The 54,235-nt window shown below is 36.4% G+C and overlaps 2 protein-coding genes and 1 pseudogene across 2 annotated transcripts; all 3 read left to right on the forward strand.

Annotated features, from left to right (window-relative positions):
- Nucleotides 1–30,869: 30,869 nt before the first annotated feature.
- LOC134845882 (uncharacterized) lies at nucleotides 30,870–34,436 on the forward strand. The gene is made up of 3 exons (XM_063863036.1): nucleotides 30,870–31,133; nucleotides 32,225–32,417; nucleotides 32,843–34,436. The coding sequence occupies exons 1-3, from the start codon at nucleotides 30,908–30,910 to the stop codon at nucleotides 34,434–34,436; spliced, it is 2,013 nt and encodes a 670-aa protein (XP_063719106.1). The 5' UTR covers nucleotides 30,870–30,907.
- Nucleotides 34,437–40,399: 5,963 nt separating this feature from the next.
- On the forward strand, nucleotides 40,400–43,937 carry LOC134845969 (uncharacterized; annotated as a pseudogene).
- Nucleotides 43,938–48,841: 4,904 nt separating this feature from the next.
- LOC134846054 (uncharacterized) lies at nucleotides 48,842–52,854 on the forward strand. Its single transcript, XM_063863277.1, has 3 exons — nucleotides 48,842–49,171; nucleotides 50,261–50,453; nucleotides 50,876–52,854. Exons 1-3 carry the CDS (start codon nucleotides 48,868–48,870, stop codon nucleotides 52,098–52,100), a joined length of 1,722 nt encoding a protein of 573 aa, XP_063719347.1. The 5' UTR covers nucleotides 48,842–48,867; the 3' UTR covers nucleotides 52,101–52,854.
- Nucleotides 52,855–54,235: the final 1,381 nt, after the last annotated feature.

A 54,235-nucleotide genomic window follows, 5' to 3' on the forward strand; every position in this document is an offset into this window, starting at 1 on the left:
ATCCGTGCTCGTTGCTTGTGAGTCAGGCACCATCAACCAAAGCCCAAAAAATAACATTAACCAGAAAGTTGCATGCAGTTCTTAAGCAGGCGTACCACAAAGCTTTTACGTGTGTTCGTTCTTTCGATTGTCGATATATCTTCTGAACTAAATATATAAACTTGCAAGTATGGGATGAATTTTTTTTCTGTTTTTTGAAAACTTCAACCCTCTTTCTCACAAAAATTAGTTCAAAATCGTTTAAGAGTTGCATGACTTTTGAGGGTATTATTTGTTGTATGACCTATCTGCCATCCTTACAATTTCAATCTTTCTCTAGGGGAGTACTGCAACCAAGTCGCTTACATCAACGAAGTAGATGTCTCGATATGTTTTGACCGTGCTCGAGGCATGTTTAGACTGTGCTCAAGGTATATTTCGACCATGCTTGTGGTATATTTCGATATTTCGACCGTACTCGTGGTATATTTCTATCCTGCTCGTGGTATCTTTTGACCGTGCTCGAGGTATATGTCGACCGTGTTCGTAGTATGTTTTGAACGGGCTCGAGGTATGTTCCGACCGTGCTCGTGGCATGTTTCGACCGTGCTCGTACATAACCATTCGTAGCATTTGTTAAAAGCGATTATTCTTAGCACACGATGATTTGTAGCAAGCTACGTTCAGTAGCGGTGAAAACTTCGATCAAAACATTGATGAGAAAATAGATGAAACGGTTAAAGTCAGGAACAAATAACCTTAAAAATCCAAAACTGAACGAGAGGCCCTCAAATTGTTTGAGAGTTTAAAAGTTTAATTTTGCTATAGTTTTTAAGAAAATCAGGTATGATTTGCAAAAGAAAGTTGAAACAAATGAGTCGTTAAAACTCAAGGGGACTCTAACTAACTTTATTCTTTTTTCTGCAGCTTTTTTATAGCGTCTTTATTCGCAGCCTGATTTTGCAGTTGCATACATAATTCTATCTAATGTCATTTGATATAAATATAAAATATCAAGAGAATTTACATCTGTATGCAACTCAACGTGAACGCTAGCACAGTACCACATAACCTACTTCTCAGAAAAATTTCTTACTTTTTCAAGTATAAAAACTATAAGAGTTTTTTGAACTCATCTTGTTTGCCATCATTTTTGTTTTACACTGCGAAAATTTCAATTCGTTAGTTTTGATCATTTTCTTTTTTCCTTTTTTAATCCTCTTCTAACTTAATTTCACAGTCCGGGTTCCAGGAGTCTCCCTGGTCGGAAGTCGCGTATCCGAGTTTCCTCCGGAATAAGTGTCGTTCTAGAAGTCCTAACCTGGTTTCCATAGGGCAGTCATTTCTGATTTTGAAATTCACTCTGTGTTCTCTGTACTCTGCCAGTGCTGCTTTCTGTAGACCTCCCCCTGACAATAATTTCCTCGAATACTTCCCGCACTGAGTGCTTTATTGGGTCTCCAAACCTTTGAGTTTCTTTGATCTTCGTTCGGCGAGAATACCTTCACGTTCTATGATCTTTTATGCATCATTCATCCGATGCTCCCGTTGGCGGATCGTATTTTTCAGGCCTCTTTTTTATGACGGCTGATTCTTTCTTCGAAGTCCATTCGCGACTTTTTGAACACCCCGCTTTAGTACATGGTCAGTCAGATTTTCCCATTTGGAAACTGAAAATACTCGATTTTGAAATGTCCACTATCTCTCGCGGTTTGGTGAAATTATCTAATATCTTGAGTTTTTTCTTTTTGGTGGCGGTTTCTTTGGTGTTGACTTTGATTGTACGTCTTTCTCCTTTGTGCTTGTCTTCTGAATGTTTTAAGCTGCCACCGACTCTGATGACTTTACTGAGATCAGTATGATTTATTCTTGATTTATCCGGGAATATATCAGCTCGCGTTTTCATTGTAGGTTCGATTGGCCTAAGAGGTCTGCGATTCGTTCGAAATCCTTTTGGGTCCAGTCGTTTCTCTTTCAATTTTGTTTTTGCTTCTAGTAGGTTCCTAATCACTTTCATTCGTGTTTGTTCCCTGGCTGTGGACATTTCAAGCTTGAACATTGGGCTTGTATCCCGACTCGATGTTCCCTTCCTGAAAATTTTAAACTTTTTCTTAAATGGTAAATGCTTTTTTTCAGTTCAGATGTCCTCAGCGTGATTCTTTCTAGGTGTTTTATCTAAACGATCAGATTTTGTTAGAAATTTGTCTCTAAATATCTTAAAATCGGTTTTCGGTAGTCTCCCAAAGTATAATGGGAACGGCCATATTAGAAATATTTTTTGTTCGTTCTTTCTAAGAACTTGATGATTGTGCCAAAATCAGATTTCATCAAATTATCATTTTTACGAGTAACATCACACCAAGCGTTTGTTTTATTATTTGAATTCTCTGTTCAACTAAGCGCCACCCTCTGTGGTCCTCCATTGAGCAGAACTTTTTGCTCAAAACGATACTCGATACAGATTCTTTTCAGAGTTTTCAATTTGATTCCCAATAAAGAATCTGGTATAAACCTGGTATAAAGGGTGTATCCATTTGATCTGGTATAATATGAGAATCGATATAAGTTCTAAGATACTTCACCGTTGCTTTTCTGCCAGTTCAATTTGTGACTTTTACAGACGGGATTTTCAAAAAACGGTCTCTTGCTACCAGCAGTTAAAGATATTTTCATTTAAATTTTTCGTTTAATAATAATTTTTATGTATTTTTTGGCCGGGCTGAATGAGCAGTGGAAAGGTTTTGAGTAAATTTTTGGGATTAGATATTTAGCGTTTTTACACCATTTAGTGCAACTTCAACATTTTTTGGAAGATTTATTATATGCTTGTTCGTTAAAGGCGAGCAGAGCTATCGCGACACACCCAGCGTTACTTCTTCGCCCGTGTGCCCTCTGTGGATTATCTTCTTGACTGCTGGACGTAGTTCCACTGGGATCGCAAAACGATTGTCGACCAAGATGCAGTCGACAATCACTGCCATCTGGTTCCAGAGCGCGTTCGTGTACGGTCCGTCCCATGAGCTTAAAGTCGTTTCTTTTCACCCTTCTTCTGAGTCTGTCCATCCACGCGCGTTCTGTTCTAAGTTCCGCAAGTAGGTTTTGTCAATAAACCTTGATAGATTAGAAAAATCTTCTTCACTCAGCTTTTTGAACACTCAAAAACGATCCTACGAGACAAATGGCTAATTCATCATGAAAAAATTTTCTGAACGATCTCGGCTTTTTCCTCGATAGTTGTGAGGCTTACTTCGCGAACAATTATTTGGTCTTGCGTGAGAGTCTCCAAACTGCCAGAGTTAACCTATTTGATATCTCTTTTGTTGACTGTTTAACCTCGAGGTCTTGATTACTACTGAGTGGCTCGCTGTTGACACACCTCCCCGATTAGTTACCAGATTTACAGCAACCAGTTGCCCGCTACTCATTGCTCTTTGTTGGTTAGGTCCCATTTGACTCTGGATTGTGGTTGCCTCGTTTTGCTTTCGGAAATATCTCTGTTCTTTCTACTCGCCCTTATTTCTTTCATTATCCTCAGGAGGGTTTCCGTCACCTCTTCCTCTGATACTTCATTCGCATTGCCCATCGATTAGTTCCAAAGTGGTTGTACTAAACTCTACTCTCTACTCTCTTTCCTCCATACTTCATGGGGCGCTTGTGACCACCAATTATACGCTTTTTTTTTGATAGCTCATTTTCCGTTCTTTTTTTCCTGAGAATTCCTGCCAGCTGAATTCTGAGTTGAAAATTAGTGAAACTGTTTACTTGCATCTTAGACAGGTTGTACTGCTGTTTTGATTTTGGCGAAATTTTTTGTTTATTTTTTCTCCCACTAGGTTGATATTGCCTTGCCTTGCTGTGTCTTTAGCTTATATAATCTGATAAACGCATTATCTAAAACAAGGACAAAAACATATAACATGTCAGTTTTCTATTCAGTGACTATTTGACTAACACCGTCTAATAGCTCATCCGTCTATCAGTTAGGTATTTGGTGCTTGTTCTATTGCCTGATTTTTGATTTAGTATCTAAAGCGAGTTTGATTGAATCATCTTTTTTAAGTGTTGTTACAATCTGTTCTGTTATTAAAACCGGTGACAAACAGTCTTTGAGCGTTGAGCTGACTATATGGTTTTTGTTTCGACCTATCGCTCGATAAATTAACTAGCTTTCGACTGCTTGCACAGAAGCCCATTAAACCTTGGCAATTCCCTTCGGGCTGGTCGTTGCAGGTCGAGATAACCACTTGGCCATGTAGGTCCCGTGGCATTATACAACCAGTCGTCCGTTCCGTAACCAAAAAGGCTGCTTCTTTCACCTCCAAGCCTGCATGTTTTAAAAGCAAGTCTTTCGAAAGTCTAGTTTAAACTCTCTAAAAAGAGGACTGGTTCTTTGATTTAATCAATAAACTAAGTTGACTTTTCAAAATCTCTTCCACGAATAATCTATTGCTTTTGTCCACAGTTTCTTTTATATTGAACACTTTCTCTGGTGAAACCAATTCGAATGTTAACGTTCCGTGAAGTGTGTTGTTTCTCGTCTTTTAAATTAATAAGTCGCGTACTATCTCATTTTCTAGGGCCCCTTATTCCAATCTGGCTGCTTGCGCAATTACTGATGCGTGCAACGCTTCTTACGTTTCCTCTTGTTTCTGAAGTTTAAGTGAACAGTTTGTTTCTATCGTAAGTCACACACTAAACCTTTTCAAAGGACTTTGCGACCAACTCTACCATTTCCATCAGATCTATTTTGATACCTCCACGGGCAAGTTTTTCTGAAATAATCTCTTCTTGCTCTCAGTTTTAGAGAAAGAATAGTCTTGACACCATTTTTTCTGATCTACATTGTAGTAGATATTATTTCAAACTCTCGGACCTCTGGCCCTTCGTTCTTCTTCTCTCGAAGGACTTTGTCTCATAATTCTGTTGCTTCAAATGCCCTAGCATTTTTCTATCCTTCGGGGTTTTGGAACTTGGAGGTGGTTCCTCCAATACTTCCTTCGGGTCATCTAGCAGTAGCTCTGGGTTGACATTTTTCTTACTGTGACTGGCATAAAAAATTCTTCCAACCGGTTTTTAAACTCCTGCCATGATGGATCTAAATTCGCTGACGTCTAAAAAACCGGTATACCCATGTCGAGGCGATTGTCTTGAGCTAAAAATTCAGCTGACTGCGTCATGTAAAAATCACGGGGACTCTCTGATAAGTGAAACCTTTGTAACCAAAAATAATTCAATCAACATCTATTTTTTTCTGCAGTTTTCAATAGCAACGTTTTTATGCGGCTACTCACGTAAAATTCAGTCGTGAAATCTAACCTTTCTATACAATTTAGGGTGACTGCTAGTGCAGTACAATAGAATCGAAAAAGGTATTTTAGATGTTACTAACGTTCATTTACTCTTATGTTGACCGTTAAGACATGTTAAATTGTTTTTCAAAAATTTTGGTCGCTAGCTGTTTTTAAACCCTCCATGATAATCGTAAACTTTTTGCTCAATTGACTTTGTTCAGTTATCTCCCTTGCTACCCATTTATTGTGCTGGTATTTGTTGTTTGGTGAGAAATGTCGCCTTTTAAATTACTGTGAATCGTCGCTACCGACGAATTGTCGTCTCAAGGCGTTCTTTGTATTTTTTGGTTTTATTCTGTTTCTATCATTCTGGAGTCTCGTTTGCCTATTCTGCGTGTTTTGGAATTTAAATGAATAAAAAAACAAACTTATACTTTTTGTCTGCAAACAATAATCGCCTGATCAGGTTTTTTTTGCTTAAAAAATAACCTCAAGATCATTCATTGTGGCATTTTGGATGTTACATTTTTTTACATTTTTTTCTAAGTGGTATCGAAACTAGCTACTGAAGATTTTGAGCAGCTAGAAAAAACTTTGATGCAATTAAAAAATTTTTGTTTTACATTTTTTTTTTCTGTACCAGAATCTGAAAAAAAAATTAGTCCAAAGTAGCTGACCCACAAAAAATCTAAAGCAACATATTTAGCACAATTTGAACTTTGTTGTGGTTTCTTATTAAAAAAAAGTTTTTATTGAAAATATTGTCACAAGTTGATTGTCCCATGCTAATCGCTGGTCTATGGTAAATTGAAAACCTGGTTTTGAAAAAATATTTTATAATTTTTTAATTAAGTTTCTGCCGATTTAAAATTGCCTGATTAAGTTTTTGTGCTAAATTAATAAAGTTTCAAAATGAACCTGATTGCAGCCAGAATCAATGAGTTTCAGCTGAAAAACTAGTTAATTTGTAGAGAAGTTTGATAAAGTTTTGAGAGATAGTTTTCTCAAAACCTTTCTCATGCGCATTTTCTTACAACATTTTGCTAAAATTTGCAAGTTAACACAATTTATGAATCAATTAGCTTCGCTAAGTCCAATTTCTGAATGGCATTGTAAAAGTTAGTAATAAATTGCTACTTAAATGTACAAAACAGTTTGAGAATAAAAAAAACAGCCAATCCTAGTAATCCGCTTCTTTGCTTCTCAAACGAAACAAGCTTCTTTGCTTCTCAAACGAACGTGATAAATTTTTAGTCGTGCATGGACCTTATAAATCGAGTTAGCTACCACAATTATTTTTAGAACAATTTTGTAGTGCGGGATAGTTTGCCTCTCCACGCGTGAGAATTATGCAATGAGCAGTTTTGACAGACTCATGAAAGGTTACTATAGCGGTGTGCAGTCCCGGCTGGGCACATGCAGATCAAGAGATTGGTCCCGCGAAGCATCAGAGTTTTGTAAAATTGGTCTGAATATACAAAACCACCCGAACATATATTTTCTATACACTCCTCACTTTCATCGGTTCTTTTCCAGTTCCCCCTTTCAAATTCAACTTTGAAACGCTTATTTAACATTTTCATAATGAATTTTGGCATGGTGAAGGAACTGACAACCATGAACAGATTCGTTCTTCATATTTCACATCGTAGCATCCCGCATAGCCGTAATAACACGTAAGACAAAACTAGAAATCGAGTTTTTGAAAGGTGAGTGGAAAGTGGAAAAGACCCTTTTCGACGAAAGTCGGGCCAAAAATAACAGAAAAGAAATCCACAGCAGAAATTTGTAAATGAAACAACAGTAGTAGTTTGAAGATTTTCGAAAAAATTGTCTGGGACAAAATCTACCTGAAAATACTCTTGGTTTCTTGTCAGCAAGCGAAAATGTCTCAAGAAAAAAATCAATCCATATTGATTTCCTCTCTCTAGTAATTTTATTGAGACTCATTGTAACTGCTTTTCTTTCGTGGTTGATGGAGTTTGCATTAAAAATTTTACAGAAAACTCATGCGCATGTACAGTCACGGGACAGGGAGAACTTTGAATTTACAAATGGTTTTTGTCGTTTTCTCTGGAAAACTAGTCGGTATTCATGGCGGGAATTTTGAAATTTGGCGATTAATTAAAACCATATCAATCATAATCAACATCATCTTAAAAAATATTATCATGATAATACTCATAAAAATTGTCATAATATTAATGGTAATAAATTATTTCTAATCTAGTCAAGAGTACAAAACTGATGAATTGATTACATCGACTAGTATAATGACTAGATTAGGAAGACGCTACTAGATCTGGTGGTAAATGGGCTGGTTGAACCGATTTTAAAAGAATTTAGACGGATCAAAAATTTAAAAAAATGTTGTTTGCAATGCATTGTCCATTAAACCGAAACTCGTTAGAGAGGTGGCTAGGGTTCCGGAAACTTTCCGTAAAAATTATGAAAAAAATAAATAAAAAGTTCTACTTGCAAAAGAAAAACTAACCCATATTTCAGTAATTTAGGAAATAAATTTATGAGTTAGTAGAAATTTTTTTAAACAAAAAAATGTTACATGTTTTCGTTCTGCCAAAGTTTTTGTCAAAGCCCGTGACACATCTCTGACGAGCTTTGATTGAATGGTCAAACAACGCCCTGAAATTATCAGGGTTCTAGTTTTAATCCGGTTTGATCCTTGGAGATCCTAGAATCATAGGCAGAGAAAACGCCAAAAGCTTGATATGAAAACTTTCGGTTATTTCATCTGTTGAAAACTGACTGATGCAAATCATTGTCCCGTGACTGCATACTTGACACGTTTTGTAAAAAATGTCTTCGTCAAATCACTGGATCATATCAATTGTATTTTTGATCTGCCTTAATGTCCTGAGTTTTATGTTTGGTTTTTCCATATGGCACCATAGTTAATGGAAAGGAATATCATTTAGCTCCAACACACAATGCAGACCAGATCTATATATTACACGTTAAGCTATTTTACAATATGTAGTTTCCGTTTTTCCTTAGTTTGTACTTTTTATTGAAGTTTTTACACAAAACTAGCAATGCTATGGATTGAGTATTTGATCTCAGTTTTTGAAAATTTGGATTCTTAGATTTGATTGTCTGAAACGTTTAAGTGATCGAAATTACGTCAGGAAGAGATCAATTCGGATGCAGATATATTCATAGCAAAAGAATGGTGAAAGATCACGCCAAAGAGCCTTCTCTTCAAGATTGCTGTGCCAATTTCAGCCCACTTTCAGATTTAATCGACTTTCTGAACTTGCTGGCTATTTTCTTCTTAGCGATCGGACTTGTCTTCACACTCTCCGCCAGTTTTGTCTCACGACAGCAGCCAAACCTACTGAGTTATCCGAGTGCGCGAACAGCCGAAAAAGCGCAAGAGGAGTACGCCAGGAGAATTGAGATTTTAGACTTGGTTCTGCTAACTGCGATGTTCTTCGTAGCGGCAGGTGGAGTCATGACTACTTTTTTAATGGTTCATGGCTGGTTGAAACATGAAGATTCTCTTGACTGCAGAAGTGATTTGAGGATGCACGAGCCAGAGATAGAACTGAAAGCGGCGGAGTCACAGTCTTACGGGACAATCCGGTAGCTTCCGAATTACTCACTCTGCTCGTGTTAACTATTCCCCTCTTTATGATGTCTGCGTGTTGAAGAGTTTCCACCCCTAAATTGAATTAATAAAAGCGGTTAAGCACAATCGAATTTTGCACCTTGAAACGAGTTTCCCACTGTTGCAAAAGGGATGGGGAAGGGGCGGTAGTTAACAAGATCCGCTGACTTAACTTGATAGTCGTTAATATCAAATTGCCGCAAATTTTATTGACACCCAAAACATTAGACTTTGCAGAGAAATTATATTTTATTTTGTGTAAATATTGAAATTTGTTAAACTATTTATCAGATTTATTGGTTTTAGAAAATTATAGCCTTAAAATATCAATAAAATAATACAAAACAAAGAAACATCTCGAGGACAATAAACTCAATCAGTCAAAGTTCTAGTCTCAGACATAGTAATCAAGTATACTAAAAAATACCATAAAACGTCTTTTATCTTCTTGCCCGGGTCGAGGTACTCGATTTATGTTCCGAGTTTCTCGACCAAAAATCGGTATGTTTCGACCGTCTCGACCACATTTCGGTATGTTTCGACTTTCTCGACCAACTTTTGGTATGCTTCGACTTTCTCGACCAAAATTCGATATGTTGCGACTTTCTTGACTGTCTACGTTGATTACAGTTCACGTTGATTTTGGTATTTTTTTGCTACAGTCCATTTGTGGAAACGGTACCAAAATTTTCAAAAATCAGCTCGAACAAGGTTTTGACGAATGTTTAGACTGTGTCGACCTATGTTTTGGCTGTGCTGAACGGACCTACATTTCAACTGTGCTCGACCTATCTTTTGACAGTACTCGACGTATGCTTCGACTTATTCGATCGACAGTGTGTTTCGACTATGCTCGAATTATGTTTCGACTGTAGTCGACCTATATTTGGACTGTGCTGGATCTATGTTTTGACTTTTTTGATCAAAAATGGGCGTTTCGAATGTGTTTGACATACGTTTCAAATATATCAACTGTCAAGCAACATGAGTAAACTGAGAAAAAGTTATGTTTCCTTTTCAGTTGATTTTTTTTTTGAGGATTTTTGATTTGAAAAAACAATAAAACCAAGAGCAAAAGCAAAAAACATCCCATCGAAAACGATTTTTTTTTCTAGTTGAATCTTTTTTATTAATCCGACCTGAAACAGTTGATGTGAAAACTGATTTTTGAGGAATTTTTGGTAAAACTTACTTCTTTTTGACGCGGGAATCCTTGTATTTCCAAATTTTAGAAGATTCCCTATAACATTTTTAGAATGCAGCAAGCAAATTTTCTCAATTCACTGTTGTGGGTTGCATTTTTTTGGCGGAGGTCTTTTCTGAGCAGATTTTTTTGCTCATTTTCCATTATAAATTTCATGAAATTTTTGAAATTAAACAAAATTATGAAAAAAAAATCTAGGTTCTGCTCGACCCAGGGGCGGATCTAGGATTTTCTCGAGGGGGGGGGGCGGATTTTCAAAAAAAAATCGAAAATTTTGGCGACCTTTTTTTTTAGGTCGACCAAATTGATTTTTCGAGCTCTCCCAAAGCACTGTTTTTCCCCTATTTTGGCAAAGTTTTCTGCGCCGCAGGCAAATTTTTGAAAAAACAGTCAAAAAAGCCGTTTTTGGGCACTTTTTGAAAAATTTTGACAAAAAAATCGCGTTTTTTTTTGGCGCGCGCTCCCCCTCAAAGTTAGTATAAATTGGCGCCAAAGGCGCCTTTAGAAAAATTTAAGGGTCGCTCGGCCAAAAGTGGATTTCTGAAAAAGTATCAAAGGGGGGACCCTTTGGGTCAGCAGGGGGTCGAATCCCTGAGGGGGGAGAAAACGTCCGCCCCCCCCCCGCCCCTCCCCCCCTAAATCCGCCCCTGGCTCGACCTATGTTTTGACTGTGCTCGATCTATTTTTTTGTTTTTTCGACCACAATCAGGTATGTTTCGACTGTGCTCGACCAATGTTTTTTTATCTTTTTTTTCGAATTTTCCGAATTTCTCGACCAAAATTGGGAATGTTTCGACTCTTTCGACCGAAATCGGGTATGCTTGGAATTTGTGCTCGACTTAAAGTTGCTTCTCGACCGCTGAGTTTCAGTCGCAAAAAGGAACTTGCTCGACTTTCAAAGGGTGCCGGGTGGGATCAGAAAACCAAACTTTTTTTCTATCGTTTGTTCACCTCACCAAGATGGACAACCCAGTGCACATTTTTCATTGTTTTATGCAGCAGTAAAGATCGCGATAACTTGAATCATAGTATTTCTTGAATCAACTAGCTTGCTTACCGGATTGGGCTTTGCAACTTATTTTCGACCAACTCGACCAAAAGTTGGTATATTACGACCGTCTTGACCCAGGCTCGATATGTTTCGACCGACTCGACCCAAGCTGTCTCTGTTTCGTCTATCTTCGACCGACGAAGAACATTTCGACCAAATTCCACTGAGGTCAAATTTTTTCGACCGATTTCGGCTGAGGAGTTTATTCGACTGAGAGTTGTTTCGACCGAGAAAAAAAATTTTTGACTGTGTTCCGCCCAGAAAAAATCCTGTTTTTTTTTGATAAAAAATTCTTTTCTTGTCGTAAATTATAGTAAGGATGCCAACAGAAAAATTGCAAATGTGAGCTCATCAACCAATTCAAATTGAAAGGAACTGATTTCAAACTAGATTGGTTGCTGAGCTTACACTTGCAATTTTTTTAAAATCTTCCCACTTTCGATTAAATGAAGAATATATATGCTAGGGCATCAATCCATGAATCTTCATGGGCCAGGGCGCGGACACCACTATATAAACCTGACCAAATGGGCACTCTCAAACAATAATATGATAACTGCTCGTTTTAATCTTTGAGGCTAAAAATTTAACGCGAATTATTCATGCTTGGCGATTTTTCCTGCATTCCAGAACTACAAAGAATTGAATTGAGGAATTGAATTTTTATTATCACTTGAATCCCATATTTTGTTGATATTTTATTGTTAAAGGATAGTAGGATCTTTTAGAGCTTGGCCCTGATATGAACAGTCTTGTTGAGATCAGCGCATATCTTTTGTGGCAATTGGTGCTCAAAATGGTTTCTGATTGACGCAAGCTAAATATTCTTAGTGATTTTCAAAAATAGAGAAAATTTTCGAAAAAAGCAACAACAGAAACCACGCGTCCTTGAATATTCTGAATACTTTTTTGAAAAAGCGACACATGCCCAGCAATTTTGCTAATTTAGTTAAAATTGGAAGATTCTTTGAAATTTGTTGAAAGAAAATCATCGAAAACTTGATAAAATGGTATCACGAATCATCAATAATGGTGAAACTTGGTGAAAAAAGGCTTATAACACAATTGGAAAAAAAACACAACGAATGAAAACAAAAGTTTCCCTTTATTTGAAGATTGAACACATTACTTAAGAAAAATTTTAACGGTTTAAAGATTTTGCAATGAAACCTTAATTTTTATGCCAAGTTTTCGAAGAAATGAAATATGAAGATTTTAAACAATTTAAAAAGATTTTTTTTTAAATCTGGGCTGAAAGCGCTTATAAATAGTATTTTACGATATATAATTTTTTTGACTCAACAAAAATACTTGCTATAAAACTCAACATCTTGACCAAGAGTTTTTGAATAATCACCTGTCTATTTTTGCAATTTTTTTTCATCTTAATGTAAATTTTCCCTGCAGCTATCACACGATGTTTTACATTTTTACATGTAGTTTTTGAAATTCTGCAATCAACAAAAAACGGACTTCAAAAAACAGCCCATGTTTCGTCTGGATCTACAGGGTGTTTTGAATAAATTGATATTTTATAAAAACTTATCATTTCTCATCTGTTGATCCGTTTCACTTCACATTGGAAGAGAATGTGCAAAGATGACGAAAATTGGATTGGAAATAAAAATTGCGTTGTTTTGATCAACGTGATAAAAGTACCCTCATTTTTCCAATTGTTTCAAGTTTTAAAGCTATAAACAGTTCGTTAAAAATTTGACTTTTTACCTAGTCATTTCTTGCGGATTTTTTTTTATTAACCAAAGTTAGAGTTGTTTTTAGCTCAAATTTAAAAAATAATTTGGGGTCTTAAAAGTTGCCAAAATGGCCAATTTGGGACAATTGATGCGTGATATATTTTGCGCTGTTAACAGCGATTTAACCAATCTTAAAACTTGATCGTAATTGTTGAAGCAAGCTATTTGTCATAACTGCTAGCTTACAAGAATCTAAATCAATGACTTTGTCTTTCATATGGCGTGTGGGGTGTTGATAAGAAATCTCAAAAATTTTGAAAAAAAAAATTTTCATATATTTTTTGAAAAATCATCATTTTATTTTTGACAAGCACTGCTCCTAAAAATGCAATCGGAACCTTCAGGGCTTCGCACTGAAACAAGCAACTTTGTTCGCAATTTATCAAAGCCCAACTATCAAACCCCATAACTTAAAACGAATTTTAAAGCCCGGATCATAACTTCTTCAATTTTTGGCTGCGCTGTCATTTGGAGGGAAATTGTACATCGTATTAGCCCACGAAGTGTTCAGGAAATCATTCAAACATTGAAAGATGCTAGCAGTACAATAAGGGCCTAGACTTGTAAAGATTCATTGAAAAAAGTGAAGAAAATATTAAAAATCTGTGTGGCGCAAAATGGGCGGACATTTTCGATAATTTTTATATACAATTTCTGCAGGTTGATAAAATTCCCTCAGTTGTCTTCCATATGCAAAAATTGTGTTTTTATTTTCTCACAAAAAAACTATAGCGTTTCAAGAAAACAATAAAAAATTTGAAAAACCTTGTAGTTAACAACATCTACTTTAGGTAATTTAACGGAAGGATTGTATCTTGGCTAGCTGGGAGTTTCAACCAATCAAAATTGTCGAGCATTTACTTGGTATAGTTAGAGGTGAAATTGCGAACTTAAATCATTTATTCAGTATTTATTGCCAAAAGCCTTGAAATTGGAAAATTTGTTGTGCTAATTTCAAATCTCAAACAAGTTTCTGCTTTTATCAAAATGAAGCCCTTGAGGTTCCAACTACCCTTAAATTTGAATGAAAGAGTTTTTGCTTAAGAATTTGCGAGAGCTTTAGTTTCTTCCTCATCTTTTATTTGACATCGTATTTTTACACTCCTTCCTAACCCATACGCGCGGTAGACTTTCTTGAAATTTACTTTTTTGCCTCTGTTAAACTAATTCAAAATTACCGCAGCTTGCCTCAATCTATTTTGGAAAAATTACGCCTGTAAATCGGAATACAGTCTTTTTACAGTTAAAAAATTTGTTAGGGAGCATCCCGAAGGATTTTCTCAAAATATTTTAATAGTGCAGTAGTACATCAAAAGCAAAGTAATAAATTGGCTCATATAGCGTGGAGGTGAGGACCACACTAGGGACGGCAAATGTTATTGGTTTGATTCTGGCCAGAGGAAGAATTTTTTTAATGTGAGGAAATCAATTATCGGACTATCTTTTGTTTTTTGACGAACACTACTCCTTAAAATGCAACCGGAACATTCAGGGCTTCACACAGAAACAAGCTATCTGGCTCATAATTTATCAAAGCCCAACTATCAAAACCCATAACTTGAACCACATTTTAAAGCCCGGATCATACCCTTTTCGATTTTTGGCTGTGCGTTCACTTGGGGGAAAACTGTACATCGTATTAGCCTACGAAGTGTTCAGGAAATCATTCAAACATTGAAAGCTGCTAGCAGTATGCAAAAGGCTTGTAAATGATTAATTGAAATTTTTTTTCTAATGTTGCAAATGTGTGTGGCGCAAAATGGGCGGGCATTTCCGATAACTTTTACAAAGAATTTCCGCAAGTTTGATAAAATTCCGTCAGTTGACTCTCATTTTCAGAAAAAAACTGTGTCTTTTTATTCGCACAAAAAAAAACTATAGCGTTTTAAAAAACAACAAATTATTTGAAACACCCTGTAGTTAACAACATCTACTTTAAGTGATTTAAGGGAGAATTGTATCTTGGTTAGCTGGGATTTTCAACCAATCAAAATCGCCGTGCTCTTTACAACTTGGTATACATAGAGGTGAAGGTGTGAACTTCATCATTTATTCAGTATTTGATGCCAAAAGCCTTGAATTTGGAAAAACTTTATTGCAAAGTTCAAATCTCAAACTACATTCTGTTTTTATCAAAATGAAGCCCATAAGGTTCCGGCTGTTTTTTTAAAATTAAAAAAAAAAATTGCTGAAGAATTTGATAAAATTTTAATTTTTCCTTATCTCTTAAATGATTTTTTATTTTAACACTCCTTCCAAACCCATACGCGCGGAAGACTTTCTAGAAATTTATATTTTTTGCCTCTGTTAAACTGCTTTAAGAATTCTGTTGCTTGCCTCAATCCACTTTGGAAAAATTACGCCTGCAAATCGGAAAACAGTTTTTTTTCCAGTTTAAAAATTAGTTTGACAGCATCACGAAGGCTTTTCTCAGCTTATTTTGGAAGTGCAATTGTACATTAAGTTCGACTAAATTAAATCATATTGCGTGGAGATAAAGACCACACTTGAGGCGATAAATTTTATTGGTTTGATTCCGGCCAGGGGCAAGATTTTTTTAGTGTGAGAAATCTAATTTTCGGACTATCTTTAGTCTCATTTTTTTGAGAACACACTTTCCAAATCCTGCCATTTTTGTCCGGTTGAAGCAACTTTTTCGTAGAAAACAAATTTTGTTTTTCATCAGTTTTTTTTATTTTTGATAACTTTTGTGTTTTCGCCGAATTGGATTTTCTTGCTTCAACTTTTCCAGTTTTTATTTTATCCGCTTAGTGACCATAATATGGCTTAATTTGAAAGGTGAACATAGAATAAGTAGCGTGTTTCAAGAGAAATTAAGACGGCTTACAATTTTCAGCTGCAGAAAATTATAGCTCAACATTTTAAATTGACAATATCTTTGTAACTTAACAGGCATCCACCCAAAAATTTTCGGTTTTATTGCCATCCAGTGAATTTTGTAAGTTCATATCTATTTCTGTTACTCTTCATGCTTTCTCAACGTGTATCTAACTACAGACAAATGCATTAATTTTTAGTTTCAGCCGTTTATTTTTCAACTAATTTAGTTTGCTAGTTTTATATATAAGTTTTTGGTTGCATTTTGCATTGTTTGGGTGGTTTTGGGGAACCTAGACATCTTCATGAATTTTGTGCAGTTTTTTTTTCTTAAAAACATTGTTTATCTCGACGGGTGTCTGGAAAGTCTTTTCCACCATCCTACCGCATGTTTAAGTTTATTCCGAAAGTAATCAATTTTTTAATTGGTTTAGTTTGGGTAATTTCCAATGAAATTTTATTTCAATGAACTTTTATTCCATATAAATCAAAACAAATAAAAAAAACTTGTAGATCTGGTTCCTTGTTCAATTTAGAAGCTTTTCTCAGCTTGTTTGTATTCTATCGCATGTACTGCAAAGCTCCGCTTGCACCTGCATCAGAAATATGATTGCACTTGATAGAAGAATTTCGAAAAAAAAATGTTCGCGTTTTCTTTGTCGCTTTTCGATTATTGATTTTGCAATAAAGTCCGTGATTTTTAGTTTTTATTTTAGTTTTACAAATGTGGCGAGTCCCCCTTTCCACAAAAAGGGCCAAGCCCCCCCCCCCCCCGACTGGATTAGGTCGATGGTTTTGAATCAATTTTGGGTTGAAACCATCCTCCGAGGATGCAGTGGGCTGGGAAACTTTCAATTTTTCTCTGGATCAGTTCAAAAACGCCTACCATGGAACACACGAAAGCCAAAAGTTTGGTGGAGGAATGGCACAGAAATTTTCAGATGGGGATGTGGTGTACTGTACAAGCACTGCCATTCAAAATTTATCCAATTACTGAGAAAAGAACAAATCCTGTCGGATAAAAAATAAGTGCAAATAACTGCATGATAAAGTGCAGCCAAGGTGCCAAAATACAATAAAAGCCAAGCCAAGTTAATTGAACTCCTTAAACATTATCGCAGTATTACTAATCTGAAGCAACTTGATGGTCTCTCGTTCAATTTTGATGTTTAGTTTCTTTACTCTTCAATTTAAGCGTTTCATCGTAACTCTGTTGATCTGATCAAATTTTTTAGCCGTACTAATTTTCGCTTGCTACGAGTTGTCACGTGCTGCAAATAGTCGCCTTTTACGAATGCTACGAATTTTCACTTGCGATGAATTGTCGCTTGCGATGTATTGTCACCCTACCAAAAACGCATCGAAAGAAAATCAAGTTCGAAACATAAAATTATCTGAAGCTACGATGTTCTAACCCAGAAATCGCGACGGAGAACTACACTGTTTAACCACCCCAGCTTGTCATCTTTACATAAAAATTTTTACGTGTTATATTTTACTTGATAAAGCAGTGGAAATACGTATCAACAGTGTATTTAGCCTACTAGAAAAATAAATTCTGCACAAAACAGCATCAAAAAGTGCGACTTGCGGAAGTGAAAATTTTTTTTTTGAAATACCCTTGCTAGAGTGAGCATATTTTCCAGGCATTTTACATTAGTGAGACAATATTTTGGACTATGGCCCCGATTGCCGAAACTAATGTTTTTCATATATGCCTGCTTTTATTTTGGACGATTTATAAATTTTATCAGCATCACCTAAGGGGGATTTTTCTCATCGACGATCCAGCATCATCGTAAGCGACAAACCTACGTCAATTGATGGCTGGTTTGTCGTGATTAGACTTGTGCCAAAAAATCTGGTGCTTAATTTCACTGGCACACTTCATTTCGCAAAACTTTTTATTTCAATGTCCAATTATCTTGGATTAGAATTATAAGAAGTATAAACTAGTTGTTGATAAGTGACAAATTTAACCGTGAAAGTGTGAACCGGAATTTTTTCAACAGTATCTTTGATATAGAAAAACTACAACCTTAATAATTGTAAATATAGTGGCTAAAATTAGCTTGCATCATTGTAAATACCTGTCAATTAATTCTACGTATTAGTTATCCAAGGTTGTCTAAAAGTGGAACATCAATTAACTATGATCAATTAATTTGCATCCATTGAATTGATTTAATGGTGCCGAGTTACACCTTTTAGACTATTAAACTTCCGCTTCGTAAAACGAAAACCGGAACAAAACTGTGACTGTCAATTCAAACCCTTGATTGTACCATCTGCATCTCAGTAATACTCAGTTTGTTGGTGCAAGATAGGCGTTTAAAAAAAAATCAGTTATTTTCGAAAATTTTATCTTGATTTTTCAGCCCCTAGCTAATATTTATTTTCAAGTGATTTAATCTGGGCCTGCTATAGAAGTATTGGGGAAAACACGATTTCTTTAATTAAAACTCAAATAATTGATTTTGCATGAGCGTTAGTTCGCCGCGCTAAAATCCTTGAAATTTGCGTTGAGAAACGTCGATAAATGCGGGGGCGGATCTAGAATTTTCTCGAAGAGGGGGCAGGAGGGGGGGGGGCAGATTTTCAAAAAAAATCGAAAATTTTGTCGACCTTTTTTTTAGGTCGACCCAATTGATTTTCTGAGCCCTCCCAAATCACTATAAATACCCCCATTTTGACCAAATTTTTCTGCCCTGCCGGCAAACTTTTGAAAAAACAGGCCAAAAAAGGTGTTTTTAGGCAGTTTTCGGAAAATTTTGGCCAAAAAATCGCGTTTTTTCGGCGCGCGTTCCTCCCTCAGAAATTGGTGTATATTGGCGGCAAAGGGTACTTTGCCAAAAATATATATCTCAAAATAGTACAAAGGGGGACCCTTTGGGTCGGCAGTGGGTCGAAACCCTGAGTGGGGGGTCCGCCTTCTCCCCCCTATATCCGCTACTGGTAAATGTATCCAGTATTTTTCCCATTTTGTCATTTTTCAAATCCTATTAATTTACAAAACATAATTCAGGTAGATAATTTGTTCTTTTTAGCTTTTATTTATTATTCAGAGGATTGGTGGTGAAGTGCATAATATTTCTTCTCATTCGAAAGGTCGGAAAGGTCGCTTGTTTGTGATCCACCAAGATTTGGAACTGATTCGTGAGTTATCAGCAAAAAAAATAAGAACAAAGAGAACTGGTTGAAATTTTTGGGCAAGAACAGGAAAATAAAACGCCTTAAGCAGGAATGATTAATTCGTAAGCTGTCCTTTCCCTTGTAGACAACTGGTATTGAAAAATTCATCTAACTTTAATAGCGTAAATCTAAATAATGCAGCTCGAATCGGGTTGAAGCCGTATATGCTATGGCAGATTTTGATTATTGCTTTTCAAATTAGCTTTTAGTTTAGATAATTATCAATAAAAAAAATTTATGCAGACAAACTCTTATTTTTCCCCTACTCAAATTTCTTTCATCAATCAGGACCTGGCTCGCCAAATTTAAAACAGAGATGAAGCGGAGCTTCGCAGCACTTCCGACACGACACGAACAGAGCATTGTAAGCTAGTAGACAGAATACAAGATGAAAATCAATTAAAATTATTTATAAGTTCGAAAAAAAATAATCTACAAAAATTCAATACCTTTCTCTCCCATTAGGTTCAATTTGAAGAAAACTGGTCAAAAAACTCCATCACCAGCATCAACTTTCAAATCAATGACCAGGCGCGGCAACAAAAACCAATAATACTTAGAGACGCCATTTGTGCCAAAAATAAAATGTTGTCAAAGAAAATGTTTGAGCTAAAATCCTTCAAAACTTGACCTTTCAGCGCTCAATAACCATGCAAAAAATTGTTGTCTTTCAAACAAATTGTTGTCTTTCAAACAAATTGTTCTTAATGTGTTGTCTTTCAAACAATACAAAAAGATGTAGTTTAGCCAATATACTACTAACCAGTTAAGCAAAAACAATTGAGCGACAAAAGAAAACATAAAAAAAATAGTAAAAATCAATTTGGTGAATTAACAAACACAAACGAATTCCAACAATTCTTGAAATATCTTAAATCAGATGCAAAATGATGCTTTATAAAATTCACGTTCATTCGTCGGAAAGTAAATTGACAAAAATAAGCAGGCATGCTATAGTACGACAAATCCAGTTTTCTTGAAAAAATTGTTCAAAAATCGAGAAAAAACCTGACACGGACTTATTCGTTAACTTTAGAACAAGTCAAAAAAGGCGTGAAAAAACTTCAAGTTTCATAACAACGGAAATTCAAGTTCTAACATATTTTTAAGCAAAGTGAATTACGAAAAAAAGTCCAGTTTGCAATTACAATAACGCTTGCTCTCGCAAGAGCAAAAACAATTAGTTTGGCTCAATTAGGAACTTATTTGAGCGCAGTTGGATGTGTTGCGGTCGTGTTGTAGATGGAACAAAAACTGAAAATAAACGGTCCAAGCATTTGTTTGAGCAGCCAATTTTAATACAATCATAGCGTTACAAAAACACCTTGTAAATCAAAGTAGACAAAGGTCAAAACGTAAGGATAATTAATTTGTTGAAAAACTTAATAATAATAATCTTCAGTTTTTTCAGATGCAAAGTTGTTTTTAGCAAAAGTAACCAGAATTATCAAGAAACAAACTTTCTGGCTGTTGTTAGACCTGAAATAATGAACACGAAAAACACTTTTTCTCAGATTTTCCCACACGCTATTAAAAACAAAATGATAATTCTTGTGTATTGAAGAACAAATAGCATGCCTCAAATGAATTTTGAGTGAGTTCGGAGCCTGATTAACTCTCAACTTACGCTACGAGTTAAAAAACTCGTCTAAATAGCGCGTGTAAATTATCCCGAATACTACAAAAAATTGAGTCAAACAAAATAATCTGTAATTTGACAACGAAGCTAACAAGGGATAGTCAAAAAGATACGGTTGAAGATTAAATTCAACTAGTTTCTAGTCCGCATAAATAAGACACTGAACTAGAGGTCAACACATAACAGCTAGACAGACCTAGACTGATTGACAAGCAGGTACCAAATTCACACTTAATTGTAATATGAGAACTCTCAGGGATATAAATAATAATGGATAGCAACTAAATTGATTGACATCTAAATATGTAGCCCCTCACATTTCGGTACAGATGTAAAATTTAAATACATAGTAATTTAAATTTAAAATAATACGTAATGACCTTCAACCTGCCGCCACAACTAACGCATCAAAAACAATAACTTTGAGTTTTAGGCTTATGGCCATCCCTCTCCCTTTTTTTTGTCGAACTTTTTTTTAGGTCAACCCAATTGATTTTCTGAGCCCTCCCAAATCACTATAAATACCCCCATTTTGACCAAATTTTTCTGCGCCGCCGGCAAGTTTTTGAAAAAACAGGCCAAAAAATGTGCTTTTAGGCAGTTTTCGGAAAATTTTGACCAAAACATCGCATTTTTTCGGCGCGCGCTCCTCCCTCAGAAATTGGTGTATATTGGCGCCGAAGGGTATTTTGCCAAAATTATAAATCTCAAAATAGTACAAAGGGGGACCCTTTGGGTCGGCAGTGGGTCGAAACCCTGAGTGGGGGGTCCGCCTTCTCCCCCCTATATCCGCTACTGGTAAATGTATCCAGTATTTTTCCCATTTTGTCATTTTTCAAATCCTACTATTTTACAAAACATAATTCAGGTAGATTTTTTGTTCTTTTTAGCTTTTATTTATTATTCAGAGGATTGGTGGTGAAGTGCATAATATTTCCTCTCATTCGAAAGGTCGGAAAGGTCGCTTGTTTGTGATCCACCAAGATTTGGAACTGATTCGTGAGTTATCAGCAAAAAAAATAATAACAAAAAGAACTGGTTGAAATTTTTGGGCAAGAACAGGAAAATAAAACGCCTTAAGCAGGAATGATTAATTCGTAAGCTGTCCTTTCCCTTGTAGACAACTGGTATTGAAAAATTCATCTAACTTTAATAGCGTAAATCTAAATAATGCAGCTCGAATCGGGTTGAAGCCGTAAATGCTATGGCAGATTTTGATTATTGCTTTTCAAATTAGCTTTTAGTTTAGATAATTATCAATAAAAAAAATTTATGCAGACAAACTCTTATTTTTCCCCTACTCAAATTTCTTTCATCAATCAGGACCTGGCTCGCCAAATTTAAAACAGAGATGAAGAGGAGCTTCGTAGCACTTCCGACAAGACACGAACAGAGCATTGTAGGCTAGTAGACAGAATACAAGATGAAAATCAATTAAAATTATTTATAAGTTCGGAAAAAATAATCTACAAAAATTCAATACATTTCTCTCCCATTAGGTTCAATTTGAAGAAAACTGGTCAAAAAACTCCATCACCAGCATCAACTTTCAAATCAATGACCAGGCGTGGCAACAAAAACCAATAATACTTAGAGACGCCATTTGTGCCAAAAATAAAATGTTGTCAAAGAAAATGTTTGAGCTAAAATCCTTCAAAACTTGACCTTTCAGCGCTCAATAACCATGCAAAAAATTGTTGTCTTTCAAACAAATTGTTGTCTTTCAAACAAATTGTTCTTAATGTGTTGTCTTTCAAACAATACAAAAAGATGTAGTTTAGCCAATATACTACTAACCAGTTAAGCAAAAACAATTGAGCGACAAAAGAAAACATAAAAAAATTATAAAAATCAATTTGGTGAATTAACAAACACAAACGAGTTCCAACAATTGTTGAAATATCTTAAATCAGATGCAAAATGATGCTTTATAAAATTCACGTTCATTCGTCGGAAAGTAAATTGACAAAAATAAGCAGGCATGCTATAGTACGACAAATCCAGTTTTCTTGAAAAAATTGTTCAAAAATCGAGAAAAAACCTGACACGGACTTATTCGTTAACTTTAGAACAAGTCAAAAAAGGCGTGAAAAAACTTCAAGTTTCATAACAACGGAAATTCAAGTTCTAACATATTTTTAAGCAAAGTGAATTACGAAAAGAAGTCCAGTTTGCAATTACAATAACGCTTGCTCTCGCAAGAGCAAAAACAATTAGTTTGGCTCAATTAGGAACTTATTTGAGCGCAGTTGGATGTGTTGCGGTCGTGTTGTAGATGGAACAAAAACTGAAAATAAACGGTCCAAGCATTTGTTTGAGCAGCCAATTTTAATACAATCATAGCGTTACAAAAACACCTTGTAAATCAAAGTAGACAAAGGTCAAAACGTAAGGATAATTAATTTGTTGAAAAACTTAATAATAATAATCTTCAGTTTTTTCAGATGCAAAGTTGTTTTTAGCAAAAGTAACCAGAATTATCAAGAAACAAACTTTCTGGCTGTTGTTAGACCTGAATTAATGAACACGAAAAACACTTTTTCTCAGATTTTCCCACACGCTATTAAAAACAAAATGATAATTCTTGTGTATTGAAGAACAAATAGCATGCCTCAAATGAATTTTGAGTGAGTTCGGAGCCTGATTAACTCTCAACATACGCTACGAATTAAAAAACTCGTCTAAATAGCGCGTGTAAATTATCCCGAATACTACAAAAAATTGAGTCAAACAAAATAATCTGTAATTTGACAACGAAGCTAACAAGGGATAGTCAAAAAGATACGGTTGAAGATTAAATTCAACTAGTTTCTAGTCCGCATAAATAAGACACTGAACTAGAGGTCAACACATAACAGCTAGACAGACCTAGACTGATTGACAAGCAGGTACCAAATTCACACTTAATTGTAATATGAGAACTCTCAGGGATATAAATAATAATGGATAGCAACTAAATTGATTGACATCTAAATATGTAGCCCCTCACATTTCGGTACAGATGTAAAATTTAAATACATAGTAATTTAAATTTAAAATAATACGTAATGACCTTCAACCTGCCGCCACAACTAACGCATCAAAAACAATAACTTTGAGTTTTAGGCTTATGGCCATCCCTCTCCCTTTTTTTTGTCGACCTTTTTTTTTAGGTCGACCCAATTGATTTTCTGAGCCCTCCCAAATCACTATAAATACCCCCATTTTGACCAAATTTTTCTGCGCCGCCGGCAAGTTTTTGAAAAAACAGTCCAAAAAATGTGCTTTTAGGCAGTTTTCGGAAAATTTTGACCAAAACATCGCATTCTTTCGGCGCGCGCTCCTCCCTCAGAAATTGGTGTATATTGGCGCCGAAGGGTATTTTGCCAAAATTATAAATCTCAAAATAGTACAAAGGGGGACCCTTTGGGTCGGCAGTGGGTCGAAACCCTGAGTGGGGGGTCCGCCTTCTCCTCCCTATATCCGCTACTGGTAAATGTATCCAGTATTTTTCCCATTTTGTCATTTTTCAAATCCTACTATTTTACAAAACATAATTCAGGTAGATTTTTTGTTCTTTTTAGCTTTTATTTATTATTCAGAGGATTGGTGGTGAAGTGCATAATATTTCCTCTCATTCGAAAGGTCGGAAAGGTCGCTTGTTTGTGATCCACCAAGATTTGGAACTGATTCGTGAGTTATCAGCAAAAAACATAAGAACAAAGAGAACTGGTTGAAATTTTTGGGCAAGAACAGGAAAATAAAACGCCTTAAGCAGGAATGATTAATTCGTAAGCTGTCCTTTCCCTTGTAGACAACTGGTATTGAAAAATTCATCTAACTTTAATAGCGTAAATCTAAATAATGCAGCTCGAATCGGGTTGAAGCCGTATATGCTATGGCAGATTTTGATTATTGCTTTTCAAATTAGCTTTTAGTTTAGATAATTATCAATAAAAAAAATTTATGCAGACAAACTCTTATTTTTCCCCTACTCAAATTTCTTTCATCAATCAGGACCTGGCTCGCCAAATTTAAAACAGAGATGAAGCGGAGCTTCGCAGCACTTCCGACACGACACGAACAGAGCATTGTAAGCTAGTAGACAGAATACAAGATGAAAATCAATTAAAATTATTTATAAGTTCGAAAAAAAATAATCTACAAAAATTCAATACCTTTCTCTCCCATTAGGTTCAATTTGAAGAAAACTGGTCAAAAAACTCCATCACCAGCATCAACTTTCAAATCAATGACCAGGCGCGGCAACAAAAACCAATAATACTTAGAGACGCCATTTGTGCCAAAAATAAAATGTTGTCAAAGAAAATGTTTGAGCTAAAATCCTTCAAAACTTGACCTTTCAGCGCTCAATAACCATGCAAAAAATTGTTGTCTTTCAAACAAATTGTTGTCTTTCAAACAAATTGTTCTTAATGTGTTGTCTTTCAAACAATACAAAAAGATGTAGTTTAGCCAATATACTACTAACCAGTTAAGCAAAAACAATTGAGCGACAAAAGAAAACATTAAAAAAATAGTAAAAATCAATTTGGTGAATTAACAAACACAAACGAATTCCAACAATTCTTGAAATATCTTAAATCAGATGCAAAATGATGCTTTATAAAATTCACGTTCATTCGTCAGAAAGTAAATTGACAAAAATAAGCAGGCATGCTATAGTACGACAAATCCAGTTTTCTTGAAAAAATTGTTCAAAAATCGAGAAAAAACCTGACACGGACTTATTCGTTAACTTTAGAACAAGTCAAAAAAGGCGTGAAAAAACTTCAAGTTTCATAACAACGGAAATTCAAGTTCTAACATATTTTTAAGCAAAGTGAATTACGAAAAAAAGTCCAGTTTGCAATTACAATAACGCTTGCTCTCGCAAGAGCAAAAACAATTAGTTTGGCTCAATTAGGAACTTATTTGAGCGCAGTTGGATGTGTTGCGGTCGTGTTGTAGATAGAACAAAAAAACTGAAAATAAACGGTCCAAGCATTTGTTTGAGCAGCCAATTTTAATACAATCATAGCGTTACAAAAACACCTTGTAAATCAAAGTAGACAAAGGTCAAAACGTAAGGATAATTAATTTGTTGAAAAACTTAATAATAATAATCTTCAGTTTTTTCAGATGCAAAGTTGTTTTTAGCAAAAGTAACCAGAATTATCAAGAAACAAACTTTCTGGCTGTTGTTAGACCTGAATTAATGAACACGAAAAACACTTTTTCTCAGATTTTCCCACACGCTATTAAAAACAAAATGATAATTCTTGTGTATTGAAGAACAAATAGCATGCCTCAAATGAATTTTGAGTGAGTTCGGAGCCTGATTAACTCTCAACTTACGCTACGAATTAAAAAACTCGTCTAAATAGCGCGTGTAAATTATCCCGAATACTACAAAAAATTGAGTCAAACAAAATAATCTGTAATTTGACAACGAAGCTAACAAGGGATAGTCAAAAAGATACGGTTGAAGATTAAATTCAACTAGTTTCTAGTCCGCATAAATAAGACACTGAACTAGAGGTCAACACATAACAGCTAGACAGACCTAGACTGATTGACAAGCAGGTACCAAATTCACACTTAATTGTAATATGAGAACTCTCAGGGATATAAATAATAATGGATAGCAACTAAATTGATTGACATCTAAATATGTAGCCCCTCACATTTCGGTACAGATGTAAAATTTAAATACATAGTAATTTAAATTTAAAATAATACGTAATGACCTTCAACCTGCCGCCACAACTAACGCATCAAAAACAATAACTTTGAGTTTTAGGCTTATGGCCATCCCTCTCCCTTTTTTTTGTCGACCTTTTTTTTAGGTCGACCCAATTGATTTTCTGAGCCCTCCCAAATCACTATAAATACCCCCATTTTGACCAAATTTTTCTGCGCCGCCGGCAAGTTTTTGAAAAAACAGGCCAAAAAATGTGCTTTTAGGCAGTTTTCGGAAAATTTTGACCAAAACATCGCATTTTTTGGGCGCGCGCTCCTCCCTCAGAAATTGGTGTATATTGGCGCCGAAGGGTATTTTGCCAAAATTTCAAATCTCAAAATAGTACGAAGGGGGACCCTTTGGGTCGGCAGTGGGTCGAAACCCTGAGTGGGGGGTCCGCCTTCTCCCCCCTATATCCGCTACTGGTAAATGTATCCAGTATTTTTCCCATTTTGTCATTTTTCAAATCCTACTATTTTACAAGACATAATTCAGGTAGATTTTTTGTTCTTTTTAGCTTTTATTTATTATTCAGAGGATTGGTGGTGAAGTGCATAATATTTCCTCTCATTCGAAAGGTCGGAAAGGTCGCTTGTTTGTGATCCACCAAGATTTGGAACTGATTCGTGAGTTATCAGCAAAAAAAATAAGAACAAAGAGAACTGGTTGAAATTTTTGGGCAAGAACAGGAAAATAAAACGCCTTAAGCAGGAATGATTAATTCGTAAGCTGTCCTTTCCCTTGTAGACAACTGGTATTGAAAAATTCATCTAACTTTAATAGCGTAAATCTAAATAATGCAGCTCGAATCGGGTTGAAGCCGTATATGCTATGGCAGATTTTGATTATTGCTTTTCAAATTAGCTTTTAGTTTAGATAATTATCAATAAAAAAAATTTATGCAGACAAACTCTTATTTTTCCCCTACTCAAATTTCTTTCATCAATCAGGACCTGGCTGGCCAAATTTAAAACAGAGATGAAGCGGAGCTTCGCAGCACTTCCGACACGACACGAACAGAGCATTGTAAGCTAGTAGACAGAATACAAGATGAAAATCAATTAAAATTATTTATAAGTTCGGAAAAAATAATCTACAAAAATTCAATACATTTCTCTCCCATTAGGTTCAATTTGAAAAAAACTGGTCAAAAATCTCCATCACCAGCATCAAGTTTCAAATCAATGACCGGGCGGCAACAAAAACCAATAATATTTAGAGACGCCATATGTGCCAAAAATAAAATGTTGTCAAAGAAAGTGTTTGAGCTAAAGTCCTTCAAAACTTGACCTTTCAGCGCTCAATAACCATGCAAAAAATTGTTGTCTTTCAAACAAATTGTTGTCTTTCAAACAAATTGTTCTTAATGTGTTCTCTTTCAAACAATACAAAAAGATGTAGTTTAGCCAATATACTACTAACCAGTTAAGCAAAAACAATTGAGCGACAAAAGAAAACATAAAAAAATTATAAAAATCAATTTGGTGAATTAACAAACACAAACGAGTTCCAACAATTGTTGAAATATCTTAAATCAGATGCAAAATGATGCTTTATAAAATTCACGTTCATTCGTTGGAAAGTAAATTGACAAAAATAAGCAGGCATGCTATAGTACGACAAATCCAGTTTTCTTGGAAAAATTGTTCAAAAATCGAGATAAAACCTGGCACGGACTTATTCGTTAACTTTAGACCAAGTCAAAAAGGGCGTGAAAAAACTTCAAGTTTCATAACAACGGAAATTCAAGTTCTAACATATTTTTAAGCAAGGTGAATTACGAAAAAAGTCCAGTTTGCAATTACAATAACGCTTGCTCTCGCAAGAGCAAAAACAATTAGTTTGGCTCAATTAGGAACTTATTTGAGCGCAGTTGGATGTGTTGCGTTCATGTTCTAGATGGAAAAAAAATGAAAATAAAGGGTCCAAGCATTTGTTTGACTAGCCAATTTTATTACAATCATAGCGTTACAAAAACACCTCGTAACTCAAAGGAGACAAAGGTCGAAACGTAAGGATAATTAATTTGTTGAAAAACTTAATAATAATAATCTTCAGTTTTTTCAGATGCAAAGTTATTTTTAGCAAAAGTTACCAGAATTAACAAGAAACAAACTTTCTGGCTATTGTTAGACCTGAAATAATGAACACGAAAAACACTTTTTCTCAGATTTTCCCACACGCTATTAAAAACAAAATGATAATTCTTGTGTATTGAAGAACAATTAGCATGCCTCAAATGAAATTTGAGTGAGTTCGGAGCCTGATTAACTCTCAACCTACGCTACGAGTTAAAAAAACTCGTCTAAATAGCGCGTGTAAATTATCCCGAATACTACAAAAAATTGAGTCAAAAAAATAATCTGTAATTTGGCAACGAAGCTAACAAGGGATAGTCAAAACGATACGGTTGAAGATTAAATTCAACTAGTTTTTAGTTCGCATAAATAGGACACTGAACTACAGGTCAACACATAACAGCTAGACAGACCTAGACTGATTGACAGGCAGGTACCAAATTCACACTTAATTGTAATATGAGAACTCTCAGGGATATAAATAATCATGGATAGCAACTATATTGATTGACATTTAAATATGTAGCCCCTCACATTTCCGTACAGATGTAAAATTTAAATACATAGTAATTTAAATTTATTATAATACGTAATGACCTTCAACCTGCCGCCGCAACTAACGCATCAAAAACATTAACGTTGAGTTTTAGGCTTATGGCCATCCCTCTCCCTGGGTCATGAGTTTTAACTGAGTTTTAAGATTTACTTGTTTCCTTCCCTCTGAATATTTTCCTTTCTTTTCCACACCTTGGATACTGTCTAGCATCACTCCTCCCATTTTATCGAATGGCAAATGCTTCCTTCTTCTTGTGCTCTTCCTTGCTCCCGGTTTTGCTTTTGTTCCCGCTCCGTGTTCCGTCTGGATTAATCTACTGCTACTTGGACCTTGTCCCGCCGCAATTGCCTCGTGCCTTGCCGAAACTTCGACTGGTAGTCGTGCTGGTATAATATTGACTGGCCGATAATTCTCACTGTTCGAGCTGTCAGACTGGTATGTGGCTACAGGTACTGTTTGCTTAGCTTTTGGCCGCTTTGATTTTGGGCTCTATATTGCCCCCTTCTTCGCACTCATTAGCATTTCTTTGAGTGTGACCGGCTTGCGTTTCTTGGGCAGGGTATTCTTGGGCTTTACTGCCACGGCACTTTTCCTAATCACAGACCCGCTTTTCAGCTTGATGGTATGTTTAGACTCGGAGATTACATTAGATTTTAAGAGTTTATACCGATTTAAGGTTCTGCTGGTAGTACGCTGATATAAATCGCCTGCATCTCCACTCCCTTGAATTGTAGGCTCAACCCACGATTCCTCCCCTTGGCGCGTTTTCATCTGCTGATCGCTATCAAGAATTAGCGGTGCCTTTCTTAGCGCCGGAGCGTACATCAGATCCGATTTTCCTCCCAGTTTGAACGCTGTGGGAATGCAATGGTGCTCACTTCAGGGTCATTTTCGTCTAAACACAAACATTTTTGTTTTAAGACTTTCTTCCAATTGAGATTTCTCAGACTCGGTTTTTTCGTAAGATTGCGTAAAACGGTGTTCGCCTCCCGGCCGTGGTGGGCTTCAAAAGGTGTTAGTTTAGTCGTTGCATTTTTAGAAAACCGTAACGCGCCTAGCGCTTTATCGACCAGAGATTCCAGAGATTTATGCTCTTTTTCAGATGCATAAGTGAGGACAAAATTCTTCAGGCTTCCTATCGTTCTTTCCACTGAACCCGTACCCCGATGATCATTCACTGGGGAGTACACTAACTCGATGCCTTCGCTGTTGTAGAGGCTTTTAAATTTATTAGATGTAAAACATGATCCCTGATCGACGTGGATTTTCCGAGGTACTCCATGTTGGGTGATGTATTTATCAAGAAGTTTTAAAACTTTATTGACATCTAAATATGTAGCCCCTCACAAAGCCGACAAGATCCGTGATGTGGCCACAAGCGGACAAAACTTGAGCAGCAAACAAAAGTACGACATTTCAATTTCTATCGAAAAAAATGTCAATTGCAAACATGCTAAAAAAAGGTCAATCGGAACTCGAACCCCTAACCGTTGGGTGCAAAAGCGACGGCGTTACCTCCAGGTCAAGTGGGAATGAACCTGAAAATTCTTAAGCTTCAAAAATAAAGCAAGTAAGATTTAATAGAAAAGTTGTTTACGGGAAAAAAGTCTAGTTCCAGATTAAAAGACACTTGCTTTCGCAATGTAATGAAACTGAAGACACTGAAAAATTGTTTGACTTAGGGTTGAAAAAGAGCTCGTCATAACACAAATGACCGAAACCACTCATCGGATATTCAATGCAAATAATGTCATCTGGTACTAAAATCTAGGTATATGGGAGCCAGCACTGGGCGTTGTTGGGCTCCACACAATAGCAATATGCTTCTTCAAAGATTTAAGATAACTCAATCGCAAAGCCAAACACCAAACATTTTATCACCAATTGGCAATCCTTTATGGTGTATTTGGGGCCACTTGAACTGTTAGAAGTCAACGACACTACGGTTGAATATTCTTCATCGCAAATCTTCAAAATGGTTCAATTCAACAAACCCGATGCTGATTCTGTTTTCCGCTCTCCTCTCGGTCCTTACGACTACTCGCAGGAAAAATGGGATTCCCTCACTTCTTTTCTAGAAGATATGTTCAGACGGAAGCATCCTTCAAGTCAAATATTCGAGGTCGCTTCAGGAATGACAATGACGTACAGTGAGCTTCTAGAGGTAGCAGAGACGGTTGCGGCTAATTTAGCACTTGAAGGTAAAATCGTTCATGTAGCGCATGCCGAAATTTTCTAATTCATACATTTGACGTAATTCAAATAACTTCAACCAAAATCACCTACCAAAAAAAAAGAAAAAGTTTCTCATAACTAACTAAAATCAATTTATTCTCTTTTACGCTTTGTAACCTTTCAAACTCATTTGACAAATTCAAAATACAGACGATGCAATCAATGTTTCTGAAAAAGAGGCAAAATCGTATTTCACTCAAAATTTTGTGGTCCAATAAATTCATATAATTTCAGATTGATTAAGATATAGGGCTCAATTCATTGTGTTCTCAATAATTCTCAAATCGTTAAAAACATAATATTTCACGAAATCTGAGGCAACATTTCTTGGATTTTGTTTTCACCCACCACTAGATATAAATGCATCCCAATTATAGTGAAATTGCTCAAATCAGAATAAAATTTCATGCTGGGTTGAACTTGGCCGAAAAAATTACAAAAATGATACCCAACAACAAAATTTTTCCCAGCTGAAGATTTACAAGTTGAGCTTGAGGCCGGATTCCAACCCAGAAGATCTTTGTTGTTCTCAGCATGTGCGTTACTTTTACGCTAGCCCACCAATACTTTTAAGCTTGATGTGCCAATTAGATAAATTTATGAAATCTGTGAGCGGGAAGTTTTCGATAAAGAAGTCTGCCTAAAACCCAGTTGCAATACCATAGCTAATAATCGCAAGGCTAAAAAATAATATGACGCTTCCTGGAGCTAAAATATGTCATTACTCTCTAGTTCCTTCTTTTTGGGGCCCGATACCTGATTTTGCACAAAATTAAAAGACCCAGCCTAAACCCTCCCCCCTCCAAAACAACAATTGCTTTTGGATTTCAGAAAAATAGCAAACAGACTACCCACAAATAAAAAAGCCGCCTTTGAAAGTTTGAAAAACGCAAAATATTTATTCAGAATATACAAAACAACAAGATTTTGAGCATTATAGTCCGGGCATACTATCAAACCCATCAGAAGGCTATCAGAATATGAAGATTTTTAGTCGCCTTGCAAGGACCTCCTCCCTCCCCCGATAATTAAGCAACAAAGATACGACTACTTTCAGGTATTCCCCCGAGAACCATCGTTCACATTGTGTGCGAGAACAGTTTTGATTGGATAACGACTCTGTTCGCATGTTATTTGAATGACTGCATTGTTGTCGCCAGCAACTCAAAGTCACCGTGGCCAGAATGTGCTCGGAATATAGAAACAAGTTGTTCTACCGTTCTTATTTTGTCGGCAAAATGCTTCGCAAGGTATACTTTTTTGATTATTGATACTACCATAACAACAATAATGTTTTGATGTTGGAAAAAAATCTTATTTTTGGGAATCTGAAAAAGTCAGATTTGAAACCATAAATTACTCCTAATCAGTGGGGATTTTCTCAAATATGGGAAACTTGATCATTAATAAATATGCCGACGAAGGCACCTTAGGAGATATTGTAGCGTTGGTCATGCCAAAAACCGATGCCGTAAAGTGCTATCAAAAGGGGGAACCCTGGGTGGCCAGAGTTTTGGGTTCTTGAGAGAAGGGGCATCCTCCCCTATTTTCCTGTTATTACGGGTTTCTTGAAATACACCGGAATCGGGTTCTCGTGTTGCCTCCGAAGGCTCCTTTAGAAACATATCTGATAGAAAAGATGTTATCTTTTTCAGGCTCAAAATTTTTATTTCAGGCTCAAAAATGAAATAGACCACCCTTTCTTGACTCATATAATTGACATTGAGCCAAATTTAGCCAAAGAGAAATACGATCCACAGTTTAACTTCACTCGAAGAGAGACGCTCAGATCTCCCGTGTACAACAGAGAAGAACTGCAGGACATTTGCAGCATGTTATTCTCTTCAGGAACTTCAGGAGTTCCGAAATCGATCAAAATAGTCCGGAAGAGTCTGATTAGCGGTTGCTTGACAAATACGTTTCCAGGTTTTGCTACACAAACTCACCAGGATGTTACCCTAGTTGCTCAACCCATTGCCCACATTGGTGGACTAACGATCTTCTTTTTTTCTGCTTTCCAGGGCGCAAACTTGGTTATCACTGACTATCCAGGATCAACTGGGCTTCTTCAGGTTATCCAAAAGTACCGGATAACTTTTTTCTTTGCAGTTCCGTCAGTTTTGCACTCTTTGGCTAAAATAGATAATTTGGAAAGTTTCGACTTAGCATCCATTCGAGTTATTTTAACCGGCGCTACAAGTCCTAACTTTGAAGTTATAAAAACTTTGCAGAAAAGGAGTGGGAATGAAAATGTGACAATAAAACATGGATACGGTGCCACGGAAACGTACGGTACAACCTTTATGACGAATGAAAATTTCGAGACATGCATTGAGTCCATAGGATTAGGCTTGCCAGGGGTCAACTTCCGAATCGCCGATTTGAAGGACCCTACAACATTCATAACAGAACCTAATCTTGAGGGTGAATTACAAACCAGGCAGTGTCATCCTTATTTACTATATTTTAACGACCCCGAAAAATCAGCGACAGCTTTGACCGACGATGGTTTCTACAAAACGGGGGATTTGGCTTATCTCATTCGAGTTATTTTAACCGGCGCTACAAGTCCTAACTTTGAAGTTATAAAAACTTTGCAGAAAAGGAGTGGGAATGAAAATGTGACAATAAAACATGGATACGGTGCCACGGAAACGTACGGTACAACCTTTATGACGAATGAAAATTTCGAGACATGCATTGAGTCCATAGGATTAGGCTTGCCAGGGGTCAACTTCCGAATCGCCGATTTGAAGGACCCTACAACATTCATAACAGAACCTAATCTTGAGGGTGAATTACAAACCAGGCAGTGTCATCCTTATTTACTATATTTTAACGACCCCGAAAAATCAGCGACAGCTTTGACCGACGATGGTTTCTACAAAACGGGGGATTTGGCTTATCTAAATGAGGATCTAAATGTGATGATCTCTGGACGAATCAAAGAAGTGATCAAATTTCGTGGGTTTTCAGTTTCACCAGCTGAAATTGAGGCAATTTTAACGCAGCACCCGTTAGTTCAAGAGTGTTCAGTTGTCGCAAAACCCAAAGAAGCAAACGGCGAAATCCCAGTTGCTTTTGTCGTACTGAAGTTTCCGGATACAGCTGGCACAAACGAAGTCGAAAAAGAGCTGATCGCATTTGTGGCAGAGTCGTTGGCCGATTTCAAGAGGATCCATCGTGTTTATTTCATTGATGACATTCCAAAAAATGGCAGCGGAAAAATACTCAAGCAAATGCTAGTCAGGAAATTCCAGAAAGAATGAAAAAAACTTTCCGTTTTTTTTGAGGTCACTGATTACACTTTTTGTATCCAGAAAAATAATTTGTATAACTTTTAATGTCTGTTGCCTTATATAATCTCGCGAAAATACAAGGTAAGAAAGAAAGACGGCTAACCTGTTGCTGTGCAAGTTGCAAAAGGTATGATCATAATCACAAAAATAGGGGGTGTAATTGTTAAGTAGAAGGGGGGTGTAAAACAAGAAAGGGGGCGCAAATGTTAAGAAGATTAATTTGGTCGAATTTTCGACCTAACAGGCTGCAGCAAATTTTGAATTTTAAATAGACCACTCTAGTGCTAATTTACAGCTTTTTATAGGGGGGGTTCTTTAGTAGATACCATAGGGGGCTATTGTTAATTAGATCCACCAATTTTTCTCTACACTGGAACACCAACTTTTTTATTTAATTTTGGTATCCGAATCACGACGGTCTTTTTTGAGGTGTCCAAAGTGTGGCAAAAAAATATCAACTTACTCCATAATGACTCAGCGCATTATACCGCTCGCACTCGAGTCGAATGTTAGTGCATTAGCTACTTGCCAAACCGGATTAAGGACAGACGTAAAGATAGAGAGCAGCCGTAGCCGAGTGGGTTGCGCACACGTCTCTCAAAACGAAGGTCATGCATTCGATTCTCACTTCGGATACTGTTGAAGGGGTCCCAGTGTCATCCGTCTCCTCAAAGTGGGACCGGCTGCAGCGAAATGGATGACATCTCCTTCCCCCACGATTGGTTTGGCACCGAAGCATACATAGAGGTGAAGGTGCGATTCAGTATTTGATGCCAAAAGCCTTGAATTTGGAAAAACTTTATTGCAAATTTCAAATCTCAAACTACATTCTGTTTTTATCAAAATGAAGCCCTTAAGGTTCCGGCTTCTTTTAAAATTAAAAAAAATTTTGCTGAAGAATTTGATAAAATTTTAATTTTTCTTTATCTCTTAAATGATTTTTTATTTTAACACTCCTTCCAAACCCATACGCGCGGAAGACTTTCTAGAAATTTATATTTTTTTGCCTCTGTTAAACTGCTTTAAGAATTCTGTTGCTTGCCTCAATCCACTTTGGAAAAATTACGCCTGCAAATCGGAAAACCGTTTTTTTTCCAGTTTAAAAATTAGTTTGACAGCATCACGAAGGCTTTTCTCAGCTTATTTTGGTAGTGCAATTGTACATTAAGTTCGATATACTAAAATAAATCATATTGCGTGGAGATAAAGACCACACTTGAGGCGATAAATTTTATTGGTTTGATTCCGGCCAGGGGCAAGATTTTTTTAGTGTGAGAAATCTAATTTTCGGACTATCTTTAGTCTCATTTTTTTGAGAACACACTTTCCAAATCCTGCCATTTTTGTCCGGTTGAAGCAACTTTTTCGTAGAAAACAAATTTTGTTTTTCATCATTTTTTTTATTTTTGATAATTTTTGTGTTTTCGCCGAATTGGATTTTCTTGCTTCAACTTTTCCAGTTTTTATTTTATCCGCTTAGTGACCATAATATGGCTTAATTTGAAAGGTGAATATAGAATAAGTAGCGTGTTTCAAGAGAAATTAAGACGGCTTACAATATTCAGCTGCAGAAAATTATAGCTCAACATTTTAAATTGACAATATCTTTGTAACTTAACAGGCATCCACCCAAAAATTTTCGGTTTTATTGCCATCCAGTGAATTTTGTAAGTTCATATCTATTTCTGTTACTCTTCATGCTTTCTCAACGTGTATCTAACTACAGACAAATGCATTAATTTTTAGTTTCAGCCGTTTATTTTTCAACTAATTTAGTTTGCTAGTTTTATATATAAGTTTTTGGTTGCATTTTGCATTGTTTGGGTGGTTTTGGGGAACCTAGACATCTTCATGAATTTTGTGCAGTTTTTTTTTCTTAAAAACATTGTTTTTCTCGACGGGTGTCTGGAAAGTTTTTTCCACCATCCTACCGCATGTTTAAGTTTATTCCGAAAGTAATCAATTTTTTTAATTGGTTTAGTTTGGGTAATTTCCAATGAAATTTTATTTCAATGAATTTTTATTCGATATAAATCAAAACAAATAAAAAAAACTTGTAGATCTAGTTTCTTGTCCAATTTAGAAGCTTTTCTCAGCTTGTTTGTATTCTATTGCATGTACTGCAAAGCTCCGCTTGCACCTGCATCAGAAATATGATTGCACTTGATAGAAGAATTTCGAAAAAAAAATGTTCGCGTTTTCTTTGTCGCTTTTCGATTATTGATTTTGCAATAAAGTCCGTGATTTTTAGTTTTTAGTTTAGTTTTACAAATGTGGCGAGTCCCCCTCCCACAAAAAGGGACGAGCCCCCCTGACTGGATAAGGTCGATGGTTTTGAATCAATTTTGGGTTGAAACCATCCTCCGAGGATGCAGGGGGCTGGGAAACTTTCAATTTTTCTCTGGATCAGTTCAAAAACGCCTAGCATGGAACACACGAAAGCCAAAAGTTTGATGGAGGAATGGCACAGAAATTTTCAGATGGGGATGTGGTGTACTGTACAAGCATTGCCATTCAAAATTTTTCCAATTACTGAGAAAAGAACAAATCCTGTCGGATAAAAAATAATTGCAAATAACTGCATGATAAAGTGCCGCCAAGGTGCCAAAATACAATAAAAGCCCAGCCAACTTAATTGAACTCCTTAAACATTATCGCAGTATTACTAATCTGAAGCAACTTGATGGTCTCTCGTTCAATTTTGATGTTTAGTTTCTTTACTCTTCAATTTAAGCGTTTCATCGTAACTCTGTTGATCTGATCAATTTTTTAGCCGTACTAATTTTCGCTTGCTACGAGTTGTCACGTGCTGCGAATAGTAGCCTTTTACGAATGCTACGAATTTTCACTTGCGATGAATTGTCGCTTGCGATGTATTGTCACCCTACCAAAAACGCATCGAAAGAAAATCAAGTTCGAAACATAAAATTCTCTGAGGCTACGATGTTCTAACCCAGAAATCGCGACGGAGAACTACACTGTTTAACCACCCCAGCTTGTCATCTTTACATAAAAATTTTCACGTGTTATATTTTACTTGATAAAGCAGTGGAAATACGTATCAACAGTGTAATTAGCCTACTAGAAAAATAAATTCTGCACAAAACAGCATCAAAAAATGTGACTTGCGGAAGTGAAAATTTTTTTTTTGAAATACCCTTACTGGAGTGAGCGTATTTTCTAGCCATTTTACATTAGTGAGACAATATTTTGGACTATGGTCCCGATTGCCGAAACTAATGTTTTTCATATATGCCTGCTTTTATTTTGGATGATTTATAAATTTTATCAGCATCACCTAAGGGGGATTTTTCTCATCGACGATCCAGCATCATCGTAAGCGACAGACCTACGTCAATTGATGGCTGGTTTGTCGTGATTAGACTTGTGCCAAAAAATCTGGTGCTTAATTTCACTGGCACACTTCATTTCGCAAAACTTTTTATTTTAATGTCCAATTATCTTGGATTAGAATTATAAGAAGGATAGACTAGCTGTTAATAAGTAACTCGACAAATTTAACCGTGAAAGTGTCAACCGGAAGTTTTTAAAGAGTATCTTCGATATATAAAAACTACAACCTTAATAATTGTAAATATAATGGCTAAAATTAGCTTGCTTCATGGTAAATACTTGTCAATTAATTCTACGTATTAGTTAATCCAAGGTTGTCTAAAAGTAGAACATCAATTAACTATGCTCAATTAATTTGCGTCCATTGAATTGATTTCCTGGTGCTGAGTTACACCTTTTAGACTATTACGCTTCCGCTTTCTAAAACGAAAACTGGAACAAAAATGTGACTGTCAATTCAAATCCTTGATTGTGCCATCTGAACCTCAGTAATAGACAGTTTGTTGGTGCAATATAGGCATTTTAAAAAAATCAGTTTTCGAAAATTTTGTCTTGATTTTTCAGCCCCTAGCTAATATTTATTTTCAAGTGATTTAATCTGGGCCTGCTATGGAAGTATTGGGGAAAACACGATTTCATTAATTCAAATTCAAATAATTGATTTTTTATGAGCATTAGTTCGTCGCGCTAAAATTTTTGAAATTTAAGTTGAGAAATGTCGATAAATGCAGGGGCGGATCTAAGATTTTCTCGAGGGGGGGTGCAGATTTTCAAAAAAAAAAATCGAAAATTTTGTCGACCTTTTTTTAGGTCGACCCAATTGATTTTCTGAGCCTTCCCAAATCACTATAAATAGACCCATTTTGACCAAATTTATCTGCGCCGCCGGCAAGTTTTTGAAAAAACAGGCCAAAAAAGGCGTTTTTAGGCAGTTTTCGGAATTTTTTGACCAAAAAATTGAGTTTTTTCGGCGCGCGCTCCTCCCTCAGAAAGTGGTGTATATTGGCGCCGAAGGGTACTTTGCCAAAAATATATATCTCAAAATAGTACAAATGGGGACTCTTTGGTTCGGCAGTGGGTCGAAACCCTGAGAGGGGGTCCGCCCCCTCCCCCCTATATCCGCTACTGGTAAATGTATCCAGTATTTTTCCCATTTTGTCATTTTTCAAATCCTATTAATTTACAAAACATAATTCAGGTAGATATTTTGTTCTTTTCAGCTTTTATTTATTATTCAGAGGATTGGTGGTGAAGTGCATAATATCTCTTCTTCTCATTCGAAAGGTCGGAAAGGTCGCTTGTTTGTGATCCACCAAGATTTGGAACCGATTCGTGAGTTATCAGCAAAAAAAAGAACAATAAGAACTGGTTGAAATTTTTGGGCAAGAACAGGAAAATAAAACGCCTCAAGCAGGAATGATTAATTCGTAAGCTGTCCTTTCCCTTGTAGACAACTGGTATTGAAAATTTTATCTAAGTTTAATAGCATAAATCTAAATAAGGCAGCTCGAATCGGGTTCAAGCCGGAGATGCTATGGCAGATTTTGAACACTGTTTTTCAAATTAGCTTTGATTTAAATAATTATCGTTCGTGTTGTAGATGGAAAAAAAACTGAAATTAAAAAGGTCAAGCATTTGTTTGAGCAGCCAATTTTAAAACAATCATAGCGTTACAAAAATATTTTGTTAATCAAAGTAGACAAAGGTCGAAACGTAAGGATAATTAATTTGTTGAAAAACTTCATAATAAAAATCTTCCGTTTTTTTCAGATGCAAAGTTATCTTAAGCAAAAACAACCAGAATTAACAAGAATCAAACTTTCTGGCTATTGTTAGACTTGAAATAATGAACACGAAAAACACTTTTTCTCAGATTTTCCCACACGCTATTAAAAACAAAATGATAATTCTTGTCTATTAAAGAACAAATAGCATGCCTCAAATGAATTTTGAGTGAGTTCGGAGCATGATTAACTCTCAGTCTACGCTACGAGTTTAAAAAATTGTCTATATAGCGCGTGTAAACTATCCTGAATACTACAAAAAATTACAATAAAGTTGAGTCGAAAAAAAAATCTGTAATTTGGCAACGAAGTCGACAAGATCCGTGATGTGGCCACCAAGCGGAAAAAACTTCAGCAGCAAACAAAAGTACGCCATTTCAATTTCTATCGAAAAAAATGTCAATTGCAAACATGCTAAAAAAAGGTCAATCGGAACTCGAACCCCTAACCTTTGGGTGCAAAAGCGACGGCGTTACCTCCAGGTCAAGTGTGAATGAACCTGCAACTACTTAAATTCAAAAATAAAGCAAGTAAGATCTGTTAGAAAAGTTGTTTACGGGAAAAAAGTCTAGTTCCAGATTAAAAGACACTTGCTTTCGCAATGTAATGAAACTGAAGACACTGAAAAATTGTTTGACTTGAGGTTGAAAAAGAGCTCGTCATAACGCAAATAACCGAAACCACTCATCGGATATTCAATGCAAATAATGTCATCTGGTACTAAAATCTAGGTATATGGGAGCCAGCACTGGGAATTGTTGGGCTCCACTCAATAGCAATATGCTTCTTCAAAGATTTAAGATAACTCAATCTCAAAGCCAAACACCAAACATTTAATCACAATTGGCAATCCTTTATGGTGTATTTGGTGCCACTTGAACTGTTAGAAGTCAACGACACTAAGGTTAAATATTCTTCGTCGAAAGTCTTCAAAATGGTTCGATTCAACAAACCCGATGCTGATTCTGTTTTCCGCTCTCCTCTCGGTCCTTACGACTACTCGCAGGAAAAATGGGATTCCCTCACTTCTTTTCTAGAAGATATGTTCAGACGGAAGCATCCTACAAGTCAAATATTCGAGGTCGCTTCAGGAATGACAATGACGTACAGTGAGCTTCTAGAGGTAGCAGAGACGGTTGCGGCTAGTTTAGCACTTGAAGGTAAAATCGTTCATGTAGCGCATGCCGAAATTTTCTAATTCATACAATTGACGTAATTCAAATAACTTCAACCAAAATCACCTGCCAAAAAAAAAAAAAAAGTTTCTCATAACTAACTAAAATCAATTTATTCTCTTTTACGCTTTGTAACCTTTCAAACTCATTTGACAAATTCAAAATACAGACGATGCAATCAATGTTATTGAAAAAGAGGCGAAATCGTATTTCACTCAAAATTTTGTGGTCCAATAAATTCATATAATTTCAGATTGATTAAGACATAGGGCTCAATTCATTGTGTTCTCAATAATTCTCAAATCGTTAAAAACATAATATTTCACGAAATCTGAGGCAACATTTCTTGGATTTTGTTTTCACCCACCACTAGATATAAACGCATCCCAATTATAGTGAAATTGCTCAAATCAGAATAAAATTTCATGCTGGGTTGAACTTAGCCGAAAAAATTACAAAAATGATACCCAACAACAAAATTTTTCCCAGCTGAAGATTTACAAGTTGAGCTTGAGGCCGGATTCCAACCCAGATCTTTGTTGTTCTCAGCATGTGCGTTACTTTTACGCTAGCCCACCAATACTTTTAAGCTTGATGTGCCAATTAGATAAATTTATGAAATCTGTGAGCGGGAAGTTTTTGATAAAGAAGTCTGCCTAAAACCCATTTGCAATACCATAGCTAATAATCGCAAGGCTAAAAAATAATATGACGCTTCCTGGAGCTAAAATATGTCATTACTCTCTAGTTCCTATTTTTTGGGGCCCGATACCTGATTTTGCACAAAATTAAAAGACCCAGCCTAAACCCTCACCCCTCCAAAACAACAATTGCTTTTGGATTTCAGAAAAATAGCAAACAGACTACCCACAAATAAAAAAGCCGCCTTTAAAAGTTTGAAAAACGCAAAATATTTATTCAGAATATACAAAACAACAAGATTTCGAGCATTATAGTCCGGGCATACTATCAAACCCATCAGAAGGCTATCAGAATATGAAGATTTTTAGTCGCCTTGCAAGGACCTCCTCCCTCCCCCGATAATTAAGCAACAAAGATACGACTACTTTCAGGTATTCCCCCGAGAACCATCGTTCACATTGTGTGCGAGAACAGTTTTGATTGGATAACGACTCTGTTCGCATGTTATTTGAATGACTGCATTGTTGTCGCCAGCAACTCAAAGTCACCGTGGCCAGAATGTGCTCGGAATATAGAAACAAGTTGTTCTACCGTTCTTATTTTGTCGGCAAAATGCTTCGCAAGGTATACTTTTTTGATTATTAATAATGTTTTGATGTTGGAAAAAAATCTTATTTTTGGGAATCTGAAAAAGTCAGATTTGAAACCATAAATTACTCCTAATCAGTGGGGATTTTCTCAAATATGGGAAACTTGATCATTAATAAATATGCCGACGAAGGCACCTTAGGAGAAATTGTAGCGTTGGTCATGCCAAAAACCGATGCCGTAAAGTGGTATCAAAAGGAAGAACCCTGGGTGGCCAGGGTTTTGGGTTCTTGAGAGAAGGGACTTCCTCCCGAATTGAATTTTTCTGCTATTACGGATTTCTTAAAATACACCAGAATCGGCTTCTCGTGTTGCCTCCAAAGGCTCCATTAGAAACATATCTGATAGAAAAGATGTTATCTTTTTCAGGCTCAAAATTTTTATTTCAGGCTCAAAAATGAAATAGACCACCCTTTCTTGACTCATATAATTGACATTGAGCCAAATTCAGCCAAAGAGAAATACGACCCACAGTTTAACTTCACTCGAAGAGAGACGCTCAGATCTCCCGTGTACAACAGAGAAGAACTGCAGGACATTTGCAGCATGTTATTCTCTTCAGGAACTTCAGGAGTTCCGAAATCGATCAAAATAGACCGGAAGAGTCTGATTAGCGGTTGCTTGACAAATACGTTTCCAGGTTTTGCTACACAAACTCACCAGGATGTTACCCTAGTTGCTCAACCCATTGCCCACATTGGTGGACTAACGATCTTCTTTTTTTCTGCTTTCCAGGGCGCAAACTTGGTTATCACTGACTATCCAGGATCAACTGGGCTTCTTCAGGTTATCCAAAAGTACCGGATAACTTTTTTCTTTGCAGTTCCGTCAGTTTTGCACTCTTTGGCTAAAATAGATAATTTGGAAACTTTCGACTTAGCATCCATTCGAGTTATTTTAACCGGCGCTACAAGTCCTAACTTTGAAGTTATAAAAACTTTGCAGAAAAGGAGTGGGAATGAAAATGTGACAATAAAACATGGATACGGTGCCACGGAAACGTACGATACAACCTTTATGACGAATGAAAATTTCGAGACATGAATTGAGTCCATAGGATTAGGCTTGCCAGGGGTCAACTTCCGAATCGCCGATTTGAAGGACCCTACAACATTCATAACAGAACCTAATCTTGAGGGTGAATTACAAACGAGGCAGTGTCATCCTTATTTACTATATTTTAACGACCCCAAAAAATCAGCGACAGCTTTGACCGATGATGGTTTCTACAAAACGGGGGATTTGGCTTTCTAAATGAGGATCTAAATGTGATGATCTCTGGACGAATCAAAGACGTGATCAAATTTCGTGGGTTTTCAGTTTCACCAGCTGAAATTGAGGCAATTTTAACGCAGCACCCGTTAGTTCAAGAGTGTTCAGTTGTCGCAAAACCCAATGAAGCAAACGGCGAAATCCCAGTTGCTTTTGTCGTACTGAAGTTTCCGGATACAGCTGGCACAAACGAAGTCGAAAAAGAGCTAATCGCATTTGTGGCAGAGTCGTTGGCCGAATTCAAGAGGATCCATCGTGTTTATTTCATTGATGACATTCCAAAAAATGGCAGCGGAAAAATACTCAAGCAAATGCTAGTCAGGAAATTCCAGAAAGAATGAAAAAAACTTTCCGTTTTTTTTGAGGTCACTGATTACACTTTTTGTATCCAGAAAAATAATTTGTATAACTTTTAATGTCTGTTGCCTTATATAATCTCGCGAAAATACAAGGTAAGAAAGAAAGACGGCTAACCTGTTGCTGTGCAAGTTGCAAAAGGTATGATCATAATCACAAAAATAGGGGGTGTAATTGTTAAGTAGAAGGGGGGTGTAAAACAAGAAAGGGGGCGCAAATGTTAAGAAGATTAATTTGGTCGAATTTTCGACCTAACAGGCTGCAGCAAATTTTGAATTTTAAATAGACCACTCTAGTGCTAATTTACAGCTTTTTATAGGGGGGGTTCTTTAGTAGATACCATAGGGGGCTATTGTTAATTAGATCCACCAATTTTTCTCTACACTGGAACACCAACTTTTTTATTTAATTTTGGTATCCGAATCACGACGGTCTTTTTTGAGGTGTCCAAAGTGTGGCAAAAAAATATCAACTTACTCCATAATGACTCAGCGCATTATACCGCTCGCACTCGAGTCGAATGTTAGTGCATTAGCTACTTGCCAAACCGGATTAAGGACAGACGTAAAGATAGAGAGCAGCCGTAGCCGAGTGGGTTGCGCACACGTCTCTCAAAACGAAGGTCATGCATTCGATTCTCACTTCGGATACTGTTGAAGGGGTCCCAGTGTCATCCGTCTCCTCAAAGTGGGACCGGCTGCAGCGAAATGGATGACATCTCCTTCCCCCACGATTGGTTTGGCACCGAAGCATACATAGAGGTGAAGATGCGATTCAGTATTTGATGCCAAAAGCCTTGAATTTGGAAAAACTTTATTGCAAACTTCAAATCTCAAACTACATTCTGTTTTTATCAAAATGAAGCCCTTAAGGTTCCGGCTTCTTTTAAAATTAAAAAAAATTTTGCTGAAGAATTTGATAAAATTTTAATTTTTCTTTATCTCTTAAATGATTTTTTATTTTAACACTCCTTCCAAACCCATACGCGCGGAAGACTTTCTAGAAATTTATATTTTTTTGCCTCTGTTAAACTGCTTTAAGAATTCTGTTGCTTGCCTCAATCCACTTTGGAAAAATTACGCCTGCAAATCGGAAAACAGTTTTTTTTCCAGTTTAAAAATTAGTTTGACAGCATCACGAAGGCTTTTCTCAGCTTATTTTGGTAGTGCAATTGTACATTAAGTTCGATATACTAAAATAAATCATATTGCGTGGAGATAAAGACCACACTTGAGGCGATAAATTTTATTGGTTTGATTCCGGCCAGGGGCAAGATTTTTTTAGTGTGAGAAATCTAATTTTCGGACTATCTTTAGTCTCATTTTTTTGAGAACACACTTTCCAAATCCTGCCATTTTTGTCCGGTTGAAGCAACTTTTTCGTAGAAAACAAATTTTGTTTTTCATCATTTTTTTTATTTTTGATAATTTTTGTGTTTTCGCCGAATTGGATTTTCTTGCTTCAACTTTTCCAGTTTTTATTTTATCCGCTTAGTGACCATAATATGGCTTAATTTGAAAGGTGAATATAGAATAAGTAGCGTGTTTCAAGAGAAATTAAGACGGCTTACAATATTCAGCTGCAGAAAATTATAGCTCAACATTTTAAATTGACAATATCTTTGTAACTTAACAGGCATCCACCCAAAAATTTTCGGTTTTATTGCCATCCAGTGAATTTTGTAAGTTCATATCTATTTTTGTTACTCTTCATGCTTTCTCAACGTGTATCTAACTACAGACAAATGCAATAATTTTTAGTTTCAGCCGTTTATTTTTCAACTAATTTAGTTTGCTAGTTTTATATATAAGTTTTTGGTTGCATTTTGCATTGTTTGGGTGGTTTTGGGGAACCTAGACATCTTCATGAGTTTTGTGCAGTTTTTTTTTTCTTAAAAACATTGTTTTTCTCGACGGGTGTCTGGAAAGTCTTTTCCACCATCCTACCGCATGTTTAAGTTTATTCCGAAAGTAATCAATTTTTTTAATTGGTTTAGTTTGAGTAATTTCCAATGAAATTTTATTTCAATGAATTTTTATTCGATATAAATCAAAACAAATAAAAAAAACTTGTAAATCTAGTTTCTTGTCCAATTTAGAAGCTTTTTCTCAGCTTGTTTGTATTCTATCGCATGTACTGCAAAGCTCCGCTTGCACCTGCATCAGAAATATGATTGCACTTGATAGAAGAATTTCGAAAAAAAAATGTTCGCGTTTTCTTTGTCGCTTTTCGATTATTGATTTTGCAATAAAGTCCGTGATTTTTAGTTTTTAGTTTAGTCTTACAAATGTGGCGAGTCCCCCTCCCACAAAAAGGGACGAGCCCCCCTGACTGGATTAGGTCGATGGTTTTGAATCAATTTTGGGTTGAAACCATCCTCCGAGGATGCAGGGGCTGGGAAACTTTCAATTTTTCTCTGGATCAGTTCAAAAACGCCTAGCATGGAACACACGAAAGCCAAAAGTTTGGTGGAGGAATGGCACAGAAATTTTCAGATGGGGATGTGGTGTACTGTACAAGCATTGCCATTCAAAATTTTTCCAATTACTGAGAAAAGAACAAATCCTGTCGGATAAAAAATAATTGCAAATAACTGCATGATAAAGTGCCGCCAAGGTGCCAAAATACAATAAAAGCCCAGCCAACTTAATTGAACTCCTTAAACATTATCGCAGTATTACTAATCTGAAGCAACTTGATGGTCTCTCGTTCAATTTTGATGTTTAGTTTCTTTACTCTTCAATTTAAGCGTTTCATCGTAACTCTGTTGATCTGATCAATTTTTTAGCCGTACTAATTTTCGCTTGCTACGAGTTGTCACGTGCTGCGAATAGTAGCCTTTTACGAATGCTACGAATTTTCACTTGCGATGAATTGTCGCTTGCGATGTATTGTCACCCTACCAAAAACGCATCGAAAGAAAATCAAGTTCGAAACATAAAATTCTCTGAGGCTACGATGTTCTAACCCAGAAATCGCGACGGAGAACTACACTGGCATCGTGCCATCTGAACCTCAGTAATAGACAGTTTGTTGGTGCAATATAGGCATTTTAAAAAAAACAGTTTTCGAAAATTTTGTCTTGATTTTTCAGCCCCTAGCTAATATTTATTTTCAAGTGATTTAATCTGGGCCTGCTATGGAAGTATTGGGGAAAACACGATTTCATTAATTCAAATTCAAATAATTGATTTTTTATGAGCATTAGTTCGTCGCGCTAAAATCCTTGAAATTTAAGTTGAGAAATGGCGATAAATGCAGGGGCGGATGTAAGATTTTCTCGAGGGGGGGGCAGATTTTCAAAAAAAAAATCAAAAATTTTGTCGACCTTTTTTTAGGTCGACCCAATTGATTTTCTGAGCCTTCCCAAATCACTATAAATAGACCCATTTTGACCAAATTTATCTGCGCCGCCGGCAAGTTTTTGAAAAAACAGGCCAAAAAAGGCGTTTTTAGGCAGTTTTCGGAATTTTTTGACCAAAAAATTGAGTTTTTTCGGCGCGCGCTCCTCCCTCAGAAAGTGGTGTATATTGGCGCCGAAGGGTACTTTGCCAAAAATATATATCTCAAAATAGTACAAATGGGGACTCTTTGGTTCGGCAGTGGGTCGAAACCCTGAGAGGGGGTCCGCCCCCTCCCCCCTATATCCACTACTGGTAAATGTATCCAGTATTTTTCCCATTTTGTCATTTTTCAAATCCTATTAATTTACAAAACATAATTCAGGTAGACATTTTGTTCTTTTCAGTTTTTATTTATTATTCAGAGGATTGGTGGTGAAGTGCATAATATCTCTTCTTCTCATTCGAAAGGTCGGAAAGGTCGCTTGTTTGTGATCCACCAAGATTTGGAACCAATTCGTGAGTTATCAGCAAAAAAAAGAACAATAAGAACTGGTTGAAATTTTTGGGCAAGAACAGGAAAATAAAACGCCTCAAGCAGGAATGATTAATTCGTAAGCTGTCCTTTCCCTTGTAGACAACTGGTATTGAAAATTTTATCTAAGTTTAATAGCATAAATCTAAATAAGGCAGCTCGAATCGGGTTCAAGCCGGAGATGCTATGGCAGATTTTGAACACTGTTTTTCAAATTAGCTTTGATTTAAATAATTATCGTTCGTGTTGTAGATGGAAAAAAAACTGAAATTAAAAAGGTCAAGCATTTGTTTGAGCAGCCAATTTTAAAACAATCATAGCGTTACAAAAACATTTTGTTAATCAAAGTAGACAAAGGTCGAAACGTAAGGATAATTAATTTGTTGAAAAACTTCATAATAAAAATCTTCCGTTTTTTTTCAGATGCAAAGTTATCTTAAGCAAAAACAACCAGAATTAACAAGAATCAAACTTTCTGGCTATTGTTAGACTTGAAATAATGAACACGAAAAACACTTTTTCTCAGATTTTCCCACACGCTATTAAAAACAAAATGATAATTCTTGTCTATTAAAGAACAAATAGCATGCCTCAAATGAATTTTGAGTGAGTTCGGAGCATGATTAACTCTCAGTCTACGCTACGAGTTTAAAAAATTGTCTATATAGCGCGTGTAAACTATCCTGAATACTACAAAAAATTACAATAAAGTTGAGTCGAAAAAAAAATCTGTAATTTGGCAACGAAGTCGACAAGATCCGTGATGTGGCCACCAAGCGGAAAAAACTTCAGCAGCAAACAAAAGTACGCCATTTCAATTTCTATCGAAAAAAATGTCAATTGCAAACATGCTAAAAAAAGGTCAATCGGAACTCGAACCCCTAACCTTTGGGTGCAAAAGCGACGGCGTTACCTCCAGGTCAAGTGTGAATGAACCTGCAACTACTTAAATTCAAAAATAAAGCAAGTAAGATCTGTTAGAAAAGTTGTTTACGGGAAAAAAGTCTAGTTCCAGATTAAAAGACACTTGCTTTCGCAATGTAATGAAACTGAAGACACTGAAAAATTGTTTGACTTGAGGTTGAAAAAGAGCTCGTCATAACGCAAATAACCGAAACCACTCATCGGATATTCAATGCAAATAATGTCATCTGGTACTAAAATCTAGGTATATGGGAGCCAGCACTGGGAATTGTTGGGCTCCACTCAATAGCAATATGCTTCTTCAAAGATTTAAGATAACTCAATATCAAAGCCAAACACCAAACATTTAATCACAATTGGCAATCCTTTATGGTGTATTTGGTGCCACTTGAACTGTTAGAAGTCAACGACACTAAGGTTAAATATTCTTCGTCGAAAGTCTTCAAAATGGTTCGATTCAACAAACCCGATGCTGATTCTGTTTTCCGCTCTCCTCTCGGTCCTTACGACTACTCGCAGGAAAAATGGGATTCCCTCACTTCTTTTCTAGAAGATATGTTCAGACGGAAGCATCCTACAAGTCAAATATTCGAGGTCGCTTCAGGAATGACAATGACGTACAGTGAGCTTCTAGAGGTAGCAGAGACGGTTGCGGCTAGTTTAGCACTTGAAGGTAAAATCGTTCATGTAGCGCATGCCGAAATTTTCTAATTCATACAATTGACGTAATTCAAATAACTTCAACCAAAATCACCTGCCAAAAAAAAAAAAAAAAGTTTCTCATAACTAACTAAAATCAATTTATTCTCTTTTACGCTTTGTAACCTTTCAAACTCATTTGACAAATTCAAAATACAGACGATGCAATCAATGTTTCTGAAAAAGAGGCAAAATCGTATTTCACTCAAAATTTTGTGGTCCAATAAATTCATATAATTTCAGATTGATTAAGATATAGGGCTCAATTCATTGTGTTCTCAATAATTCTCAAATCGTTAAAAACATAATATTTCACGAAATCTGAGGCAACATTTCTTGGATTTTGTTTTCACCCACCACTAGATATAAATGCATCCCAATTATAGTGAAATTGCTCAAATCAGAATAAAATTTCATGCTGGGTTGAACTTAGCCGATAAAATTGCAAAAATGATACCCAACAACAAAATTTTTCCCAGCTGAAGATTTACAAGTTGAGCTTGAGGCCGGATTCCAACCCAGATCTTTGTTGTTCTCAGCATGTGCGTTACTTTTACGCTAGCCCACCAATACTTTTAAGCTTGATGTGCCAATTAGATAAATTTATGAAATCTGTGAGCGGGAAGTTTTCGATAAAGAAGTCTGCCTAAAACCCAGTTGCAATACCATAGCTAATAATCGCAAGGCTAAAAAATAATATGACGCTTCCTGGAGCTAAAATATGTCATTACTCTCTAGTTCCTATTTTTTGGGGCCCGATACCTGATTTTGCACAAAATTAAAAGACCCAGCCTAAACCCTCCCCCCTCCGAAACAACAATTGCTTTTGGATTTCAGAAAAATAGCAAACAGACTACCCACAAATAAAAAAGCCGCCTTTAAAAGTTTGAAAAACGCAAAAAATTTATTCAGAATATACAAAACAACAAGATTTCGAGCATTATAGTCCGGGCATACTATCAAACCCATCAGAAGGCTATCAGAATATGAAGATTTTTAGTCGCCTTGCAAGGACCTCCTCCCTCCCCCGATAATTAAGCAACAAAGATACGACTACTTTCAGGTATTCCCCCGAGAACCATCGTTCACATTGTGTGCGAGAACAGTTTTGATTGGATAACGACTCTGTTCGCATGTTATTTGAATGACTGCATTGTTGTCGCCAGCAACTCAAAGTCACCGTGGCCAGAATGTGCTCGGAATATAGAAACAAGTTGTTCTACCGTTCTTATTTTGTCGGCAAAATGCTTCGCAAGGTATACTTTTTTGATTATTGATACTACCATATTAATAATGTTTTGATGTTGGAAAAAAATCTTATTTTTGGGAATCTGAAAAAGTCAGATTTGAAACCATAAATTACTCCTAATCAGTGGGGATTTTCTCAAACATGGGAAACTTGATCATTAATAAATATGCCGACGAAGGCACCTTAGGAGAAATTGTAGCGTTGGTCATGCCAAAAACCGATGCCGTAAAGTGGTATCAAAAGGACGAACCCTGGGTGGCCAGAGTTTTGGGTTCTTGAGAGAAGGGACTTCCTCCCGAATTTTTCTGTTATTACGGATTTCTTAAAATACACCAGAATCGGCTTCTCGTGTTGCCTCCAAAGGCTCCTTTAGAAACATATCTGATAGAAAAGATGTTATCTTTTTCAGGCTCAAAATTTTTATTTCAGGCTCAAAAATGAAATAGACCACCCTTTCTTGACTCATATAATTGACATTGAGCCAAATTCAGCCAAAGAGAAATACGACCCACAGTTTAACTTCACTCGAAGAGAGACGCTCAGATCTCCCGTGTACAACAGAGAAGAACTGCAGGACATTTGCAGCATGTTATTCTCTTCAGGAACTTCAGGAGTTCCGAAATCGATCAAAATAGACCGGAAGAGTCTGATTAGCGGTTGCTTGACAAATACGTTTCCAGATTTTGCTACACAAACTCACCAGGATGTTACCCTAGTTGCTCAACCCATTGCCCACTTTGGTGGACTAACGATCTTCTTTTTTTCTGCTTTCCAGGGCGCAAACTTGGTTATCACTGACTATCCAGGATCAACTGGGCTTCTTCAGGTTATCCAAAAGTACCGGATAACTTTTTTCTTTGCAGTTCCGTCAGTTTTGCACTCTTTGGCTAAAATAGATAATTTGGAAAGTTTCGACTTAGCATCCATTCGAGTTATTTTAACCGGCGCTACAAGTCCTAACTTTGAAGTTATAAAAACTTTGCAGAAAAGGAGTGGGAATGAAAATGTGACAATAAAACATGGATACGGTGCCACGGAAACGTACGGTACAACCTTTATGACGAATGAAAATTTCGAGACATGCATTGAGTCCATAGGATTAGGCTTGCCAGGGGTCAACTTCCGAATCGCCGATTTGAAGGACCCTACAACATTAATAACAGAACCTAATCTTGAGGGTGAATTACAAACCAGGCAGTGTCATCCTTATTTACTATATTTTAACGACCCCGAAAAATCAGCGACAGCTTTGACCGACGATGGTTTCTACAAAACGGGGGATTTGGCTTATCTAAATGAGGATCTAAATGTCATGATCTCTGGACGAATCAAAGACGTGATCAAATTTCGTGGGTTTTCAGTTTCACCAGCTGAAATTGAGGCAATTTTAACGCAGCACCCGTTAGTTCAAGAGTGTTCAGTTGTCGCAAAACCCAATGAAGCAAACGGCGAAATCCCAGTTGCTTTTGTCGTACTGAAGTTTCCGGATACAGCTGGCACAAACGAAGTCGAAAAAGAGCTGATCGCATATGTGGCAGAGTCGTTGGCCGAATTCAAGAGGATCCATCGTGTTTATTTCATTGATGACATTCCAAAAAATGGCAGCGGAAAAATACTCAAGCAAATGCTAGTCAGGAAATTCCAGAAAGAATGAAAAAAACTTTCCGTTTTTTTTGAGGTCACTGATTACACTTTTTGTATCCAGAAAAATAATTTGTATAACTTTTAATGTCTGTTGCCTTATATAATCTCGCGAAAATACAAGGTAAGAAAGAAAGACGGCTAACCTGTTGCTGTGCAAGTTGCAAAAGGTATGATCATAATCACAAAAATAGGGGGTGTAATTGTTAAGTAGAAGGGGGGTGTAAAACAAGAAAGGGGGCGCAAATGTTAAGAAGATTAATTTGGTCGAATTTTCGACCTAACAGGCTGCAGCAAAATTTGAATTTTAAATAGACCACTCTAGTGCTAATTTACAGCTTTTTATAGGGGGGGTTCTTTAGTAGATACCATAGGGGGCTATTGTTAATTAGATCCACCAACTTTTCTCTACACTGGAACACCAACTTTTTTATTTAATTTTGGTATCCGAATCACGGCGGTCTTTTTTGAGGTGTCCAAAGTGTGGCAAAAAAATATCAACTTACTCCATAATGACTCAGCGCATTATACCGCTCGCACTCGAGTCGAATGTTAGTGCATTAGCTACTTGCCAAACCGGATTAAGGACAGACGTAAAGATAGAGAGCAGCCGTAGCCGAGTGGGTTGCGCACACGTCTCTCAAAACGAAGGTCATGCATTCGATTCTCACTTCGGATACTGTTGAAGGGGTCCCAGTGTCATCCGTCTCCTCAAAGTGGGACCGGCTGCAGCGAAATGGATGACATCTCCTTCCCCCACGATTGGTTTGGCACTGAAGCAAAGCTGCACTTCGCAAACGCAGGTAAAAAACACGAAAACTAGCCAAAAAATTGTTATAAGAAAACGTAAAATGAAGTCTTCAAAATTAAAACTTTTGCTCAGATATGAAAATTAAAATTTTTACGACTAGAAGATTTTAGTCCTCGCATCTGTCTCACGGGACGCTGAAAAATAACTAACACTAGCTAACAATACAGCAGCTACATATGTTATTAAGTTACCAACGCTATGCAGCAAAAGTCGCACCAAACATAAGTGGACACAAACTTTGCATGTAAGAATTTGGCATAATAAAAACTAACGGCATCCACAAAAACTTTTCAAGTAATAAATTGGAAAACATAAAGCCAAATTATGAACACAGAGGAAAAACTGAGCTACGCACCACTTGCGATACAACACAAGAAAATCGAAAAAAAATCGAAAATGTTGAAAAAACTAGATCTATCATAATGAATAAGTCTAGTTTTGAAACAAAAATATGCCAAATCAATAGGTGAGTCGGAACATAGTTTACCAAGTGGTAAAAAATACTTTGGCAGAAATCTTTTGAGCCGAAAAAAAATCAACCAAATTTAGAATTCATAAAAAGTCCCACTCGCCCTCAAAACAATCAAAAACATTATTTGCTCGTCAAATAAAACAGTACGAGACAACTAAGCCGATATAATATAGCCCGAAGCCTATAACAAGTTATTAAGCCCCCGCGCTCTCAGAACGCAGACACGCGCACGCACACACACACACACACACACACACTTTTTTCGTTCGTCAAAGGACGCGATATGAGGCCGATTAAGCCGATATAACATCAGCCGAAACGTATCAAGCCGAAACAAAAGAAAAAAAAAGAAAAAAAAAGAATTTCTTCTAGGATGTTTAGCATTTTGATCAATCCCGAGGTGAGCGTTGAAAATGTTTCAATTGAAACGACTCAAAATGAGGCCACTAAGCCAATGAAATATAGGCTGCAATCATTTGGGCAGAATAAAGCGTTTAATCGAAAAAAGAGAAAACGATCTCAAGGTTTAAGAAATACAAGCAACAGCAGATTTAAATCAGAACACGAAAAACAACTATAATGTTAAAGTTATCAAAGAGCCGATTTAGTGGGATGGTAAAAACAAAGCGGAAACTAAGAGGACAAAACGTAAATCGAAAGCGACGAAGTCGAAAATTCAAAAAAAAATCATAAAGAAAAACCAACTTGAACTGCGAATTTAATGGAAAAACACTAGTAAGGATGCACAGTGCTGCATGCATATATGGATGCATATACTGCATGCATTTAAGGACACCAACAAGAATGCACAGTGAAGGCACAATAAGAAGTGAGCACAAATATACGCGTGTACTGCATGCAGGTC

Source organism: Symsagittifera roscoffensis, chromosome 1 (genome assembly GCF_963678635.1).
Source record: "Symsagittifera roscoffensis chromosome 1, txSymRosc1.1, whole genome shotgun sequence".
In the NCBI taxonomy this organism is placed as follows: domain Eukaryota; kingdom Metazoa; phylum Xenacoelomorpha; order Acoela; family Convolutidae; genus Symsagittifera; species Symsagittifera roscoffensis.

Excerpts from the sequence above, each read along its gene's own strand:
- LOC134845882 (XM_063863036.1), top strand. The coding sequence starts at position 30,908 with ATGGTTCAATTCAACAAACCCGATGCTGATTCTGTTTTCCGCTCTCCT. Across the intron at positions 31,134-32,224 it reads GGCTAATTTAGCACTTGAAG|GTATTCCCCCGAGAACCATC; the intron begins GTAAAATCGTTC and ends GACTACTTTCAG. Across the intron at positions 32,418-32,842 it reads TCGGCAAAATGCTTCGCAAG|GCTCAAAAATGAAATAGACC; the intron begins GTATACTTTTTT and ends TTTTTATTTCAG.
- LOC134846054 (XM_063863277.1), top strand. The coding sequence starts at position 48,868 with ATGGTGTATTTGGTGCCACTTGAACTGTTAGAAGTCAACGACACTAAG. Across the intron at positions 49,172-50,260 it reads GGCTAGTTTAGCACTTGAAG|GTATTCCCCCGAGAACCATC; the intron begins GTAAAATCGTTC and ends GACTACTTTCAG. Across the intron at positions 50,454-50,875 it reads TCGGCAAAATGCTTCGCAAG|GCTCAAAAATGAAATAGACC; the intron begins GTATACTTTTTT and ends TTTTTATTTCAG.